This window comes from Myxocyprinus asiaticus, chromosome 45, assembly GCF_019703515.2.
Source record: "Myxocyprinus asiaticus isolate MX2 ecotype Aquarium Trade chromosome 45, UBuf_Myxa_2, whole genome shotgun sequence".
Classification (NCBI taxonomy): domain Eukaryota; kingdom Metazoa; phylum Chordata; class Actinopteri; order Cypriniformes; family Catostomidae; genus Myxocyprinus; species Myxocyprinus asiaticus.
In genome coordinates, this window is record NC_059388.1 from 30,308,430 (window position 1) to 30,380,518 (window position 72,089).

The window sequence follows — 72,089 nt, forward strand, 5'->3', positions numbered from 1 at the left end:
TGAACCCTTTGGAATTAGCTGGTTTTCTGCCTTATTTGGTCATAAAATGTGATCTCATCTTCATCAGTCACAAGTATAGACAAACACAATGTGCTTAAGCTAACAACACACAAACAATTATAATCTTTCATGTCTTTATTGAACACATCCCATTAAACATTCACAGTGCTGTGGAAAAAGTAACTGAACCCTTGGATTTAATAACTCCTCCTTTGGCAGCAATAACCTCCACCAAGCATTTCCAGTAGCTGCGGATTAGACCTGCACAACGTTCAGAAGGAATTTTGGACCATTCTTCCAGCTCAGCCATATTTTTAGGATGTCTGGTGCGAACGACTCTAATTAGCTTTCTTTGTCGTCTTTAGCCTAGGGGTTCACTTACTTTTTCCACAGCACTGTTACTGTAATTGTAAAGACTTTTAAAGACTATAATGGTTTGTGTGTTGTCAACTTAAGCAGATCATGTTTGTCTATACTTGTGACTTTAATGAAGATGAGATCATATTTTATGACCAATTAATACCAAAAACCAACTAATTCCAAAGGGTTCACTGTATATGTAGGATATAGATCCATTTTTGCACAGTGTTTCTTCTTGGCAACAAAGACATTTAAGCAATTCCTGATAACATGAAAATAATAAATATGACACTTAATGTTTTAAAAATGAAGTTTTCTCGCTAACAAATTTGAATGACATTTTCTGATGGTTGAAAAATAAATGAAAATTATTTTAAGAGCATGCATGTGCAGCCTTTGCATATGGGTTTGTAACAACATGAGGGTAAGAAGATAATGACAGAACAATCCCTTTAAGGAGACAGTTGACAATTAATCCATCTTAAATCTCGAAGCTTTCTGTTTAAATAAACCAAACTATTAAGGGAACACTCTTTATGAAAAGCTTTTTTTATTTTATTTTTTTAAAGCTTTTTCAGGGTTAATGAATGATATCTAAAACCAATATGCTGGAACCAATACAAAAAACAAAGTCTGAATCACCCATAGAACAATAAAAAGAATGAAAATAGACAGATTGAGACTAGTAACAATGTTGGCACAGTGGGCAGTGCCAACTCTGTTCTGCCAGTCCTCTAACAGAGCCAGCTGAAGACTATAGCAATGGCAGGAAATTAGGTAACAGCTTCTCACCGCTTAATACAGGTTTCCATGGCAACACACAGCACATACACGGATGTGAGGGATGGGCACATAAGGCAAGAAAACTCTGAAAGATTGGACTGGATAAGCAGAAGAAATCAAGTGATGAATGATTTATACTTTTCAGGAGTGTAAAGGCTACAACAGTCTCTCAGGGCCAGTGTTCCACATTCACTGACCTCGTTCGTTTTTTATTTATTTTTTAAGTCCATCACAAAGATCTTATTCGGCAGTCTGCAAATTAAATTAATTCATGGTTTTAATGAAACTGTAACTTGAATTACAGGTTTATTTTAAAGGACATATGATCAAAGACCAAAGTTTCAAACAGAGTTGGTTGACCAAAATGTTTTTGGGAAGGACATTTATGTGGATGCTTGAAGCTAAAACTCCTCTGGTTTATTCTCCAGTGATGGTGTAGTGTGAATGTATGTGGAGTGACACCGCTTCAGACAAGCATTACAGTCAGATTGTCGTTGTCATAAACACACATGGTGCCTAAGGGAAGGTCACGATACAAGACCAAACTACCACAACAACAGAGAAAGAAACAAAGAATGAGAAAAAACAGAGAAAAAGTGCACACACAGGCATGAATGTAAACCGGTCTTGCAATTACATTGCATACGTTATGTTTTGTAACAAAATATGAACGTTTGTTTTTTATATATCCTGACACAGCATTAAATGTGTGGTCAAGTGGTGTTCAGGTTATGCTGATGCGTTTGTGTATGGTTGTGTTACATTAGTGATTTTACTTTTTATCTTGCACTACACAAGAGTGATGATGTGACAGTTACTCATAAACTAGCAGAAATGTGGATGTGTAATCATGAAGACGGAGATAAACTGATGCTTCTGGAGTTTCTCTGGCCCCCTCTCTACACTGTTGTGATTTATCACCTCAATACTGCTGAATGTGACTCAACACTCTCCCTGAAAACTGTAGAAAAACAAACCACACGCTACAGACGAGGTTCAGATGTTGATGCACTATATGCAACGCAATGTTACTGCAGTGTAGACAACCTAGTTGATTTTATGGTAGCATACTGTAGTTTGTCGTGTTATTTCATTTGTAGTGAATACATCTTTGTTGTTTATTATGGTAACGCTCTGAAGCATAATTTTATTTGCAGTGAGACAGCTACACTCATTTTATCTGTAACATTCTAGTTTGTCGCATCAGTTGTTTTGCAGTGCAGGTAGCTTTGTTTATTATTTTCAGGGGCGCCACTGGCCAAGTTGATGCCCTACACAGAGCTCCGCGATCGCGAGAGGTGATCGTCTGTGTTCCGTGACTCCTATTGGGTCCTTGAATAATGCATAATGTGCGAGGAAGGGCAGCCGGTGGAGTTTCTGGTGCGCCTCTAGGGTGTTGGTGCCCTACACAGACTGTATAATATGGGTATAGGGAGCAGCGGAACTGATGTTGTTAGCGTTCTAGTTTGTTTTGTCACTTAATTTGCAGTGTAGACAGCTTTGTTGATGTAGTGTTCTAGTTTGTTTCTTCAGTTCTTAGATAGCTTTGCTCATAATAATCGTAACATTCTAGTTTCTTGCATCATTTCATTTGCAGTGTAGATAGCTTCATTGATGTAGTGTTCTAGTTTCTTGTGTCACTTCATTTGCAGTGTAGACAGCTTCATTGATGTAATGTTCTAGTTTCTTGTGTCACTTCATTTGCAGTGTAGGCAACTTCGTTGATGTAGCGTTCTAGTTTCTTGTGTCACTTCATTTGCAGTGTAGGCAACTTCGTTGATGTAGCGTTCTAGCTTCTTGTGTCACTTCATTTGCAGTGTAGAGAGCTTCAGTGATATAGCGTTCTAGCTTCTTGCGTCATTTCATTTGCAGTGTAGACAACTTCGTTGATGTAGCGTTCTAGTTTCTTGTGTCACATCATTTGCAGTGTAGACAGCTTTGTTGATGTAGGGTTCTAGTTTCTTGTGTCACTTCATTAGCAGTGTAGATAGCTTCATTGATGTATTGTTCTAGTTTCTTGTGTCACTTCATTTGCAGTGTAGACAACTTCGTTGATGTAGCGTTCTAGTTTCTTGTGTCACATCATTTGCAGTGTAGACAGCTTTGTTGATGTAGCGTTCTAGTTTCTTGTGTCACTTCATTAGCAGTGTAGATAGCTTCATTGATGTATTGTTCTAGTTTCTTGTGTCACTTCATTTGCAGTGTAGACAACTTCGTTGATGTAGCGTTCTAGTTTCTTGTGTCACATCATTTGCAGTGTAGACAGCTTTGTTGATGTAGGGTTCTAGTTTCTTGTGTCACTTCATTTGTAGTGTAGACAGCTTTGTTGATGTAGCGTTCTAGTTTCTTGTGTCACATCATTTGCAGTGTAGACAGCTTCGTTGATGTAGCATTCTAGTTTGTTGCGTCAGTTCTTAGATAGCTTTGTTCATTATAAACGTAGCATTCTAGTTTGCCGCCTTGCTTCATTTAGAGTGTAGACAGATTAGTTGATTATAATGGAAGCGTTCTAGTTTGTCGTGTCATTTTCTTTTTGCAATGTAGACAGCTTTTGCTGTTTAGTATTTTGTTAACATTCTAGTTTGTTGTGTTGCATCATTTGTAGATAGCTTTGTTCATTATATCAGTTAGAGGGTGCAGCGAAGCCATTATCTGTATCTATTGTTATGGCAAAATTATCTGTAACCGTATTCGATAGAATCTGATATGGGTGGGGCTTAGACCGGAAGTGCGTCAAAACCAAATTAAATGGCCATTTTTAAATGTAACTCTATTACATATATAGTTTCTATAAATAAAATATGCCATGTATATCATATCAAGTTTCTCCTTTTATTTTTTACATCAATTTCTGCTGAAACAGAATTCTTGTTTATGTTTGTTTTCGTTTTTCATCTGTGCATGAATAACAATGTTATTCTGGAGGTGCGAGGTGTCAAACAATTGTGAAATGTCAAGCACAGATTTTTCAGCGAATATTAAATACAAATACAAACATGAAAATAAATAAGTCAGTATAGCCTACAAACAGGTGAAAGCCCCGTCTATCAGGAAGTTTTACGAAACACTCAAGGCTGATTTTGTGTGCTCATATTTTAATGTAGAGAACTTTATTATTTAAAAGCAGTGGAATAAATAGCAAGAACAGACCTCTAGTTTTTCCAGAAGAGAATAGCAGAAAAAGAACAAAGATGTTCTCAATTCTCCGTATCAAGTGTTTAGGAATATTCTGAATAGATGTAGTCCACACTCTATGGATCATTTACTCTTTTTTTTGGAAAAAAGTATTAACCAGATAATTAACATAAAACCGCTTAAACTCTAGTGCATTTTTGGGCTGAGGTCCACAATTTTTCACACTCAAATTTAAAAGCTCACCATTCACCCCCACTGTGGACTAATTGCAAAAAATTGGTCTCATTTTTCAGAGATCCCCCCAAATAAAAAAAAGACTCTAATTATTCATAAATAATATTGTATGTGTCTATAATCTTATGATAAACACTTTTTCTTTTTTTACTTTTTTTTGTTGTTTTCCTAAATTTGTAAACATGTAATTCTGGTTCTGTTCACTTTACTTCACTTTGAAAAGTTTCAAATCACATTCCAACACAATAAACAGATCTGAAATGTAGGTGGCGCTCTAATGCATTATAGCCCTCACAGATGTGCTCGTCCATAGACATTCAGTCTAATTTTTAGTACAAGCACCACCCTTGTTGTTGCATTGAATTTCTAGGACTAGAAACTCAATCTAGGTGTCATTGGAAATCTGAGATCCTCCTCTTTGCTAATTTTCAATGCAAATGTTTTGAGGTCTTATTTTGTTATTTTAAGTAACATAAATGCAGAAGTGATCTCTGAAAAGTTCAGATTCTAAGCTTTCAAATGATACCTCATATGCCTGACTTATGTATATGGATACTTTAAAGTTTTAAGCGTAAAATTTTTTCGCAATATAACGCCCCCCTATGGACCCACCGGTGGGTCAATAGATGTAAATATGGTCAATTTTAAGACAAGGACAGATGAGCTCCGATGTGAAATCATCACTTCAGGTCAGGAAATCGTGCTCATTTTGGTTTATGAATACACGAATGGGAATCCTTACTTCAGCTATACTTTACTCAGCTTTGTTCATTGTAATCGTAGCATTCTGGTTCGTCGCGTCATTCCATTAGCAGTGTAAACAGCTTCCTTGTTTATTATTGGAGTGTTCAAATTTGTCTGCAGGATTGAACTTGAGTGGGCACGTCGAGTGTGTGTGTGTGTCTAGAGATAGCAAACGGCTCACATTAATGGTCCGGTGGGAAAGGAGGAAGTTCACAGTCATTAACGCTCTTCATGACAACAACAGAGCCTTAATTACTTAATTGGGCCTGAACCTGTGGTTAGGTGGCGATCTAATTGCAGACCGAAGAGTTTAATACATGTTCTGTCACAATGTGTCATTTTTAAGTGCCTCTGCAGTGCTGCAATTGTTCCTTTGAGTTTTCAGAGATCCCAGAGTTTATATTCTCATTGTCTCCACTATTATCAGGGAGTTCATAATAAAATCCAAAGCTATGTGGCAGAAAACCCTTGATACTAAATGTGTGTGCATTCATTGTCACGGCGATAAAGATCACTAAAATTGAAATTTAGTAAAGTGAAGAGGATAGAAAAGACTGAGAGATGATATTATAATTCCTGGTGGGGTTATAAATATAATTATTTCCTGTAAATACAGGGCAGCCATCTAATGAAGCTTTACATCAAACCATAGCTGCCGTCCTATTTAACTGCTCTGAGATCTGTTTTTTTGATCCTCTAATAATAACTTAAACGGGGTGTTATGTTGCAGTAACTGGCCCTAAATCAGTGGTGTATAAGCTGCTGTGGATTGATTAGTATGCAGGCAGCAGTATGTGTGTCCTCGACTGGTGTTGATGTCAGCACTGGGATGAGTTTTAATTAGCTGACTGGCTTTAATAATGGCACAGGACACTGCGCTGTCTCTGTGTGTGTTTCACAAGCACACTGTTGGTACACAAAATCAGCCATGCATTGCCATATTTGTTTACTTGTTTTCCAGATTTTCTCAAAAACCTCAAAAAAACAAAAACAGTGTACAGTGGGGTCCAAAAGTCTGAGACCACTAGTGAAAATGCTTCTGTTTTGCATTTAATGCTAAATGTTTCATTGCAAATTATAATATCAGCATCAAGTTTAGCATAATATAAATGAGCTTCCTTCATGCTGGTTGTTACAGGACTAGTTATCTTCAGAAAGACTTGCTCAGTGTTTGCTAGACGGAGCGTGTTTGTCTGTAAACATTGCATAGGCATTTTCTTCTGTTTGAGCAATAGTCAGTAACGATACTTTCTACACACAGAAACAGGGCGTGGTTGTATGCCACTGGAGGGAAAAATAACTGAAATCTACAAATAATGTTTGGAAGGTGTGTGTTTGTGTACATTCACACAAATCTTTAAGATCAGTTGATATAACAGTAATGATCACATTATTGTTTTCTATTTAACTGAAAGACTTTAGGTTTATGTTATGCTACTTCCATCAAATATTGTTTATGTCCAATTCATTTTTAAAGATTCTGGCATTAGATCTACCACATTTAATGTTTTGGAACCAGCAATTTAAGTGTTGAAAATGCGTGGCTGCTTTAGCTTTAGCTTGCAATTGAACTCAATTTAGAATGTCTTTCACTGTATCTTTGCATTTTTTCTCCCCCTCTTTCCTGTTTTATTAGCGGCCGAGCACCGAAGATGCATAGGCACCTATTGTATCTGTTAGTTTTCTTATTATTAGTCTTCCTCAATGGGTGTCTATGGCATCCCATAGAACTGTACATGGGAAAGTTTTGAAATTTGGCACAATGATAGAGGACACTCTCAAATGTAACTGACCTAAATTTGGGGTCTCTAACTCCAACACTCTAGCGCCACCAACTGTTCAAATTTGCATGTATGTTTATGCTCATAATTTTTGAACCATTAGGCCTAGAATCAAAATTCTAGATTGTCTGTCGTTTTGAATTTTCCGAAAAACCTACTATTTCTGACTCCTAGACCTTATGTCGAACGATAGATCAAACCATTTTTGAATAACGCTTCAACAAATTCGACGGCCAGCACGCCAAAATGGTCGTGATGCTTGATCTTCGTAACGCTTTAGTGTATTGACACAAAACTTGGTATATGTCATATCCATCATGACTTGAGGGTACCTGCAACGTTTCGGAACCGTGCCACCAAGTGGTCAGAAGATATGAAAAATGGCTATTTTTGTCGTATGAATGAATTTTCCTATGTTGGCCATTTCGGGCGTCGGCCATTTTGAATTTTGTCGTAAAATGCTTTATTTTACAAATGTATTGGCGTACCACTACGAAACTTGGTATGCATAATCAGCACTATGCCCTGAGGATTCCTATAACATTTTGGGCCAGCACCACCTTGTGGTCAAAAGTTATAATGAAATGTTTAAAAATGCTAATAACTTTTGATTAATTTGGTCTATCGTCCTGTCACTGCTCTCTTTAGATTCCTTGGGTCATGCCAAATTCGCTGATACCAAATTTGATACATCGGTCGGCCATACTTCCTGTACGGCATTTTGAATTTCATTGAAAACCTACTTTTTAAAACTCCTCCTAGGCTGTAGGTTCGATTTGCACGAAATGTGTCATGTACCATCTAGGGATACTAACGACAAAAAGTTATCAAAAGCTTTTAGATAGACATAACGTTTCACGAAAAGTGCACCAACGAATTTGATGTTCATAATAACCACATAATAACCTGACCTCACCAGGTAAATTTGGTGACTGTGCCACCTACTGGTCAAAAGTTATAGTTAATTGTATTTTAATTCTACCTATGTTTTTTATGCTGCTTTTCTTAAAGTCATAATCACTGGTGTCCAGTTACACTTCCATACATACCGTTGGTGTGCTTCGCCCCGTAATTGGTGCTTGCAGCTATATTATTTCTTATATTTTTCTCCATTTGTATTTTATTGATATTCAATTGGACATTTTGACTGCAGGGAATGGAGAAACTGGGTTTCAGAGATCAGATGCAGAAACTGCTCAAAGCTGGTGCTGTAGATGCTGCATTAACTGCTTGATTTGATCTTTGCCGCAGAGACTTCTGACATATGGAGGACTTCGCTTATCCAGTGAATCCTGAGAGAAATTAGCCGGTCTGTAAACACGCAGCGGCTACACAGCAGCCAGTCAGTGTCTCTGTGTTTTATGTGGTCTGATAACTTCCTCATGCATCTTTGTGAGGTTTGTTTGTTTGTCCTTCTTCATTTATGTTTGTGTGTATTCGGCAAGGTTATTTTGGGTCAGATTACTCTGCTGAAATGACTACCATGCTGCTCCAGGATGGTTTATCATGGTTTGGTGCTGATCTAACTGGTGGACCAGTATAGTATAACTGTGACGCTGGCCATGCTGAAAGCACTTTCATCTACTTTTAATTGGCTACTTATATACAGCTAATCAGACCTCAGTGCATGGCTCAATAAATGCACACACACACAGATTTGTTCGCTGCAGATATTATTTAGTCTTGACATGTAGACAATTGATTTTAATCTGCACCGTCTCATGGCGGTGTGAGCCGGTGTGAATGTATAATAATACAAAGTAGCTTACTACTGTTTGAAATGTTCAGCACTGCATACTGTTTCACATACTGTTTTATTAATAGTAATAAATATATATATATATATATATATATATATATATATATATATATAAATGTATTGTTGTATAAAGTTTATAATTTCTTCTGTGTAATATAAAGAAATACTTAACAAAAGAAAAAAGAAAAAAAAGAATAAAAAAAAGCGATGTCATAATGTGTAAAATGTGAGTTCTTTTGTTCAGAACTGCAAAAACAGAATTGCAAAAATGTTTTATAAGTGCAAAATAACCTTTCCCCCCACACAAATCATAATTTTTTGTATTTTTTATATTCTATATATTTTTCATTGTGTATCTCTTAAAATTTTGGCCTGTCGTATGCTCAACAGATTTAAATGTTCAATAGAAATTATTTATTGTTAGAACAATAAAATAGCTTGTGTACCTCTTTGTGCATTTTTAAAGCATTATACATAATATATATATATTATTTTTTTTATTTTTTTCCAAAACAATAATGCATGGATGGAATAGCCTTCATCTCTCTAAAACAATTTAGACTCAATTAAGACTTTAGGAGAAAATAGAATTTCAGGGAAATTTGTTTCTTTTTGTCTGTTTTTAAAACCAAAATTTGACTTGCAAGTGAAAAGCATCTTGTAAGAACTCAATACCTCAGCAAATGGGGAAAAAAACCCACTGTATTGTGATTTCCGCATGGTATCGCAACCATTTTCAATTGTTCTAATAATAAGAACATTTTCTTGAGTACCAAATTAGCACTTTAGAATGATTTTGTAAGGAAGAGGTGACACAGTATATGTTTGTGTAAAGGCGGTACAAGGGAAAGGAGGAGGCGAGAACCGGCTTAACAATATAAATAATATTTAATTAAATAAAAAGACACACAAACATAACCACACACAGGGCAGCTGCCTGCAATTCTCTCTCTCTCAAGCTGCCGTCTTCAGTCGCCTTTATCCCTCGCTCACCTCATCAGGCTGATTGGGGTCCGGGCGTCCGTCATTCCGCCTGGCCCCACCCTCCTCCGTGCTACACTCCTCCCTACGTTGCCTCAGGCCAGGGAGCCCCCGGCATGACATACATCACCCCCCTCCTCTCCGGGATGGGGGGCGTGCATTGCGCCCCACCTGCCGGCAGGTCATCCCTGCCTTCCTCGACCTGGTAGGAGACAGGAGGGGAAAACAAATCAAAAACAAATAAAAAAAAGGTGAGGGAAAGGCCAACATGGAGCGACAGCGCGAGATAGGAAAGAGAGAAAAAGCTCACTCACCGTTTCTCTGATGCGCCGTCACGTGGTCCCCGATCACTCCTCCACCCTCTCAGGCGGACGACAGCCGCTCCTCCCCGGGTGGACCGGAGTCCAACCTCCGACCCCCAGTGGACAGAATGCCCCTCCCCTTTTCTGCCGGCAAGTGGGGACACTCCTCCGCCCCTGGCAGCGACTCCATCGTCCCTCCTTGCCTCGCGGATGGCGACCGTTCCCCGCGTCCGGGCGGTCGGGCTACTCCGTCCCCCGGCGGATGGCAGCAGCGCTCCCCTGGGTGGACGGCAGTGTCAAGGACTCTACGACGGGCATCCCTCCTCCCTCCCGGGTTTCGGCACCAATGTAAAGAAGGTACAAAGGAAAGGAGGAGGCGAGAATCGGCTTAATAATATAAATAATATTTAATTAAATAAAAAGACACAAACATAACCACACACAGGGCAGCTGCCTGTAATTCTCTCACTTCGGTCACCTTTATCCCTCGCTCGCCTCATCAAGCTGATTGGGGTCCGGGCGTCCGTCATTCCGCCCGGCCCCGCCCTCCTCCGCGCTACAGTTTGCCATCACAGGTAAAGAAAATATGGAATGAATACCACACTACATATAATATAATTTTCATAAAGTACCTTGAGTAGTTTTTCGACAAACTACTTATTTACTCTTACTTGAGTCCTAATAGTTCTGAGTACTTCTACTTGTACTCAAGTGAATTATTTCTACAGTAGCAGTACTTTTACTTAAGTAAAAAAAAAACAAAATCACTCTTTCCACCACTGCTTGAATGTCATAATATTTAATAGACTTAGGGAGTAAATTATACAGTTGAAACATAATTGTGAAATGAGTGTGTGTTGAAATGCGTTTAGTTTTGAGGAATTCATTGAAGTGATTTGAGTGGAGTCTGATCAGCATTTGTTCAGAGCTTTTCATCTTGTCTCTGTAGGTTAAGTGTCACTATCTGTTACCTGGTAACTAAACATGCATGCGAGAACACACACAAGGCCACAGCCCACACACAGTATCTACCGCCTGCAGTCGGGCATGGATCGATTTCAGCAAAGACACACACACACATGAGTGATATTGAATGCCTCCTTGTCTACTGGCTGAATGCTGTTTCCTTGCATACTGAGAAGACTCTAGTGATTTGATTGACAGGCCATGGTGACCTTTGATATCTCTCAGATGTAACTGTATCACTAACTGAAGCCATGGTGGCAGAGGAATTTACACCACATGATACACTAGAGTGACAGTGCTCTCTTGTGGACATCAGCTGGACTTTGTCTGGAATCTCATTGACTTTTAATATGTCTCTTGTGCCCACATGCACACTCAGAAAATCTCAGTCCTTCATTGTCATCACTGACCTGTGCTAGCATGTTCCTGCGGTCAGCATCTTTGTACATTGGCAGGTATTTGCGCCGGATTTTGATGCCGTGTTGTTTGAAAATGGCTGTCGTGTAGATTGTACACTTGATAGGTGACACTGGCTTAGTGAAGACTCCATACACAAAAATCACACCTTCCTCTGAGGTGGTTCCTACACAACACACACATAATAACCAGCCCTCCATCATTAGACCAACAGTTAAATACAGTGACCAAACACATGGCCCAATTTGATAAACACTGCAAAAAAATATTTAGGGTTAGGGTTAGCTTAAATATGTAAACATCTTTAAAAAATATACAATTACACTGAAAATTAAATTTTTTTTTACGATTGTGTCAAAATTAATATAGCAGAAAAGATTAAGTACTTTCTACTTTGAATATTTATGTAAATTTTACATGACTCGTTTTAAGAATATTTGCATATTTCTAATGGAAAACAAGACAAAAATACGGATTAAGAAATTGATTTAAAGCTGAAGTGTGAATGGAATTGCAAAAATAAAAAAAAGCTTTCTGAATTCAACCCCCGTCTGCTGTTGGTTGAACAAACAGAGAGTCCCTCCCCCAGTTCATGCGATTGGTTGAGTTTATGTTGTTGTGTTGGGCTGGACGGGTTGCTCAAAACAGATGAATTTTTATGGGGCTACAGAGACGTCTGAAACCGCGTACTGTCACAGTATGTACTGTATTTGATGAAGGACACACTTCTCTGCCTGTAAAACAGTACGTTAGGAGTGCATGCGAGTAGTATGAATAGATTTCGGACATTCTTTATCGGGGACGTGGGTATTGACCCGTGACTCGAATATATGACATAATAACAACAACCGCAAAATTAATCTACTCGGTTTTGTTAAACAAGCAACATTTAAGCTCAAGGATCTTGGTATATATACATATATCACTCACAGTTGAAAAGAGATGTCCGACTTGCGAATCATCGCCGTTCAGCATTTTGAACGTGACATCGCCTCAGCTCCGGAAGGGATTATGGGATTATAAAGTGCCCGAAATAGTAGGTCATCCAGGTACTACTTGCTTACTGTTTTATTAATACTGAGGATTCTGACATACTACTCCATTGGCATACTGTTTTTGGCATACTATATAGTAGGGAAGTATGGATATTTGGCGAGTGTTTACACTTTCGGAGAAAACTGACCTACGAATGGCTTACCCGTAGTTGTGTCTGCATATTACGCTAGGACAAGAGAAGTTACACACCTCAGCTTTAATGCGTTATAATCCTGGGTACCTCATCCCAAAATCAAAATGTAAAACTGTTAATTTGTTTATTGCACTATACACTATTGTTAGATTCAGATGGTAATGTAAATGTTGGAAAATCATTTAAGTTTGTCCAGTTTGTCCTTCTGCCAATGTCCTTTCTGAAACGCGCTCACGTACTGTTCCTTGATCAGCTCTTCATCAGTATACGGCCCACAGCTTTCAAAAACCTCCAGAAAATGGAACGGGTTCACCACCTTTGAGCCTGGCAAAAAAATGTAAACATTCAAAACAGCCACTTTATTCACAGAAATATGAACTATCCTTTTTATAAATGTAAGATATAAAGCATTCGATTGGCCACTGAAAATCCAGTACTGGTCAACCACTAGTTTAATGTGATTTCTGTGAAAACACAATGATAGTTTTCTCTCCATTTTTCAGAAATGGAGGAGATGTTCACGACCCACTGTGGAGGTTCTTACTGGATTTAATCTGAGTGGTCAGCACCGCCTGATGACTCAGACAGCAGACACGCAATGTCCTTCACTGAGCAGCTGGACATCTTCGCAAAGTCCTTCCCCAACCTCAGCAACTCGTGCCTGAGGACACACATCACAGTGATTAAAAACAGCACATTGCTCCATACAAATACATGTTTTATGAGTGTTTACCATGTTTTCAGTGGAATGGGAAATGGAGTTTCCTCATGAAACTCAACATCTTCCAAAATCAATGCAACAAGAAAATAATACATTTCATTAGGCACGTAAGTCATCTCTATAGAGAGTATATGAATATCTGAAGGCAACATTATTTTTAACCTAATATCAAACATCATTGAACAGAATTTTAGTATGAGTGATGATGTATAGTTTAAAAACCCTTTTTTTGTGGTGTATGAAAGTGTTGTAGCTGTTTTCCTTGTCAGTGGTGATTAGAATGTCAGATTGTCTAGCCGTTTGAGATGTTTGTCTCCCTCAATAGCGCTTTAAGGTAAAAAACTCTAAATTCAAATGGGTCACAGAGGGGGCCTGGGTGGCTGAGCGAGTACTGACGATGACTACCACACCTGGAGTCGCGAGTTCGAATCTAGGGCATGCTGAGTGACTCCAGCCAGGTCTCCTAAGCAACCAAATTGGCCCGGTTGCTAGGGAGGGTAGAGTCACATGGGGTAACCTCCTCATGGTCACTATAATGTGGTTCTCGCTCTCGGTGGGGCACGTGGTGAGTTGTGCGTGGATGCCGCGGAGAATAACACGAAGCCTCCACACGCGCAACGTCTCCGTGGTAACGCGCTCAACAAGCCACGTGATAAGATGTGTGGATTGATGGTCTCAGACACGGAGGCAACTGAGATTCGTCCTCCGCCACCCGGATTGAGTCACTACGCCACCACGACGACTTAGAGAGCATTGGGAGTTGGGAATTCCAAATTGGGGAGAAAAGGGGAGAAAATAATATATTTTTTTAAATGGGTCACAGAAATTTTGTGGTCTGCACCGTGATACTGAAAGAAGCCGGACTGAGTAGCATGCACCTGTGTGCTCCAGAGACAGCGTGCGCGGCATTCATGTGAAACACAGATGCATGTGAGAAGTTGAGAAGCATATTTAGTGCCTGAGAAATGATGAACGCAAGATGAATGTCATTAAATTTGCCGAAATGTTCAATGCCGTAATAACCCTGTACATGTTTCTGTACAATTCTCTGAAGTCTCACGTGAAGTCCTGCCCACTGATAGGTACGCACATGCCGCGCACATGGATATTTACGTACGTATCGCGATATACACGATATAGCTAAATCTATTGATTGACACTTTATATCGTCACCACAATATATACTGTATATTCACACACATAGAAACACATCATTCAGTCCAAGTCTTGGGGGATTTAAAGTCTTGTTCTGTAGTAAAGCTCTTTACCTGGAAAACCAGCTACAACCAGCCTACGGTGGTTATCGGATCACCTAGCCTGATCCAGCTATGCTGGTCTGTTTTGATGGTTTTAGAGGGGCACTTGACCAGCTTAAACCTGCTTAAACCAGCAGACCACCTGAGGCTGATGTACGCTGACCAGTCTAAGATGGTTTGCTTGTCTTAGAAGATCTAACGTGGTCTAGGTTTCAGAATGGGTTAGTTCTTTGGGTAAGTTAGTTCTTACCTGTCTTGGGTCACCTCCAAACACTGCAATGTTCTGTTGGACCCCAAGCAATGCCATCTGCTGGTCCAGAATCCCATAGTTTCCTACCGCGGAGGTTCTTGGGTCCTTTCCTGTCACCAGAAACCCAAATGCCTCTGAAGAGGGACATGACAAATAGTGAGTCTTATTTGTAATTTCTTTGATTTATATGTCTTACCCAGGCCTACAACCACCGTTTGTGTAAAGTTACTGATGTAACATGCGTCGTACAGCGGTTTGGAGGCAGAGCCAGCGATGAAGTCACCGCCATGAATCAGAACCATGATGGGCAACGGTTTGAGCAGCGGAGCTGTGATGTTCACACTCAGAGGAACAAACACATTCAGGTACAAACAGTCTTCATTCACCTGAGGAGAGATGATACTATTACACTTCTACACTTCTACATTTACATTGGCCTCTAAAAGTATTTTTGATGCTTAAGCAACACTTAAAAATGTCTAAATGTCATTACATTTGTGCTCAAAAGCTGCATGAGGTTTTATCAGAACTAACTTCACTTTTTGGAGCCAGTTTTGCTAAATGACTTTTAATCAACTGGTGTCGCCTTTTTCGACACGTGAATGTTCGCTCTTGGTGTGAAAGGCTCCATAGGAATCCAGTGTTTCTAGGGTCATTGACAAATAAGGTTGTCCGAGATAAAAATGTCAGGTTCATAGAAATGTAATATTTATGTCCAGTTTGATTCAATACATTTTCTTAAAAAAAAAAAAAAAAAAAAAAAAAAAAACTGATTTCATGTCATGTGGTAAAAGGTATTAAAATATTTTCCTTGCACACTGAATACATGATTGTACACAACTTAATAATTTCAAAAAAGTTTTCAAAACATATATATAGGTAATATATATTATATTAAATATATATTATATATTATAACAACAACAAAATTGCAACCTACATATTGGTAACACCACATCAGTTTTTTTTCCCTCCAAATATTAATAATATTTGAAAACAAAATTGTTTCACTACTTAATTTTTTTTAAAAGAAATAATTGTAAAAAAAAATAATAATTTATTATAAGTAATAAAATAATAATAAATGAAAGATTATTCAGCACAACTCATGCAAACATTTATTTATTTTCAGCATTTAATTCGATTTTTTTACTGTCTTCAGATGGTTTCACCACATTAGATTTTTCACTTTAATTCCCAGAAAAAATATCTAAATGACTTTGAACTTTGTAATTGAAAACATGTTTATCATAGAAGAGTATTTTTGGATAACTCATCAGATCCAGACAAAAAAAGAGTTCACGTTCAGTTCACCACACCTGGCCATTAAAGCACCACACGGCCACCGTCCGTAACCATAGCAACAGCTCCAGTACACACATATGTGCAAGAGTTTTCCCATAGGCTTACAAAGTTTTTTTATGTTATATATTTATACATTATATCTAATATTTTTGCCACGTGTAAATAAAGCATTTCACGGTTTTTAATCATTGATTCTAAATACTTACAGTTAAATTAACCGTATAATCCCGTCATCCCTAATTCAATGCATACTCTTAAATATTTATACACTGTATCATATCAAACATTCAGAAAAACCATTAGGCTTAATGTTTCAGAAAATGTTTTTACCCGTTCCGAAAATTACAATTCTTACCTGCTCATCTGAAATGCCTATCTGCTTTCCTCACCATGAAAAACAACTGGTCATTCCTATGGATGCCATTAACATCTTCACTGACTCCACATATGACTCATGTGATATACTTCATGTTATCAAAATTCAGAAGAACGTTTTGTGAGACCTACAGCCCGAAATTGCATGTTGTCAGCCTCTGACTGTCTTGGGTGTTTTATTCCTGCAGGGGGCGCTTGACGCTTGAAAACCATTTAAATCTAAGAACACTTTATATCCATTTGGAGACATTTTACACTGGATAGTTATTTTTAATAAAAACTGATAATTGCAAGGATCCATACCTGTGAATGAAAATCCGCCTCAGCATTATCTATAAAAGTGTTTTTAAAAATCCTCATCCAGTTATAATAAACGACTGTGAGTTCATGCATCCTGGCCAGCGCTGAGAAAAGTAAAAGGTACCATGTGACACCACCATCTAGTTGGCCGATACCAACTCGTACAACGGAGGGGGGGACTTCCGTTTTTTTTCTTGTCTCAATATGACAGACTCAGTCACATAATTGCAAGGTATCTCAAACGATATTATTTTCAGCATTGATAAAAAATACTGTATATAAACAAGGACAGATGCATGATGGGGGGGGGGGTTCAAATCACCCTCTTTACAGCATGGGGGGCGTGTGCCCCATTGAAAAGCTGTGAGTGTGTGTGTGTGTGTTTTTTATATATATTTTATTTTTATTATATAACTGGAAATAATTATTTATTTTATTTATTATTATTTTTATTTTTTTTTACCAAAATTGAAAACAAAGACAAATTTGGACATTCTTCATCCCTCCCCTTAACTTGTTAGGGCACTTGTCAGAAATGGGTCCAATGCACACCTGCATGCAGGCCGCCCTGGGATAGGTGGCGTCGTACATCCCCTTCCACGCTGTGACGGGACAGAGTGTTTCCAACAATACGCCGCTACAGGTGGATCAGCGAATGGGATCCTGTAAAAAAACGTAAGACTTATCCAGAGTCAGACCCTGAATGACGCTGTCTTTGGTGAACAGTTTGGGCACAACAGCACCAGCCCTGATAGTTGTGCCAGATTCACTTTCAAGTTCCTCACTAAACTTGGCCACAAAAGGCTGATCTCTAAGCAGTGTTCCTGAAGACACACTTCAAATAAGAGTGGCCAGGTTCCTCTCCTCATTTTGCTCTCTTCCATTATAGAATAAGAGTGTAGGGAGACGGGAGATGTCGAGCTCCAAAAAGGACAAAAAGCACCATAAAAGCATCACAATAGTTTTTCATATGACTTGTGCAGTATATTCCAAGCCTTCTGAAGCCTTCTGTTTGGCTTTTGCAAGGAAAGAAGTTTATATTCTCTGAAAATTTTGTTTGACAGCAATGGTGGTCATCATTCACTTTTATGCTATTGAAAAGAGCAGCTTGGACATTCTGCTATAAATAACTCTTTGTGTTCCACAAAAGAAATTCATACATGTTTGTAAGGATATGAGGATGAATAAATAATGATAGATTTTTTTTTTTTTTGGGGGGGTGAACTATCCCTTTAAAATTCCAGTGAATAAATATGAATAAATCATTAATAATTGTATTAAAATAATTGTTAAATATACTTTTATTATAATGTTTATCTTTTGTTATAGTAAATTATAATAATAAAAATAATAGAAAATAACAAAAAACTAATTATAATATTATAAGTATAATTAATTATAAAATAACTTGTTTTAAATATTTAAACAATAATAATGAATTATTAATTAATTAATTAGTAATTATTATAATTATAAAATGCATTTTTATAATGAAATAATCATCAAATATAATATATAATAATGATATTATTTTCATTATAATCATATATATATATATATATATCATCATCATTAATGATTATAGAGATAATCTTTAATAATGAATAGTACATTTAGTATTCCTTAAAAATTAATTATAATTTGTCACAAAACATAAATTGTCATTATTTCATTAAAGGTGCACTCATTCATTTTTTCGTCATTAAAAAAGTTTAACTCCTGCAATATATGTACAAAATCATGGGCACTCACATTAAAATGAAGACTCCAGTTATATCAGTAACCTTATAAAAGCTGTTTTATTCTATATGGAGAGGGTCCACACATGGGGGTGGCCATGTTAGAATCACATGACCAGCTGAACACTTCTCACTTAATCTCAGTAAGTCCTGTTACTGGACACTTTTCATTTATTTGATTATTGTTTACTTCAATAATTTAAGTTGATGTATTTTATCACTAATCAGTTGTCTGCTTTATGTACATAAATCAGTTGTGCCTTCTCAACACAAGGCGGCAGTACACGTGCTGATCTCTGAGCGCTCATGACGTGCTGACGTCTGGCGTCTGACGTCATCGCGTGACAGAAACAATGGCGGCGCCCGCAGAAAGCGTGAGTGAAACGCCCGCAAATAAAAAAGAGAAAAAGAAGAGCAATCAAGGTACAGTTTCACTTACAAACCCTGAAATATACAACATATCATCCTCAGTGCGCGTCTTGACTGTGTGCTTATCATACATATTCACATAAACCAAGATAAATGAGATGTTTATGTGTGGTGCAGCACATGTATATTTCTGTTTAAAATCAATAAAAAAATGCATTAATATTTAGAGTTGAAACAGAATTCTATTCTGAAATGAAAGAAAATTCAAACTCTTTTAAATTAAAATTTAAAAATGTTACTCAGAGATCCTGAGAGGACAAAAACTTCCGCGTCAAAAAACTGCCATAATGATATTATATATTCATATTATTTTCCACTTTCAATGAGTTAATCCTGATCATAACTATCAAATGTCCATTCATTTCAGGTTTTTAACCTTTTAAATGCCAGTTTGTTTATATAATGCCAGTGTTGTTTTTTTATACCCCCCCCCCCCCCCCACACACACACACACAAAAATGAATTATTTTCCATATATTAAATGCTAAGGGGTTTTATTTATTTATTTATTTTTGATTATCACTGTGTGGGGTATGTCAGTGATTAGCAACAACATTGATTTTGATGCATTATTATTTTTTGTGCAGTGTCAGATTAGAAAAAAAACTCTCATGCAGGATCTTAGAGGACAAAAATGTCTGCGTCTTGTTTTTCTGCGTCAAAAAACTGCCTTAAAAATATTATATATTAATATTATATTCCACTTTTACTGACATAACTTCCAAATATTCATTCATTTCAGGATTTTAACCCTTTAAATGCCAGTTTGTTTACATAGTGCCACCATTTTCTCAATAAACACATACCAACACACCCACAATTTTAGCTGCATCATTTATTCAATTGGCCTGCAGTGCTCTATAATACAGCAAACAGAAAATAGGGGAAAAGCTTGTATTTGCTCCATAGGCTAAACATGAGAAAAATGGCGCCATCTGGTGGAAAATATAAAAAAATGTACATTTTGAAGCCAGGGCTCCGGAATGAAAGCATAATATCATAGAATTCGTGATTTGATGCTTTAATGGCACTGGGATCAAATATTGCAGTTTTAATGGGTTTCAATGGGGACATTTTTGTCCTGAAGGTCCTGAGTGCGACTATTTTGTGTACACTGTGTATTATAGAAGTATTATAGGAACTGAGGTTGAAATATCAAAATTCCCCCAAAAATACACACCTTTGGCAAAAGTTTTGCCATTGGCATTAACACAGCCAAAATGATTGAAAAAACAAAAATTAAAAAGACAAAAATGTCCCAAAGGTTGCACAAGGGTTAAAAATACCATGGAACATGTTATTAGCATGTACAGTTACCTTTCTACGATGTCCAAAAACTGTTACATTATTTTGATATTATATCCAAAGAAACAGCATGGTACTGTTAGTTTTGTGCACCAAACCTCAGGTGTCTCTAGAGAGTGGTCACCTTTGAAATAACGCTTCTGCTCATTGACTTCTTACTTATTATTAACATTAAATCTTTGTCCGTAATATAGAAGAGACTGAACTGCTGACAGTGCCAGAGGACTGGAAAGAGCCTGCGTTTACCCGAGCGGACAATCCAAAAGGTTTGCTGGAGGAGAGCAGCTTCGCCACACTTTTCCCCAAGTACAGAGAAGCGTATCTGAAAGAATGCTGGCCACTGGTGCAAAAGGCGCTTGGAGATATTGTACGTGTTTTTACTAGCTGTTTTGTTTTAATATATTGAATCTCACGCTATCACATTACTAATTTCGTCCAGTCTCCATTCATCTGTAGTTCATCAATGCCACACTGGACCTGATTGAAGGCAGTATGACTGTGAACACCACCAAGAAAACGTTTGACCCGTATGCCATCCTCAGAGCGAGAGATCTCATCAAGTTATTGGCTAGAAGTGTGCCGTTTGAACAGGTAAGATACCTTCCACATTTAACCGTGTAAAACAATAAATGCAATGAAATGAAATTAGTTCAGTATTTTGAAAACAAAAAAGATTATAAATTGACAAGGCTGTCGCCAACCAAGACTTGAGTTAATCGTGCACCATAAATGGCCAAATATTGGCTAATTAATCAGGCTGGACAATATGTCAGTATATCTTGTGTTTAATTGTGCTTTTTAAACCAGGCTGTAAGGATACTTCAAGATGACATGGCATGTGACATCATCAAAATCGGGACGCTTGTGCGAAACAGAGAGCGTTTTGTGAAGAGAAGACAGAGACTGATCGGCCCCAAGGGCTCCACGCTGAAGGTGAGCAATAATAGTGTTTTATTGACGTTATAGGGAGGGATTATGGATTTTATTTTCTTTCTTGGAGCCCGATACTTCTCAGTGAATTTGAGGTTAATTTATTATGTTTTGTGTGTAAGTTGTGGCTTTTCATTTGATGCAGTAAAGATGGTATAAACGTATTATAGTATGATAAAATCTAATTAGTTCTGTTTGTTTCAGGCACTGGAGCTTCTCACCAACTGTTATGTGATGGTTCAGGGAAACACAGTTTCTGCTGTGGGCCCGTACGGCGGTTTAAAAGAGGTGAAAACATCTGCGTCCACATTTGTTTTTATGCTTAAACCCAAACTGACCTATATCTGTTTTTACGTTTTCCTTTATATTTTTCAAGTATCTTGTAAATATCTAGTTAATTATGTTACGTTGATTGTATAGACTCTTTATGATTTTTTTAAAATTTGTATTCACTAATTTTGGGGAAAAAAATCCTTTAAATGTGGCCAAATGTGTTAAATGGAGCTGAGAGTACTGCACACCTATTGGAAGCTGACAGCATTGTCAAATTAGCCAAAATATTCAATAAACATGCAAGGAGCTTTGTGTGGACGTAATAAGCATTTACCGCTCTCACTCTTATCTACAGGTACGGAAAGTCGTACTGGAAACAATGAAGAACATTCACCCCATTTACAACATAAAGGTACATAGAAACGCTGCAGTCTGAGTATCTATGTTGCATATCAAGCATTACTTTGCAGATTGTGGCTAATATAGTGGTGTGATGTAGTGCTTAAAGGAACAGTTCACCCCCAGAAAGATTTTTAGAAATATATCTTGGCTCTGTATGTCCATACAATGCAATTGAATGGTGTCCAGGTCCAAAAAGCACATAAAGGCAGCATAAAAGTAACCCATACGACTCCAGTGGTTTAATCCATGTCTTCAGAAGCGATATGATAGGTGTGGGTGAGAAACAGATCAATATTTAAATCCTTTTTTTTTTTTTTTACTATAAATCTCCACTTTTACGGTTACATTCTTCTTGTTTTGTTTTTGGTGATTCACATACTGTGTGCATATCGCCACCTATTGATCAGATAGGAGAATTTATAGTAAAAATGGATTGAAATACTGATCTGTTTCTCACCCACACCTATCATATCGCTTCTCAAGACATGGATTCGTATGGATTACTTTTATGCTGCCGTTATGTGCTTTTTGGAGCTTCAAAGTTTTTGTCAACATTCACTTGCATCGTATGGACCTACAAAGCTGAGATATTCTTCTAAAAATCTTTCTTTTGTGTCGGGGATGGCATGAGGGTGAGTAAATGATGAGAGAATTTACATTTGTGGGTGAACTATCCCTTTAAATATCTAGATTAGTAACCCCACAAGTGTTGATTCATAAACTATATGTGTCATTGATTAAGACACTTAACCTCAGGTTACTCCAGATGAACTGTTAGAAATGAATTAGTGCTGCATTTTGAGTGCATTCAGAATTGTGCACGCTGATTAAATCCGTTCAGACGCTAATGATCAAACGAGAGCTCATGAACGACCCAGAGCTGCGCACTCAGAACTGGGAGAGATTCCTGCCCAACTTCCATCACAAGAGTCTCTCCAAACGCAAACAGCCCAAGAAGAAGAAGAAGGTGAAGAAGGAGTACACGCCGTTCCCCCCACCTCAGCCCGAGAGCAAGGTACGAGTGCACTCTATCAAACACGTCAAATCATCTGCTGAGGGATATATTAAAGCAATAAACCACGAGAGGTCACTTGTTACGGTGATCATAATTGTTGTAAAATCACTGTAACACACGACCTCAAGTAGCATATTGGCATAAAATGGTGCCAACAGCAATATAAGACACAAATGTTCAGTAAATAGTTACATATATAAATGTTAATGTTAACTAATATTTCAAATTAATTCATATTAGACTTTCCTAACAAGGGGCACCTGGATTTGATTATCTGGGATGTTATTTATCTTTGAGTCTATGTACTGATGATCATTGTATCATTGTAACATCATCTTCAGCCTGAAACTGAACTTTTGGTCAGATTTGAACCACTTAGTGAGTGAATGCACTTAGCTGCATAGAGAGCAATAGGATGCTCCCTATTTAGTGAATGACTTAACCTCCAGTGTGCTGTCTGTCTGCACTGGTCTCAGAACAGTTTGAAATGCACCTTATTTTCATCCTAACTCCATATAAAGCCTCTGAATGCAACATTTATCAGCTTTTGGATGCATCCATTGATTCTCAATGTGATAATGCACAGTAAATCTATGAATGCATTTACTAATGTTAATGAATAGAACTGTAATGTACAGTGAAAACTAAATAAAATATAACCAAATGTATATTAAAATGACCCCCAGATGTGTTGATGTTTATTCAGAATAGCTTACATGTTTTTTCTACTTCTGAGGGAATGCAGTGCCAGTTTCCACATATGTGGACATCATGTTTATCGGGGCACTGACGTGCGAAAAATTAACGGATTTTTAAAATCGGGATATTGAACGAAACTAGAGACGCTCCTCTTTACAACCAAATAGGTTTCGGTTAAAAAAACGTAAAGAGGTTTCTTACCAGAGGCACTTTTGTCGGCTCTGCGCCTGTTGAAGCGCTTCACGGAAATCGACGGCATGCTGTTGTGTCACGTGACTCGGTGCACCTGAAATTTAACCCTTAAATGACAGTCTAGAATCTTGTGAACAATATTCAGTCAGTTTAAATTAATTTAAGCTTGCGTTGCGTATAGCGAAGCCAAAATACAACGTCCACGCATGTGGACGCGGGGTCGCACGAGGTTATGTTAAATACTGCAGTTTAATCAATTCAGTAACATACATTTTAAATCTGAAACTCAAATTCTGTAAAATGATGTATAACTTGGCCTAAAAAAAGAAATATACCACACATTTCAAATAAAAAACAGAGGAATTCATTATGGGGCCTTTTTTATTTTTGCCTCAACGTTTTGAATTTCAGGGGCATTTTTGTCATTTTTGGTGCTTGGTTAATTTTTTGACCCGGGTAGCAATGTAACTGCACATTAATATGTGATTATTTTGTCTTTAACGGCAATTTGCAACCCTTCTCATCCAATCAGAATACAGCTGGAACTATCTGTTTTATAATAGTTTTTATAAGTGAGAGGAAAAACACTTTATAAAAAATTTAACCATCGCTCATAAGGAAGTAGTCTTGGAAAAATATTATTTGGCCACCGTTGATGTCTAAATGGGTTTAAATAGGGAGATTTAAGAACTGTATAATGTTTAATGCCTTTATATCGATTCTTATAACATTTTATAGCAGATTTTTCCTCAATAGACAGTAAGTAAACAGTGTTCTGGATAGTTAATATGTTGTTTTTTTTACAGTCAAAAGAGTCAAAAGTTTAATACTTGGGGTTTTGTTCGAATCCCTAACACATGTTTGAGCAATAGTAAACTAAATAATATTATCAGTGTTACACCAGACAGAATTGTGGGTTTGCTGTATATATATTCATCTTGGCCATGTTAATATAAAATAATCATGTTTTTGTTGAACAGATTGACAAGGAGTTGGCGACCGGAGAGTTCTTCCTGCTAGAGACCGAGAAGAGACGCAAGAAGATGAGTGAAATTAAGGTGGGAGAGTTTTTCATGAATGACCTGATCAGATGATGGAAACTAGTTGTATTTCACTCAAAACTGCTCGTTTTTTGCTTTTCAATTACTGGACTGCAGGTGAAACAGGCTGAAGTTTTATTCAAGAGACAAGAGGAGCGACAGAAAGCTTTTATTCCTCCTAAAGAGAAACCAGCGATGAAGAAAACCAAACCAGGTACCAAGACGTTCTTTTCCGTACCATAAAAGTGGGCTCCAAAAATGACAAGAAAAACACCTTCACCAAAGATTTAAGAAGAATATAACCTGATTTGATTTTCATTCTCTTCCTTTTAGCTACAACAGAGAACAAAATTGATGTTCAAGCCATCAAAGAAAAAGTGAAGAAGGCAAAATCTAAAAAGCTTGGAGCTCCTCCGGTGAACCCCCAGACGTCCTCAGTTAAAGACAAGAAACAGAAGAAGGTCAAGAGCTAACATGATTCACTTATCTTTTTTTTTTTGTCTATATAAAATTAGTTTTTCATGCTTGTCAACATTATTTTAAAACTTAAATGAATACTTATTGGTTGTGAAGATGAGACACTCAAGCACTGAGTGTATGTCAGTACACATTTGATATTTTGTATTGCGTAACAATTAAAAACAATGAGCATGGATTCGTATACTGAGGCAGATAACATCAAGACATTGTCATGTGACAGCCTGTATGTGCATTTAAATATTTTACATATCCAAGTCTGTTAGATTAATATGTAAGCCCATAAAAGCAAGGCATAACCTTATTCTCTTTTCCCTTGGGAGCCCATTTCTGCCAAGGAGGGAGTAGCTATGTTCAGATTGGCATGCTACATTACTCATACTTCTTTATGCTACAGTATGTACACTGTGCATAGTATGCAAATGTTCTGTATGCATAGAACAACATTTGACATTTGTGTGGAATACTGTATCTGACAATCCAATGCGCTCGATTTGACCTGCCATTTCCAATGTGATGAATGAACCATGATGCAGATCTCATTCTTGAATCATTTTTGAATGTCTGCTTAGGGTTGATCAAGGTTTTTTTTTTTTTACGCAAAATTGAATAAAATGCAAAATGACCATGTTTATATCTGAGATAACTGTACGCAACTTGCTGAATTAAACGCATAGTGACGTGATGTAACCACAATGAAGCATACTACTGGATAAACGGCTATTGTGCCATTATTTGTTCTTTCATATACTATTTTAAAAAAACAGAGGCAGTATGCTAGTACTCCGTTACAAACATACTTGTAATTAAGACTATTCTGGAGCACTTGCAGAGAGCGAAACATTTCGCCAATTAGAGAAAAAGTAAACGGTTTGAAGTTTTGAGGCCTTTTAATAAAATGTGATGCTTCCTTCTGCATAGACAGAAGAAAAAGAAAATAAAGATTTAATATTTTAGATTGGAAAATTACAAGGCTCTTTGACTAAAAATTGCACCTTAAAAAAAAAAAAAATAATAAAAATAAGCTAAAATCTGTGTTCCAGTGAAGCACTTACAATGGAAGTCAATGGGGCCAATCCATAAACATTATAATACTATTTCAAAAGTATAGCCACAAGACATAAACAATATGTGTTAACATGACTTAAGTGTAATAAAATCACTTGCTAACCTTTTATGTGAAGTTATAGCCAATTTTACAACTTTGTTGCCATGACGACATAACTATGTACTTCAGCTAAATTCTAAAATATACTTAAAAATTTGGATTTTAAAGAAATTAACAGTTCAAGATTCAAGCCTTCATTCATTGTTTTTTTTCCCCCCGAAAATCGATATTCTTTGGATGTCTGATTTTCCTAAGAAAACAATCTAATATTGAGACTGTTTTACTATCTGGTTATTAGTCCCTGATTCCAGGGTGGTGCCCCGTCAATGTTAATCCTAATTAATATTCTATTGATTTTTGATAATTGATAATTATCTTTGATGTTTGTTGAATTTGAATGATCAATAAGCTCGTGTTAATTTTAATCAATGTTTCATTGATGTTAACAATTAACAATTATCTTTGATAATTGTTGATTTAAAGGATTAAAAAAGCTAACATTGATTCTCATCAATGTTCTATTGATTTTAATAATTAATAATTATCTTTGATAATTATTAATTATTGCTAATAACCAAAACGTAGCGCACTACATTTACTGGAGCCCCATATGAGGTTTTAATGAGTTAGATTCAATTAATTAAATATTAATTAATAACTAAAGAAATAATTATTAATTATTTCTGATAGTAACACTGATCTAAACAACCCTGCAATTCCAAACCAAATAATGCACCAGTGAAATCTTGTTTTGTTTCAAAAAGGTTGTTGTTGGAATAAAATGTGCTACAAACAATTTAAACAAATATACTATTATATGAATATAATAACATTATGGAAATAGATCTCATTTCATAGAAGTGTGAGCATCCCTGGTATAACGGATCTGCCATGTTGCCATGTAAACTAGGCCAGTTTTGCAGTTGTGTCGAGGCTTTTTCACTCATATGCAAACAGGTGCGTATAATGGTGTTGAAGACCGTAAACAATGGCAAATATGAGCAGGACAGACACGGGCCTGGTAATCAAAACAGCCTGGCAGAAGGAACCGCAGGACGACCAGTCAGTGGTCAAGTTATACCCTGCACACACACACAGTAATATGCAGTTGAAAAGGTGATTAACGTCCAAAAATGTCATTATGTTAGATACAAAAGGTCAACATAAAAAGGTCTCTTACTCATCAGTGTATCTCGTGTCGAGTTACCTGTGAAAATAAGCAAGAAAGAGGTGAGAAATAAGCTGTTGTTTCAGTGGTATATTTTTGGTTGCTAAAACTTACGGCACAGCTGATTGTCACACATCTCATTGTTACACATGCTGCACGGGCTCCCGTTTTTGTAAGGAGGCACACTTCTGTAATTTCCTCTGTTGAAATCAAGTCAGTTACAAATTTATATACTGTGTGTGAACATGTGCTGAAGCTAAAACCTGCTGCTTCCTGCTTTCTGATAAACCTTTATTCTTTAAATGCTCATTGCATATTTTTTGCGTACTTACGCCGTTGCGTAGTTGCACACAAATATGATCCCTGGTATTGATGAAAATGAAGTTTCTGACACACCGTTCGGACAGGCTTGGGCAGCACACCCGACCTTATAAGTATCTGCCCAGACAACCTTTTGACAAATTACAGTGAAATGTTCTTGTAAATCAGTAGTTCATTTCCATTTGGTTATATTTTACTGTATTTAAATGAAGTGGGAATGGTTTACCTGTGTGTAGTGGCCGCATTCTTGCATTGGTGAGCACTTGAGGTTGTAGTAATTATAATATTGTTTCTCATTCACCCATAACATCAAAGCCGATCCCACTTTGAATGTGTTGTATGGAGCGCCGGCCCAGATATTCTCACCCACTGATTTGAATGTAGGGTGCATCCTGCTCGGCTGCTTAAGGTTAACGTTGTGTTTAAAGATGCAATTCTTTGCCCATGCCTTGGCTGTTATTGCAAGGCCTTCGTCCCACGTCTACACACAGACGCATGCAACAAACTTGTAAATGTATTTATTTAATGCAAACGATAAAAAAAGAGTCATACGCAATAGTAAAAGTGTTTGTTGAAAGATAGCACTGTGTGAGGAAAATGGCGAAAAGTAAGTGTTTATAAACTGATAATCTGCAGCTTTCCTCGTGATTTGTGTAAAAGTGAATAAAAGTCATTGTTGTTGTAGCACCTCTAGTGTTAATTTCACCAAGAAACTGCTGCAATACGTACAACGAGCCACGTAAAAATAATTTTCCAAAAATGTAAGTATAGTAAAGTGCTTCTGAGACCAGGGGTGCATGTCCCAAAACCCTCGACCAACTATAGTCGCAAGTTCCATCGTAACCAACATAGTTCAACGATTTGGTGTTTCCCAAAACCAATGTTTCAATGAACATTCGCAAACAGCGTCTCAAAGTTGTGTGGTTGGAACTACAGTTCTCCACCTGTGGTTAGAAGCATATAGTTCCTTGTTAGTTTGCTGTGTGGACATCATTTTACTTCGCTAAAGCTTCTGTATATTTTATCCCATATATATCTTTCATTCTGTCAAGACTTTGATAACGTTTGGCTTATTCTGGGGTTTTGCAGAAAGCAGCGTTCTTAAATGTCACTTATACGTGAATGCAGTTGTTTAAGGGATTAAAGTCGGTTAAGAGCAAGTGCTTTAACACACATGGTTCGAGTTGGAGAACACGGCTTATGTGTACATGTTAAGGCATAAGAGAAGTTCTTATATGTTTTTGAAGAGTGCGCATGTACGTATGTCGGGGGAACCCCGAAGTCTAAAGTAGAGGGAAACCCCACTATTACAGCGCAATCATCTGTTGCATAACATAGAGCACATCGCTTTCGTGTCTTCAGCAGCTTTCAGGCATTAAACAACTTTATGCATAACGTCATTAACGTCAGCTCTATATTGTGGAACCAATGCGGTTCGAACAATGGATGTGCGATATAGTTACTACGGTTTCGGGAAACAGTCTCCAACAATGCATCGTACTATGGTGGTTAAACAGTGAGTCACATCGTTGAATCATATATCTGAGTATGAATTACACAGAATGGTGCTAAATCGAAAAATATCCGGTGGGCGGCAGTTCTGCGGATCTTGTTGATGAGAGAGGTCAATGGAGAATGGTCAGACTGGTTCGAGCTGACAAAGGCTACGGTAACTCAGATAGGTTCCTAATAAAGTACTCAGTGAGTGTAAATGGTCTATCAACTTTTAAAAAGGAGGAGAAAATGCTTCCCTTTAGTTGCTGTCATCAAAGACTGAGCATCCAATCAGACTCTGGTGCAAAATCACCTGTCACTTGTTTATGACTTTTGTTCTGTGCTTTCACAATACATATTGTACCTAAACAGTACAGTTGAAGCAATTATGGTTTGTGTTGGGTCACCACTTAAGATCTTCACCCAATGCAAAACCACTTGAGCAAGAAAATCAGAATTAGAAGACATTATATTACGATTTGGAACATATTTTGATACTAACAGATGTTCCAGTTGATTTCAGTCACATATTGTATGACAGTTTTCTCAACAAATACATCAAAGCACTTGGTCTTCTGAGGTTAGCAAGTGTATTCTCTCATATTTACCATGTATCGCATGTTGCTGGCGGGGGGTTCCACATTTCTTCTGTGTTTGTTGTGTTCTCTCACGCATTCGTCAATAAACGCTTGATCTTTAATGTTAAAGACAGGCTCGCTGGTCCGTATGTAGAGAGCCAAATTAAGAAGAACTATTAAAAAAAGCAGAATGTGCACAGCGCTACTCATAGCTGAACTAGTCTGCAAAGCTGACGATCTGTAAATAAAGTGCACCACTGGGTATTTGTTTCCTGTAAGTGGAAAGCTTCTGCAATCCAGTTCACAGCTCTCTTCTGCATTTTCACAGTCTTCAAAGTTTTCTCTGAATTAGAGCGACTACATTTGTGTCATACGCAAACTAAAACCTCTGACTTTGATCATATCGTTGCGTAACACACTCAAATATGGGTTAAACTGCATTCCCTATTCACTAAAAAACTACAACATGTCAGTGTTCACAGAAGATTGTGACAGAATTTTTGTTTTTGGTTGAACTGTCCCTTTAAATGGCTTTATTAAAATAAAATAAAAAACATTTTAATTATGAGTGAATCAACCTGAATACAGGTTATACCGATGAAAGTCATTTTATTGGTCTGATCAGGTAGACATAGCTCCTAACAGGTAGGTAACAACTACCTGTATTCACTTTTTACAGCTATTTTTGATGTTCATCACCAAACTTAGCTCCACAAACAGGACAGATGGTGGCACTGGTTGCATTATTTACTTTGTTTTTAATCAATTCAGCACATAAAACTGCATCAAAGCCAGTGCAGTAGTAACTGAAAAGCAGAAATAGAACGAGTGCATTGGTTGGATGAGTCACATCTTCCTGTTTCTTTCCTGTAACGTTCATATAGAGAGCAACAGTGCACGCCCACGTTTTCAATGGTCTTGGTTTCAGAAGTATTTTACCCATTCTTTGTAAAAAAAAAAAAACATCATAAGAGTTTTAACTGTGAACCAAACCAACCCGCTCCGAGTTGAATCACAAGTTTGCAAACGTCCACTCACTTTCAACTGCTTTTATTTCCAGCAAACTTAACATGTGTAAATATTTGTATGAACATAAAAAGTTTCAACAACTAAGACATAAACTGAATATGTTTCACAGACATGTGACTAACAGCAATGGAATAATGTGTCAAAATCAAAAGTAACAGTCAGTATCTGGTGTGGCCACCAGCTGCATTAAGTACTGCAGTGCATCTCCTCCTCATTGACTGCACCAGATTTGCCAGTTCTTGCTGTGAGATGTTACCCCACTCTTCCACCAAGGCACTTGCAAGTTCACAGACATTTCTGGGGGGGAATGGCCCTAGCCCTCACTCTCCGATCCAACAGGTCCCAGACGTGCTCAATGGGATTGAGATCCGGGCTCTTTGCTGGCCATGGCCGAACACTGACATTCCTGTCTTGCAGGAAATCATGCACAGAACGAGCAGTATGGCTGGTGGCATTGTCATGTTGGAGGGTCATGTCAGGATGAGCCTGCAGGAAGGGTACCACATGAGGGAGGAGGATGTTTTCCCTGTAACGCACAGCATTGAGATTGCCTGCAATGACAACAAGCTCAGTCCGATGATGCTGTGACACACCGCCCCAGACCATGACGGACCCTCCACCTCCAAATCGATCCCGCTGCAGAGTACAGGCCTCAGTGTAACGCTCATTCCTTTGACGATAAACGTGAGTCCGACCATCACCCCTGGTGAGACAAAACCGCGACTCGTCAGTGAAGAGCACTTTTTTCCAGTCCTGTCTGTTCCAGCGAAGGTGGGTTTGTGCTCATAGGTGACGTTGTTGCCGGTGATGTCTGGTGAAGACCTGCCTTACAACAGGCCTACAAGCCCTCAGTCCAGCCTCTCTCAGCCTATTGCAGACAGTCTGAGCACTGATGGAGAGATTGTGCATTCCTGGTGTAACCAGATGTGATATTCGGATGTACCGATCCTGTGCAGGTGTTGTTACACATGGTCTGCCACTGCGAGGACGATCAGCTGTCCTTCCTGTCTCCCTGTAGCGCTGTCTTAGGCGTCTCACGGTACGGACATTGCAATTTATTGCCCTGGCCACATCTACAGTCCTCATGCCTCCATGCAGCATGCCTAAGGCACGTTCACACAGATGAGCAGGGACCCTGGACATCTTTCTTTTAGTGTATTTCAGAGTCAGTAGAAAGGTCTCTTTAGTGCCCTAAGTTTTTATAACTTTGACCTTAATTGCCTACCGTCTGTAAGCTGTTAGTGTCTTAACGACCGTTCCACAGATGCATGTTCATTAATTGTTTATGGTTCATTGAACAAGCATGGAAAACATTGTTTAAACCCTTTACAATAAAGGTCTGTAAAGTTATTTGGATTTTTACAAAATTATCTTTAAAATACAGTGTCCTGAAAAAGGGACGTTTCTTTTTTTGCTGAGTTTATATTTATACACTGGTGGCCAAAAGTTTGGAATAATGTACAGATTTTGCTCTTATGGAAAGAAATTGGTACTTTTATTCACCAAAGTGGCATTCAACTGATCACAGTGTATAGTCAGGACATTAATAATGTGATAAATTACTATTACAATTTGATTTTTTTTAAACTACTTTAAAGAGTTCTCGTCAGAAAATCCTCCACGTGCAGCAATGACAGCTTTACAGATCTTTGTCATTCTAGCTGTCAGTTTGTCCAGATACTCAGGTGACATTTCACCCCACACTTCCTGTAGCACTTGCCATAGATGTGGGCAATGTATTTCTGTCCTTGTTAGAGCCAGTTGTCCTTTGTCTTTGAAGACTGTAGTGTACACCTTTGAATGAAATCTTTTCAAGCATTGTATAGCCTTCATTCCTCAAAACAATGATTGACTGATGAGTTTCTAGAGAAAGCTGTTTCTTTTTTGCCATTTGTGACCTAATATTGATCTTAAGATATGCCAGTCTATTGCATACTGTGACAACTCAAACACAAACACAAAGACAATGTTAAGCTTCATTTAATGAACCAAATATCTTTCAACTGTGTTTGATATAATGGCAAGTGATTTTCTAGTATCAAATGATCAATTTATCATGATTACTCAAGGATAAGGTGTTGGAGTGATGGCTGCTGTCCTCTTAAATAGTGATGGTGCTGTTTTTTACATCAGTAATGTCCTGACTATACTTTGTGATCAGTTGAATGCCACTTTGGTGAATTAAAGTACCAATTTCCTTCCGAAACAGCAAAATCTGTACATATTGCCTTAAAGCATATGTCCGTTTTTCAATCAATAAACAGGACAATAATAATGTGATAAAGTGAAGGGCGAGAGACATTTTTCCAATTCATTGAAATTAATAGTTTAGCATGCAACCAACTTAACTTAATGTTTCTTTGCAATATTGACTTGATTTAAATATTTATTTGATTGATCTTAAATGATTTTATTATGTGAGAAGAAAAAGAGTGCCAAGTGAAACGTGACATGAAACTAACACAGATGTGTAGGAAATCACTCATTATACAAACAAATTTGACCTCAGAACTGACCAATCACAATTAAGTATTCTAAGTAACAAGTTATAACATTCTACAGGATTAATTTAATCATTTGTACACTTAAAACTACAAGATGTGTTTTTGTGTTCATTAGTTGTGTGTGTGTGTATATATATATATATATATATATATATATAAAAGATTTGTGATTGTGTTGCTTAGGCATGAATTAAAAATTATGATTGAGCAGCATTATCATTAATCTTAATAAATCATACTATTATTATTAGTAGTCATGAATAACATTGATATATTAAAAATCTGGAGTTACACACCCCAAAACCCCATCAAAACAAAAGCAATACATTTACAAAACAACTCAAAACATCCTTATAGTGAGTCATTTCAACTGTGCGGTGCTAGAAAAGTGAATAGACTTAATGTGTCATGAATGGGATGCAAAACGGTGTTTGCATTAACACAGCACACAGACGCCATTGCTGTCCTCTCTCCGATCTGTTTCAGAGACTGTTTCAAGGAAATGGTCCCAGTCTGGAGCTGATAGTGGTAATTCTGTCTGAAAATGATTCCAGAACCTGCCAGACAAAAACATGATATTATAGATGAAAATCACAGACTAATTTTACACCCAGACTGTCTACACTGGATGCGTCCGTCACGTCGTTTCGCGCTGACGCTGCAGTGCAAACTCGTCCATCTTAAAATGAGTTTACTTATGAAATATTGATTAATGAAGTGGAAAGTTCTGCCTCTAAAATCTGATTGGATGAGCCCTGTTTAAAGCCTCAATCCACCTTTTTCCAGAGCCCGGAAGTGTTCCCTGATTCATAACGGACGCTTGTTTTCATTTTCCGGTCTCCACTGTTTTTACTCGCACTGGCATACTGTATGTTATTAGTAGATAATGTGATGTTTAATGTATTCAGTTTGTAAAAACTGTCCAAAAGCATGTGGCTTCATAGTGTCGGTACTTTACAGAGACATGATGAGCATCTTTCGACATTGACTTATAGTCAAAGTTTAAGGGGTGTAATGGATGATGTCACCGAGGTTAGTTACATTAATATCATTAGCTACTTTTGAGCTGTTATGACAGCCAACAAATGCACAAGTTGAGCCTGAACTCATTTTTACTTCAACTAACACTTGAAATGTTTGGAATGCTCATACTGGTAGTTTGTTATGGAGACCGGAACTAGAAAACAATTCGTCATCATGGTGCCAGGAAAACTGTGGATAAACAACTTGTGGTAACGCATGGCACAGCAAAGCATACTATGGTATTACCATGGTAAATGTACAAAAAAACATATAGTACGTGTTGTTGAGTCATTCCATGTCAAATCAACCAGATGTTCTTTAGTTTTTGATAATTCTGTTACTGGTGAGAGATAAACAAATGATGATGAAAGCCAAAATGTTAAATGTCATGGATCAATATTTACTGAATAATCGATTATTTCGTAGAGAGGGGTCAAATGACCTTATCTGAAGCAAAACTACAGGTGAAAAAAATAACCTTAGAAATGTATTTTTACACAGAAATAGGTAGGTCTATTGCTAAAATCAGTTTCAATCAGCCAATGATATGATTCACACTTTTTTGTGTTGTTTTTTCCAAGTTTGAATGCCTGTAATTGCAGAAGTATTAAAGATATCTTAACCCTGTAAAGCCTGACATAGCCTACTGTATGAAAGAATTGTCAGAAACATTAAACTGTTTTAAGTACCATTAGTTAAACTTTAAAAAGTTGTCGGAACGGTTGATACATTCGGCTTTAAAGGTCATTATCCTCATTTTTATGCAGGACATTTATTATTGAAGTTTTTCTACAGGGGTAAATCTTGGGGTATTATCAGAGGACTCCCTGGGCTTTTCAGAGATGCCAAATGTTTGAGAGTTTGGCCATGACAACTTCCTCTTCTTGTTGTATAAATATGGACTGAAATGTATCACAGTTCAATTCAGCACGTCATAATACAATATCAATAACAATTTCTATCATATGTATTTTATGCACCAAACACTATATTGACTTTTAAAAAAGGGAAAATGTCAAACTTTTTTCGCTGGGTCTCATGAACTTATGGTAAGATGACATCATAACAGCTTGTAATGTAAAATAATGAGATCTTTATAATGACAGAGCAGGCTGCATGTATGAAAATACACAGAAATATTAGTTCACACTTTACATATATCGTATAAATGTATATGTCAGAATATTCAAAGCTCTGTGATTTTGTTTGTGGTGGGCATGAATGTAATGTAATGATGATTAAGAAATATTCCTTGATATTTGATGCATGGATTTCAAAGGGGGATTTTCAATAAAATAATATACAAAATTTTAACCAAGCACAAGTTGCTTATATTCAGCAAATACTCATTTTAAAATATCAGTAACAATATAATCATTACTGTCACTTTTACTTTATTAAAATAAGCTGTCATTTATCCCAACATAAGAGTCACTTTTCATTTTAAATAGATCGATATAAACATTGAAACCACTTTTTGTTTTTACAAATAACCACTAGATGGTGCCATAAACATGTGAAACTTACATACTATAGGCTGTTTGGCTCATCAGCTTGAACAGAGAGTGAAACAGGAGCCATCAAACATTGTGTCTCATATTTGATACACACAGCATTATAGGGTTAATATCCTTTTAATATCATCTCTATAAAATAATGTATTACTCCGTAAATACTGATCCATGGTGTTTTATATTTTTACGTTCATCATTTATGTTTATCTTTCTTTATAAAAAGTTTTAACAAAATCAGAAATTTAAGCTGGTAAATAATGGAAAAACCCTCTTACTTTTATTTGAACTTGTTATTGGAATAATTTATGATTCATGTAATACTGTAATCAGTGCAGTTTTAGTGTCGTACATGGTTGTGTGTATGGCGTAATTTTTATATCAACAGAACTTGAATTTGAAAAAGCCTTGTGTATATGAGTGTTATGAGTGTAATTTGATGTTATCGAAAAATGTTGCTGTTAATTTTAAATATTGAAAATAATTTGTGTGAATTCACCCCAAAAAAAAAAAAAAAAAAAAAAAAAATTCAGGTTGTGAAATTTAAGTTTGTATTATTCAAGTGGTGGATTTCAGGTTGTGAAATTCAGGTCTCAATATTCAGGTTGTTGAATACGGGTTGAGAAATTCAGGTGGGAAAATTTGAGGATGACATCCGGGAATGCAAAGAAGAGTAAACGAGCATTGATGTAATCCATCTCTCTCTTGGACAATTGCAAAATGATGGAAACAGCTCAGAAGTCATTTTAAATGAATGAATGAATGAATTAATATATACAGGTGCATCTCAATAAATTAGAATGTCGTGGAAAAGTTCATTTATTTCAGTAATTCAACTCAAATTGTGAAACTCGTGTATTAAATAAATTCAGTGCACACAGACTGAAGTAGTTTAAGTCTTTGGTTCTTTTAATTGTGATGATTTTGACTCACATTTAACAAAAACCCACCAATTCACTATCTCAAAAAATTAGAATACATCATAAGACCAATAAAAAAAACATTTTTAGTGAATTGTTGGCCTTCTGGAAAGTATGTTCATTTACTGTATATGTACTCAATACTTGGTAGGGGCTCCTTTTGCTTTAATTACTGCCTCAATTCGGCGTGGCATGGAGGTGATCAGTTTGTGGCATTGCTGAGGTGGTATGGAAGCCCGGGTTTCTTTGACAGTGGCCTTCAGCTCATCTGCATTTTTTGGTCTCTTGTTTCTCATTTTCCTCTTGACAATACCCCATAGATTCTCTATGGGGTTCAGGTCTGGTGAGTTTGCTGGCCAGTCAAGCACACCAACACCATGGTCATTTAACCAACTTTTGGTGCTTTTGGCAGTGTGGGCAGGTGCCAAATCCTGCTGGAAAATGAAATCAGCATCTTTAAAAAGCTGGTCAGCAGAAGGAAGCATGAAGTGCTCCAAAATTTCTTGGTAAATGGGTGCAGTGACTTTGGTTTTCAAAAAACACAATGGACCAACACCAGCAGATGACATTGCACCCCAAATCATCACAGACTGTGGAAACTTAACACTGGACTTCAAGCAACTTGGGCTATGAGCTTCTCCACCCTTCCTCCAGACTCTAGGACCTTGGTTTCCAAATGAAATACAAAACTTGCTCTCATCTGAAAAGAGGACTTTGGACCACTGGGCAACAGTCCAGTTCTTCTTCTCCTTAGCCCAGGTAAGACGCCTCTGACGTTGTCTGTGGTTCAGGAGTGGCTTAACAAGAGGAATACGACAACTGTAGCCAAATTCCTTGACATGTCTGTGTGTGGTGGCTCTTTATGCCTTGACCCCAGCCTCAGTCCATTCCTTGTGAAGTTCACCCAAATTCTTGAATCGATTTTGCTTGACAATCCTCATAAGGCTGCGGTTCTCTCGGTTGGTTGTGCATCTTTTTCTTCCACACTTTTTCCTTCCACTCAACTTTCTGTTAACATGCTTGGATACAGCACTCTGTGAACAGCCAGCTTCTTTGGCAATGAATGTTTGTGGCTTACCCTCCTTGTGAAGGGTGTCAATGATTGTCTTCTGGACAACTGTCAGACCAGCAGTCTTCCCCATGATTTTGTAGCCTAGTGAACCAAACTGAAAGACCATTTTGAAGGCTCAGGAAACCTTTGCAGGTGTTTTGAGTTGATTAGCTGATTGGCATGTCACCATATTCTAATTTTTTGAGATAGTGAATTGGTGGGTTTTTGTTAAATGTGAGCCAAAATCATCACAATTAAAAGAACAAAAGACTTAAACTACTTCAGTCTGTGTGCATTGAATTTATTTAATACACGAGTTTCACAATTTGAGTTGAATTACTGAAATAAATGAACTTTTCCACGACATTCTAATTTATTGAGATGCACCTGTACAGTATATATACAGGTATATAACCTATTTATACAAACTATATATATATCTATATATGAACGGCCTGAATTCGTGGCATGGATACAACAAAGTGCTGGAAACATTCCTTAGAGATTCTGCTCCATGCTATATACTGTATATATGTTCTGTATTTATATATAAAAGTATTCCACTTGCGATTTACTGCTCTGACAAGTGTAATCGCCAGTTCCCATACAAACCAATGTCTAAATGTTAACATGGGCAACGTTACCCTGTGAAACCGTTAAAATCGATCTTAAACGGGGCCTGGGTAGCTCACTACCACCCCTGGTGTCGCGAGTTCAAATCCAGGGTGTGCTGAGTGACTCCAGCCAGGTCTCCTAAGCAACCAAATTGGCCCAGTTGCTAGGGAGGGTGGAGTCACATGGGGTAACCTCCTCGTGGTCGCTATAATGTGGTTCTGGCTCTGGGTGGTGCGCGTGGTGAGAATAGCGTGAAGCCTCCACACGCACTAGGTCTCCGCAGTAACGCGCTCAACAAGCCACGTGATAAGATACACAGATTGACGGTCGCAGACGTGGAGGCAACTGAGATTTGTCCTCCGCCACCCGGATTGAGGCGAGTCACTACACCACCACAAGGACTTAGAGCGCATTGGGAATTGGGCATTCCAAATTGGGGAGGAAAAAAATCGATCTTGAACTGTGTCAAAATCATTACATCAGTTTTCAATGAAACAATGTGGTTTAATAATGATACCTACATTTTTAATAATGTGCAAAACATCTTTTCTCTGATCCTTGGCAATTAACATTGAACGAATCTGCTGAAAAGGCAATTCAGATTATTCACTTGCACGCGTACATGCCCAGATTACACGATCAGCTGACCAGCTGATCCACAACACCAGCCAATCTCAGTGGTACATCACCGTAAACAACTCTCATTCAGAAGTTTCAAATGTTTTTGCGTTGATTTGTGGTCTGATGAATTACAAAAAGTCTGTGATGATCACATCTGTATGAATGTAAGAGCTGCTTTTAACTCATAAAGAACACAAAAAGCGAAAGCAACCGAGGCAGTGTTTATGACTAATGTTTACATTGTAGTCTGGCGGTGTGAATAAGTCTGTGCTTCATAATCTTACAGTATGTGTTGTTTATTGACCAACATTAGTATATACACATAAGAAATATACTGTAAATTGACATTATAGTGCTTTATTTGTTTATTATATTGTGTTACAATCATGACATAGTCTGGGTGTTAAGAAATCAACATTGTCCTATGTGCATTTTCTGTTTAATTGTATGCGACTCCATTGTGTTATATACTATATATACAGTATATATACTGTATTTGACATGTGCACAAAACTGACATGTCTAAATAAAGAAGAAACCAACAAGTGAAGCCGTGTCACTTGAAATATAAAACTTTAATGAAAGAAAAATAAAATGTTGGCTCTGGTAAGTAAACAGCAGTATCACTTTTTCAAGATTTATAAATAAAAACAAATATTTCGCCGGTTTTGCCGCATCCCACAGCGCAGCACACTGTCTGAAAGTAAATGGAAGTTTGTTCATAAAGGCGGCGTGGTCATACAGCGATGTCACATGTAACAAGTCAATATGCTCTTATATTACTGTGAATTATTATTTTTTTGGTACATGTACGAATTGAGTGTCTTATAAAGGAAATTAATATAATAATACCTGATTAATAATAGCTACAGGAAATGACAAACAATATTTTATAGGCCTCTGTATTATTATTATGTTTTTGTGATCGTTAATACTTTAAAGAAAATGTGAGGAACAAAAAGACTGACATTTCAGGTTAAATGACTCGTAATGATCACTTTTGTATTTTGATCTTTCACGCATGCATTACATGCAAAACAAAAGAAACTATAATGGAATACAGCTGTCTAATTTTACAATGCAAGAAGGAACAAAGAGGTACAATGCAAATGCACATATTACAGAACACTTCTGTAAAGTATATAGATGAAGCCCTGGTTTGTATTATCATGAAGGTAACATGGTCTGCCTGAAAATAAACATAATAAATAAGACTGACAAATCATCAGTAGTCTACATATAGATATATATAGGTCATATATATATATATATATACAGTCATATATATATATATATATATATATATATATATATATATATATATATATATATATATATATGTGTGTGTGTGTGTGTGTGTGTGTGTGTGTGTGTGTGTGTATAATAAAAATATATATAGGTTATATATTATATATTTATAATATACAGTATATATATATATATATATATATATATATATATATACAGTATATGTATAATAAAAATATATATAGGTCATATATTTATGTATGTATATATATATATATATATATATATATATATATATATATATATATATATATATATATACTGTATATTATAAATATATGACGTATATATATCTAAATATAATACACAGTATATATATATATATATAATAAAAAATATATATAGGTAATATATTATATATATATATATATATATATATATATATATATATATACATGTATATATATATATATATATATATATATATATATATATACTGTATATTATAAATATATGACGTATATATATTTAAATATAATACACAGTATATATATATATATATATATATATAATAAAAAATATATATAGGTTATATATTATATATTTATAATATACAGTATATATATATATATATATATATATATATATATATATATATATATATACAGTATATGTATAATAAAAATATATATAGGTCATATATTTATGTATGTATATATATATATATATATATATATATATATATATATATACTGTATATTATAAATATATGACGTATATATATCTAAATATAATACACAGTATATATAATAAAAAATATATATAGGTTATATATTATATATTTATAATATACAGTATATATATATATATATATATATATACTGTATATTATAAATATATGACGTATATATATTTAAATATAATACACAGTATATATATATATATATATATATAATAAAAAATATATATAGGTTATATATTATATATTTATAATATACAGTATATATATATATATATATACTGTATATTATAAATATATGACCTACATATATATCTAAATATAATACACAGTATATATATATATATATATAATAAAAAATATATATAGGTTATATATTATATATTTATAATACACAGTATATATATATATATATATATATATATATATATATATATATATATATATATATATATACTGTATATTATAAATATATGACGTATATATATTTAAATATAATACACAGTATATATATATATATATATATATATATATATATATATATATATATATATAGGTATATATAATATATATATAGGTTATATATTATATATTTATATATATATATATATATATATATATATATATATATATATATATATATATATATACTGTATATTATAAATATATGACGTATATATATCTAAATATAATACACAGTATATATATATATATATATAATAAAAAATATATATAGGTTATATATTATATATTTATAATACACAGTATATATATATATATATATATATATATATATATATATATATATATATATATATATACTGTGTATTATATTTAGATATATATACGTCATGTATTTATAATATACAGTATATATATATATATATATATATATATATATATATATATATATATATATGTTCAACCATTTTTTATCTCACAACCGTTAAAAAGACGTATAGAAATATATCTTGATACTTCTCAACTACTAAAATGTGATTTTAATTTTTTGCAGACTTGCAGTTAAAAGAGGTAGTTTGATTATTCATTTCCACTGGTAAATGGTAAATGCCTTTCGCCCATATGATTATGAAATAAGTTTCTTGATGAAACTTGCCGTTAGGAGACGGATCCAATTTACTAATTAAGTTGATCTTTTCTTCAAAACACCTAAATGAATCATTATGATAAGTATCCCTAAAGTATTCCTTTTTGTTTTTCACAATGTTGGTGTCACAGTTGTTTAAAATTACTTTTGAGCTGTTTCCATCGCTTTGCGATTGTCTGAGAGAGAGATGGATTACATCGACACTCGTTTGCTCTTCCTTGCATTCCCAGATGCCATCCTGGAATTTTGCCACCTCAGTTTCTCAACCCGTGAGACCTGAAATCCACCACTTTAATAATAAAAACTTGAATTTCACAACATGATTTTTTTAGGTGAATTCACACAAAATATTTTCAAATATTTAAAATTAACAGCAACATTTTTCGATAACATCAAATTACACTCAGTCTTTTTTCAAGATCATGAATTCGGAGGCTTCAAGCTGATATAATTCTGATGCCATATGTGTGTTTGGTTTGTATGTATTTGTGTGTATCTTACTTGTGGTGGTAAACATCAGGATCTCGACTCATTTTGTTATTGAAGCCGATGTACAGATCGTCCCATAACCGCCCGTTCAGAACCACGTGTCTCATCACCCCCACTCTGTTCTTAATCTAACACATACACACACACACACACACACACTTTATTTATTAGTGGAGTTTTATTGGTGTATTAGTGTAACAGTATAAGGACGAGCAAGGAGGAGGCGGGAACCGGCTGAACAGTCAACATAAATTTTTAATGCAAAACTCAACATAAAACAAACATAAACCATCAGACAAACAGACACACGCATCACAGCCGCGTGTGTCTCACTCTCACTCAAACCGGTGCCTCCGGCTCCCCTTTTCCCTCTCCCACTGATCAGCTGACTCAGCGCTGGCCGTGCACCATGCCCTCCTCCTCGTCACAATTAGTTATTGTTAAAGCAAGCATCACTATTACTATTGCTCATAGTGACACTGAAAAACAAATGTATTAAATGATGAAGCAGAAAAGATTAAGAACTTTCTACACTGAATAAGTTTGGATAAGCGTACACTTGAAAATATTAAGTAAATTTGACATTTGTACTTAATTTAATCATGTAAAAATTAATGCTCTAGCTTATAAGTAAATATTATTTAAGATTGTTTATCTTTACAATTCGTCATCATGAATCAGTCCTTAAGAAGAAAACCTTGTCATATTTATTTGCTAATTTGAGTAAATTAACGATGGTAAATAAAACTAGTAACATTGGCGGATTTAGGCATGGGCGATATGGGCAGTTGCCCAGGGTGGCATCTTGCGGGGGGGGGGCGGCACGAGGCACGCACCCCTCCGGTCAACAGCTTTGGGGGGTGTTGAAGCGGGTTTCGCCCAGGGTGCCATATAAGCTAGAACCACTACTGACTAGTACATTTTACTTAACTTTTCAAAGCTGGTGTTTCCAGCATGCACAAGGCTTGAATAATTAATAAGCTTGCATGGTTCCACTATTTGCAAGTTTATTTACATCGTTTTATAGTTTAATTTATTGTTAATTTATTGGCCTGGTTGCTAGGGAGGGTAGAGTCACATGGGGTAACCTCCTCGTGGTCGCTATAATGTAGTTCTCGCTCTCGGTGGGGTGCGTGGTGAGTTGTGCATGGATGCCGCGGAGAATAGCGTGAAGCCTCCACACACGCTAGGTCTCCGCGGAAACGCGCTCAACAAGCCACGTGATAAGATGCACGGATTGACGGTCTCAGACGCGGAGGCAACTGGGATTCATCCTCCGCCACCCGGATTGAGGCGAGTCACTATGCCACCATGAGGACTTAGAGTGCATTGGGAATTGGGCATGCCAAATTGGGGAGAAAAGGGGAGGAGAAAAATAAAAGTATAAACATTGGCGTGTACCTCGTCCTGCACTGTTTGTGCTACAGACATGAATGATGCGGCTTGTTAAGAAGGGAGGTCTAAAAACTTTATTCATTGCCATTGAGATTAAGAGCATTTTCAGGCTAAAGGTCAAGGACATTTTTCTCAGTTACCTCCTCATATGAGTGATCTCTATCCGGTCTTTTATCTGGGATGGAAAGATCCATAAAGTCCACAAGGTAATTGTAACCACCATCCAATGGCTTGAAATCATCATCGGTCTCAATTACCTGATGAGAAAACATTCGTCGGTATATATATATATTAACAAGTATGTTGTTACGACATGATTCCACTCTTATGTGTTTGCTTCTGCTAACAGCAGCTGTATTTGTCAGGTCCACCACCAGTTTGGCTATTAAAACATTATTTACCCGAATGACCAGATTGTAGCCTTTAAATCCGGCCCAGTTATAATAATACTGGATCCAGCTTTTGTATTTAAAGATATCAGCTGAAATAGCAGCATTCAGCTCATCCAAATACAAGTCAAAGTCCCAACTGTCCTTATAGATCTTTGTACCATTTGGCGGTTCAGTGATGGCATTCCTATGATTGTGGTATTAAAACCAGAAAAGAAAATGCATACAAAATTATAAATGGAAATAATAGCAGAAAGTAACAAGAACTGATGGGCATTATCCTAACTAACGCTGCCTCCATTTACAAGTAAAAAAAAAGTAATATAAAAGCACTTTTGTGCAAAATTAGGAGCAGACAATATGCATTAGGTGCTATTTCTGTGTAATTTATCCATTCAAATCAACTTAAATGCAGAATTATGCTATCATGCTACATGCTAATAGACACATGCTATATAAACATGCTCGCATGCTACTTACCAATACATACATGCTTCACATACCCTAACATATTTGTGCTAGACAAACAAGTACACATGCTACATACCAATGTTTACATGATCTACTTATATTAGTACACTCATGCTACATGCTAATGCTAATTATAAGCCGTCTGAACAGACCTGTTGGATTTGTCAGCCAGAGTGAGGGCCAAATCCAGCACAGAACCAGGTAAAGGAGTCCAGGTTAAGGTATTTGGGCAGCTCTTCCTTATAGATGCATTCAGGTCTGCTGGGTTGTTCTTGATGTTTGTCTCCTTTATGTACCTATTAGTCACGTTCAAATATTCCTGTTATATCTTCATCAGTTTTTAACCTGGATGAATGCTTATGTCTTAATGAGAAAAAATCACTCCACCTTTATCAAATAATGTGATATGGCATACTTGAGCTAAACATTAGGATGAATTTCTCATGGTAAAGAGTTTAAATAGACCTGTCTGAAGGGTGAGCTTCGGTGAAGTAACCAGCGAACGGACAGTAAATCTTGGGCTGCAGGGACTTCACCAGCATCGTCTTGTAGTTTAACAGTTTCTTCCTCTCATTCTTAATGAAATCTGCCTTCCAGCTTTCTGTCGACCAAAAAACCCCCACATTAGAATCATGATTCCAGACAGATGTATGCTTTACTATTTATTTTGTACAATGAGACAAAGCAAAAGTACTACATTAAGTCATTTCAACCTTAAAAAACTACAGTCGGGTCCAGAAGTCTGAGTCCACTAGTGAAAATTTTTGCCTGATTTAATACCAAAATGTTCATGGCAAGTTATTAATATACTGTAATAATTTAAGTGAAAAGCGGGATAGGTTTACGTATATTAAGTCATTTCTTAGTATTTGGTATGTCCCCCTTTTGCTTTTATGACAGCATGCACTGAAACTGGCTTGAAAGCTTTTGTTTTTTAATTTTTATCCCTTTTTCTCCCAATTTGGTATACCCAATTCCCACTTCTTAGCAGGCCCTCGTGGTGGTGTGGTAACTCACCTCAATCCGGGTGACGGAGGACAAGTCTCAGTTGCCTCCGCTTCTGAGACGTCAATCCGCACATCTTATCACGTGACTCGTTGTGCATGACACCGCCGAGACTCACAGCATGTGGAGGCTCATGCAACTCTCCGCAATCCACGCACAACTTACCACACGCCCCATTGAGAGCGAGAACTACACTCTAATTGGGACCACGAGGAGGTTACCCCATGTGACTCTACCCTCCCTAGCAACCGGGCCAATTTGGTTGCTCAGGAGACCTGGCTGGAGTCACTCAGCACACCCTGGATTCGAACTCGCGACTCCAGGAGTGGTGGTTAGCGTCAATATTCGCTGAGCTGCACAGGCCCCTAGTTACACAAATATTCTTAATCATAAACGTCTTAAAGACATCTGCTGAATGTCTTATTGACATCTGAGAGGAAATGTCTTATAGGCATGTTGCAGATGAGCAAACAACCTAAAAATGTGTGTTCCAGAACACAAGGGCTGAGCAAAAATATCGATTTTCCAATGCACTGCGATCTTTGTTTGAACAATCTCGATATCGATTCTGAAATCCCAAGATCGATATGTTACTCTATGTGGCAACCCTCTATAATGCAAGTAAATCACACGCATGTGCAAACAAATCTCACGCTATGTGACTAAAAATGTCTCTGATTAGCCACTGGCTAGTAAATGTTCAGATTTCACTCACCTGTGATTGAATATTATAGTGGAGAAGTTATTAGCAAAGAGGTCCTTTCACTGCGTGTTGAGAGTAAAAGTTTGGTTTAAGCCTTTTATATCTTTGTTTTAACTCTTTATAATAAAGAGCATTAGCTGAGAGAGAATTTCTTTTGTATATAAGCAAAATGGACATTGTAACTGGACATAGAATCGAGATCGGAATCAAATTGTATCGAGAGCTTGTGAATCGGAATCAAAGCGAATCAGGAAATCTGTACAAATACCCAGCCCTAGGAAACACACACATAAAATAGACATCTTGGTGAAGTACTTGAGCTATCAGGGATGATCTGAGGAAGAGCATCCTCTGCGGTTCAATGGAAGCAAGGAAATCCGACCGTACAACGGAGTTAACATGGTCAATGTCTGTGAATTAGGCGAAATTGGTCGAAAGTTCTGCTGCTGAAATCGATCTGTGCTTACCAAAATTAGAATCACTGCCCCCAGGGGTTGAAGCTGGAAGTGTTGCTGACCAATTTGAGGTTTAAATGTCCACATGGTGATGCCAAAATTGTAGTTTTATTTGTAAATTATGTTATACAGTCAACAAGAATGCATATTTTATTAACCTTACATTCTTACCCAAACCATAAACCTAACGGTCAATGAAAATGAGTGAAAATGCAACCTCTGAGGTGTACTCGACATTGTTTATGTGCACAGGATTACTTCCTGCTTTCCACCGAACCCGTGTCTCAGAGGTTGCTCAATAGCCCCACGGGACAAAGTTAACAGATTTCTATTGGCCGAATGGTGTCCATTTCAGGGTGGATGAACATTCGGAAGCAGCATGTCGATTTGCCATGTGATCATGATGCACAAATTTGCTTTTAGATTAGTGATGTAGAAATAATGCAGAATTACATGTTTCTTCATTTTACCTCATGCTCTAAAAATCCAGTCTTAACTGAAAGAAATCCCAGATTTTCAATGTGGTCTCAAACTTTGGGACTTGTTTGTCTCTTGCACTTTATTCCCCATAATCTACTTTATCAAACAATCACACCTGTGTATTTGCCGCCATAAAATGTCATTGGAAATCCAGATGCTCCACCTGCAAAGTCGCTCATCATAATGTCAACACCATGTGGCAGACGTCCGTTGTTTGGTCTAGTGCAGTCGACTGTATTCAAGATCATGTGACCTTGGAAGAAGGTTCAGGGTCTTTGATTAAGCACATGATTAACTTTCATTTCATTTGGCACCAGGTTTGACATCAATGACCAAACAGCATTCATTCTCACAAAAACAACAATCTAAATCTATAGAATATCTTCCGAATATATGTATATTAAGAACAAATCGTACAGACTAATTTTATATGTTTTTTTTTAGTGCTTTTTTCTTCTTTTTGGAGCTTGACAGATGCCATCATGATGAACATTTGCATTTCATTGTATGGAAAAGAGCTGTGTAAACATTCTTCAAAATTGTGTGTTTCACAAGAAAAGAAAGTTATATGGGTTGTGTACCATAGTAATAAACCATAGTAATAAACCATAGTAATACCATAGTAATAAACTATTAAAGTTCATATATAGATACATATAGACAGTGTACAGTCTTAAAATGCAATTTTACACTCTGCAATATCAACTCAAGAATATCTTTGCTGTGGCTGCAAGATCTGCACTTGAAGATCTGCATTTGTTTCAGTATTGTATATAGGCGTGACTAAACTATGATATACTGTAGATCTGAATTGTGATTTGACATATTGTGAAAGGATTTACATGTACTCTATACTGTCACAGCATTCAGATTACGTTGCGACATCTACTGTACCAAACCTCTTTCTGTTATCAGCTGCACATTAATTAATCAATTGCACATGGCCTCCTGTTTATCTTCTTTCATTTTTATAATACACGCTTAGACAACTAGTTAATGACATATAAACTGTAAGCCTGTCATCAAACGGATGTTTGAACTGTATGTACAGGATTAAGATATGATTGAATTAATTGAGATTGAAATATGAGATTTGTTATGTATGTTTTTCAGACAAAACATGTTCACATAACACTTAGTCTTAGAGAAGAGTTAGACAGCGACAAAATGAAATACCTTTATATTCCACGATTAAGCAGGTATCCATCTCAGGGTGAACTCCGTCCATTAGAATCATAAATCTCAGGTTTTCATCGACCTTGAAAAAGATCGATTTTTTTATAAAGCAAAATACTCAAAAATATCATGAAAAATATGGTGTGTGAAAAGTATCCATGAAGGGAAAAAAAAACTAAAAACAGGTGAGTCACTTACATTCTGCCATACACCAAAAGGCATGACGTTGATGTTTGTTAAATTCACGCCACTTTTCCCCAGATACCTGCCAGATAATTGTTATACATTCTGTTTTTCCACTTGTGCCTGCTTGGCAACAGACTCAGAAGAGATTCATTACTTTAAAGGCTTTTCTTACCAGAACACCGGCCGTGAGGTGTCTCCAACATAAATGGGAATATCAGGCCGCTCTTTGGAGAGAAGTTTCAATGTGGGGTAGCTGATAAAAGAGAGATATTATGTTAGATTTTAAAGGATGTTTATGCGTTGTGCCAAACGAAAGACTGCAGAAATGTAACACCGTCTTTACACTAGTGAGGCGGCACAGAAGCTAGCTAGCTGTCACTAGAGGAGGTTGTCACAAGGACGCTATCTCACTAACATGGAAAAAAAACAAACATTTCTAGAGCAAGTAACTTAATCCCGCTATCCATATGTGGACAGCGGGACTAAGTTGTGAAATTTCAAATAATACCAAACTATAGAAAGTCAGTCAGATTGTTCATTATGTTTCCAGGAGTGTTGGTTATTCATGTTTTTGAGACGTTACAGACATTACATCAGAAATTAGCATAATTAATTCAGATTTAAAGTAATGACCAGCATCATCCAATCACTGTCAACCATGTTAAAATAAAATGATACGTTATAAATTCTGAATCTATGTACTGATTATCATTGTCACATGTCTGTCAAACATGTTGAGTGATCCAAACATCATCTGCAGCCTGAAACTGAACTTTTCATCAGATTTTAGGAGTGAATGCACTTAGCTGCATAGAGAGCTATAGGATGCTCCCTTGCTCCCTATTTAGTGAATGACTTAACCTCAAGTGTGCTATCTGTCTGCACTGGTCTCAGAACAGTTTGAAATGCACCTTATTTTCATCCTAACTCCATAAAAAGCCTCTGAAAGCAACAGTTTCCAGTTTTTGGATGCATCCATTGATTCTCTATGTGATAATGCACAGTTAATTTAGGATTTCTAAGGAAAAAGTGCGCTACAGAACACATTAGTGCACATTGTGTTTAGCAGCCTGGCGTTTCGTGATAAATCGCTAAAAAAAATGTAAATGGCATATCGGATGAAACTAGAGACACTAATCTTTCAACTCAAACAGGTTTCAATGTAAAAACTTACTGAGGTATCGTTCCAGATGTAGTTTTGTTGCCCTTTCTCCCAAAGACAAACTCCGCTGTGGTCAGCACCATGTTGTTTTGTCACATGACGTTTGTTGATGGTTTAACCCTTTACTAACAGCCCGGAGCCTTCTGAACTGAGATAGGTCGGTTTAAAATTTTCATTATGCATTGCTTATAACCAGGGGCTGACTGGCCATCAGGAGAACCAGGACTTTTCCCAAAGGGCCGGCCGTGAAACAGGGCCGCGATAAGCTGAAATGGGCCACAGCGTTATGCAGAACGGGCCACAAAACGGTGCCGTCACTACCGCTTAACAACTTTTGGGCCAGATTTCCCTCCCAGTGGAATGGACACAGAGTCTGAAATGGTTCTTATATGTAGCTATACAGAAATGTACTTTCAAAAATAAAGCTACCCTGAGAAATATTCATCGGAGTAACACTACATTTCCTAAAATCACCACCAGGGGTGCTATGACCAAAACCATCTGCTGAGGAGAGTTTAGCCTAACAAAAGCATGCGGGTGAATGAGAAACAAACCTGAGATGATCGGAGTGCATGTGGCTGATGTAAATGAGATCAGCCTGACAGAGTCTCTCCATCGCATCAGTCGGAGGCTCGTGTAAAAGCCACCATCCTCTGGCAAACGCCGGACCTGTCAGCCACGGGTCAAACATCATCCGCTTATTCCCAGCTTTAAGCTCCATGCACGCATGCGTAATGTACGTCAACTGAAACACAACAAAAGATGCACACCAAATTTATTTACCCACCTGCAAATTTTTTTATAAATTCATGACAGGAGCAGAAATATTTGATAATATCTTGCATAGACAAGGTTAATAAGGTAAAGTCTCATGTTAACATCTATAAGGAGATGTTAGGCAGTATGTTAGTCACCACTGACTTTCATTGCAACTTTTTTCCATACAATAAAAGTGAATGGTGACTGCAGCTGTAATTATGCATAGGAGGGTGAGGCCGGGCCGTGAGGGTGCACGCCTGGTGCTGAGTTGCCCCAGTCAGCGGGAGATAGAGATAAGGAGGAGCCGGGGAGGCCAGAGAGAGAGAGAGACAGAGAGAGAGAGAAAAGTGTGTGTGTGTGTCTACGTGTCAGCGTGAAGCAGTGTGTTATTGTGTGTGCCTGAAAAGTGTAACAATAAATGTCTGTGTGTACTTTTTAACCTGGTACCAGCTTCCTCCTTACATGTATGAACAGTTAAGAACATATTAATGACTTACAATACACAGTTTTAGATGAAAACCATTGGGATTTTAAGGATTTATAAGCTTGAATTCCACCGGGTCAAAATTGATCCGCAAATGCAAAAGGTGTATGCAGATTCTGAACACAGTAGGAGGGTTAAGGAAATACTGTGTCATTATCAAAGACTTTGTAAATCAAACAGTCCTTTATTTAAGTACACCAGACACAGTTTGCTCTAGTGGGTGTGCATTTATTTGTGAGAAATGAAGTCCAAATTTTTGCATATACTGTATTTATGTATACATATCTCCTTTTGTTTTCCACAGAAGAAAAAAGTCATACAGCTTTGGAAAAATATATGAGTGTAAAAGATTAACTGTTCATTTTCAGGTGACTTATTGCTTTAAGCAAAAATACTCTATTTAATCTCACTGTTGTCAAGAAGAAATTCCTGTGATTATCAAGAGATCACTTCTGTCACTTTTCAACCCAGTGGGTGCAGTCAATGTTGTAAGTTCACACTGTTAATGGATGTGTTTGTGTTGAACAACAATCCGCTTGAAGGTATGTTGAGTGTAAAGAGAGATAACTGATTGTGCATGCCATTAAATGTTACCGTGATCTCGCCGGCTTGTAGGGCTTGTGCTTCTCTGGGGTCCACGGTCCAAGGGTCTGGAGGATTCAACTCCACCAACTCTAAACTGCCATCTGTATCTGATAACACAACCTCTACACACATACAAACACAATGCATTAGAATTTATGTATACATTTATATTTATAAATCTTATATGCATATTTATAAATCTGAGTGTAATTGTAAATGTGAATAAATTGCTAGAAATCCTTAATATACTGTTGTAAATTTGAATATATATGTATAAATACCGAAAGTATATGTATAATTCCTGAATATGTAGTTGTAAATCAGAATATATAAATTTACCTCAGTTTACAGTACATGTAAGCTTGAATATATGAACATATCTTTATGCTTTACGCTTGTTTCCATTTCAGGTTGCACGTTGTAGTTGAACAACTAGCTATAAATTCTGAATTTTAAAAGGGTCATGACACGAGGAATAACATTTACCTTGATCTATTGACATGTAAAATGTCATTGTACTATAAAAACATCCTGTACGTTTTAGAACTGGGGGGGATTTTCCCCTTTTTCTCCCAATTTGGAATGCCCAATTCCCAATGTGCTTTTAAGTCCTCGTGGTCGCATAGTGATTCGCCTCAGTCCGGGTGGCGGAGGACGAATCTCAGTTGCCTCCGCTTCTGAGACCGTCAACCCGCGCATCTTATCACACGGCTTGTTGGGTGTGTTGCCACGGAGACATAGCTTAGGAGACCTGGCTGGAGTCACTCAGCACGCCCTGGGATTCAAACTAGCGAACTAATGAACTCCAGGTGTGGTAGCTAGCGTCTTTACCTCTGAGCTACCCAGGCCCCCTGAAAACTTTCTCCTTAATAGAAAAGGGGCATTAATTTAAACCAAGCTACCAGCAGTTGTGTGCTGTAGTTACATTTTCATTTTGTTTTCATTGATCCTACCAAGTTCATCTTGCATGAAACTGTCAGGAGGGTTCACATACTCCATAGAGGCCACGTTAAGTTTCCAGTAGTGTTTGGTACAGCGCACAGTTCTGTTACAAAAACACAAATATGATACAAGTGTACACATTCTGCATGATTTTTAATAAGTGTAATACATTTCTGTGCTAAGTTTGTGTGCTGAATATTTTTTCCAATGCATTTAACATAATGTATATAAAGAATGTGCACTATTATTGCCATAATCATTGTACAGTGTATTTAAATCTTATTCAACTATACATTATACATTGTACAATACAATGTCAATTGCACTTTGAAGTACACAATACAGTGTACTTGACATTGTACTTTGTATTGTTCAAACGTTGCATATTGGTTCCGGTTGTTAGTCCACTCACATTATTGTATATTTCATACAACATTCTGTTCATTTCATATGATATTCTAATTCTGTAACTTTTCCTTTTTCACACTATGTAACCAAAAATTATTATTATTATTTAAAGCTGCTAGAACATTTAGCTTTATGCATTTGACAAGCACACTTTCTTTTAAGCATGCAATGAAGATTAAAACAATATTTTGTAAAAGAGCAAGTAAATGTGTTATTTGCTTATCACATTAGCCTGAATTCACTGACCTGCCATCTATATCCTCAATATCTTTAATGAAGAGTCCACCCTGGTGCTTGCACTGGTTCTTGCAGGCCCGGAGTTTGTCTTTGTCTTTGTAAATGATGTAACATTTGCCATCCTCTGGGTTTTTCTGAAAATTTATGCCGTCTTTTAGCGCCCGGACCGATTCAGCATCCAGTCGCAAGACCATCTGCGCGACCTGAGATGTCATGTTGATCTGGCAGCCTTAGATCCTTAGAACCTTTTGAAACAGTTTCAATAGTTTCAGTATTATGTTGATATACTCAAGCTTCTTACTTATTTAAATTCTATTCTAGCAAGTGTCAGTCTCTTCTCTCCTCTTTGTCCTCTAGTGTTTCTGCTGCTAAGGTTGACTATTAACAGAATTACTGGCACACATTATCAACACATCTCTTATAACTTTACATTTTCTTAACATATTTAAGCAGGCGTGAGTAACCATTTATGAGATTGTCATGTCATGACTGGAAATAGCCTCCCGAGAGCATTCCAAAGATGGCTGACAGTGGACTGACTTACTAGAAAGACTTTGATACTACTCTCCTGTCTTTAACTCAAACCCTGCGACTGGCAAGAGCTAAATCCAAATCATCTGTCATCAGTTATCCACCAGATCCCATTGTCCACCCTCTCCAACCTGGGCATCACAGGAACTGCACTTGGAAGGTTTAAATCGTACCTCACAGGCAGGTCATTCAAGGTCTTCTGGAGAGGTGTCCAAGTCACACCAGCTAACCTCTGGTGTTCCTCAGGGATCAGTGCTTGGACCTCTCCTCTTCTTGATCTACACTATATCACTCGGACCGATTATTAAGGCATATGGCTTTTCCTGATGAAACACAGCTCTAAATGTCATTCTAGCCTTATGACCCCACAGTCTCAGCTTGTATCTCTGCCTGGCTCTCGGAGATCTCAGCCTGGATGATGGAACGCAACCATTAGCTCAACCAAAGACAGAACTCCTTGTGATGCCGGCCAACCCATCTGTTGACCACAACTCCACCATTCATCTTAGTTCAACTAAACTTAGTTCAACATGGAGAGGTGGTTGAGGACAAGCTCAACTTCACAACCCACTTTTTGTTAACCACCCGGTCTTGCAGGTTTCTGCTTTACAACATCAGTATAAACAGGTCTTTTCTATCTAAATATGCTGCGCAGCTCCTGGTTGAAACTCTAGTCATTTCAAGACTGGAATACTGCTCTGATTAAGCCACTGCAGTTGGTCCAGAACACAGCGCCTTGTTGGATCTTCAATCAACCAAAGAAGGTTCACGTCACCCCCCTCTTGATATCACTTCACTGGCTACCTGTAGCTGCCTGCATCAAATTAAAGGTTTTGACTTTGGCCTTTAGGACAGCCGATGGAACAGCACCCTCTTACTTCAACTCACTCCTCCAGGTCAATGTCCCGACTTGCTCTGTGAGGTCAATTAACAAGCAGTGCCTAGTGGTCTTATCGCAACAAGGTACAAAGTCCATTTTATGATCATTCACTTTCTCGGTTCCTCTGTGGTGGAATGAGCTTCCATCCACCTCCCGATCTTCTGAAACCATCTCAACATTCAAGAAACAGCTGTAAACACATCTCTTCTGTGACCACTTAACTCCACAATAATGGCACTTATATTTAGGGTCCAAGCACAGAAGGTACAATGCCCCTATTTTATCTGTTGGTGTTCTTCTTCTTCTTATTCTTCTGCCGAAAGTCTATGGTAGTCCAAAGAACTGTACATGGGAAAGTTATGAAATTTGGCGCACTGATAGAGGTCACTCTCAAATGTAACTGACCTAAATTGGGGGTCTCTCAAACTAACCCTCTAGTTCCACCAAGAGTTCAAAGTTGCACTTAAGTTTTGGCCTATAACTTTTGAACCGTAAGTAACAAAGTCTTTTTTTGTTTGGTACCTTGGGTAATACCTTAAACGGATATATCGCATAATTTTTCAGCTCCGCCCACTCGATATTCCGCCATTTCGAATTTTCTGAAAAATCTTCTTTTTCAAACTCCTCTTAGAGTTTGTTGGAAATTTTGCACGTAACATCTAGAGACTCTCATGACAAAAATATATGAGATTTATTACGATAAACAAATCCGTTCTCATATAACGCTTCAATGAATTTGATCGCAAAAATGCACAAATGGACGTGAGGATATATCAATGCAAAGCTAAAGCGTATTGGCAAATTGTTTTTATTTTTGCTTATAAATTCTGAAGAGATTGGTCTAAAATGATGAGGCTGGTCTCTTTAGATTTCTTGGGGCATACAGAGTTTTATGATACACAGTTTCATATGTCCGCCATACTGGGCATCGGCCATTAAGAATGTTGATTTAAATTGATGTAGATTACAAACGCATTGGCATATCATTACGAAATTTGGTATGTGTCATTTTGGCCATGTCCTTAAGGTACTCAAAAAGTTATTTGTATTTTTATTGAATAGTGATTGAGCAACATAATTTGTGTGAAAAGAAATAATAATAAAAAATTCTTAAAAGGTGGCGAGGGAGACTTTTACCCTACACTAGGGGTAAAAAGCCCCTAGAGGGGTTATAGTGATATCATGTAAATATAGGGACAATAGTTATAGTGCAAAATCTTTCAACTTTTAGACAAATACTTTTGAGACAGCAAGATGCTTTTTGAGTAGCAAATTAAGATAATACTTATTTAACATAACCACTGCAGAAAAGGGTTAACAATTTCCTGTTCATTGCAATCACATTTGGCATTTAATAACAAATTAATCTCCATTGTGATTGGATCAGACAATGTCAATGTGAGCATACTTTGAAAAGTTTTTATAACAAATGTTTTCGCCTGCAAATGTGTTCTATTGGGGGCCTTTAGACCCTGCAACAGGTCTGCTTTTTACCTTTTATCTTTTCACTTATTGGACGGTTCTTAAAAAACATTGTTTTAATCACCCCGAACAAAGCTGAAAATTATAAATAAAAACAAATGTGATAATTTCAGGGATTCTCATTAGCTACATTTTAAAATAATGAACTATTAGATAAAATTACCTCAAAATGAAACTTTAGACATTGCAAGCAATGAGGAATATTTTTGCAGTGTATAGTTTTGGGAGAAAATCAGATCATATTAGCCCCGATGTACCTGTTACGCTACATGATATTAATCAGCTTCATTTTTTTGTCAAGACAAGGCAAGCAGTTTATACTTCATTTCATAATGTATACTTTGGATTCAAGATAGGTTTCACATTAATGTTCTTTATTAAAAACAAATTAAACATCTGTTTTGTCAAATTAATAGCTTCACTGGGTCAAAATGATGGTATTTTCAATGTAAAACCATATGCAAAATATTTGCAAAAGAAACTAACAAATATATAATATTATATTTAAATAATACATTTATAATATTAACCATATATATTTAAATCACATTGATTTCAAAGTTTGTTATACATGCAGATATACAGAGCAGAACATTACCTTTGTCATGCACCGGTACATCCAAGTAAAAAGGAAAAGAGAAGAAGGTGGTTTGAGATCTCAGAACTCACTGTGCCCTTTTGTTCTTAAAGTAACACTGTGAAAGCATTAAGTGTTTGGGGCGGAGCAAATTAATTTCTACAGTGTTAGAATAACTATAGAATCTATAGAAATATAGATAAGAAAACAATTGCATGAGAATAGCGTGCTGATCATTCGAAATATTACATTTAACCTCTGTTAAAGAACTACACGCTCAAAATTTGGACAGAAAACACAAAGTTTGTTTATGCATTTTAAGCCAGCAGGCTTGGTTGTACATTTAACCAAACATGTCAGCTCTTACTGACAATATGCTGGGATAATTTTTACTTTTTAAGTGGTGTCATTATTCTTACAAAATCTGCATGTATAGGTTTTGCATTTTGACCTAGCAGCTTGGGTTGTTTCTACTGTCAGTGTCAATGACCCAGACACTAACCCAGCAGAGTTTTGTTAACACTGCAAATATAATAAATGACCCAGTAGACAATAACTCGACATTCGCTTACACATCTGAAAGTCACACTTTATTTGTAGTTAAATGTGTCATGCTATTAACAAGGTTAAAAGATGCAGAGTGTAAGTTCCCACACACCCTTGTGGGTTGGTTTTATCATTTTTTTTGAACGGATGAATAATGTTTCAGTTCTTTTTAGTTTGTTAATTTTAGATGCTTAGAACTTGGTATTTGAACAAACTCAGTCAATGACAGTTTCTTTCTCTTTTTTTTTTAATCTATTTAATAATTACTTTGAAGCATCTTTAAAATCACCAAATAAATATCCATTAAATGAACATTATACAAGGTATTAGTTGCAGTTTTATTCATCAGAATTTCATTTCAACTTTTTTAGCCTGACCCAAGTTTGTGGATATCTTATTTCTCTTTCAGCAACTCAAACAGGAAGTGCATACTGGTGACTGGAAGTGTTACATGAATGCATGAAAAATGCACAGATAGAAGCCCCAAAAAGTAAAGAAAGCACAAACACACTTATCAAGTAAAACATGTTTGTTAGGTTTGAAATGATAAAACTAAAAATAAGGCTCAAAGGCAAAAAATTGGGACACTTTTGGTTGTCAGAAGGAAAGTGGAACGTAGGTATTGTGGAAAACTAAACCCAAACAGTAAACTAAAATCAAACAGTCACATTTCATGTACAATTATCCTTTTTTCAAAGCAGTTACTTAATGTTTAGGTCTGTCAATCGATTCAATTTGTTTTATTATGCAGGTTAATATATGCAGATTAATTAATAGAATTAATCCCAATTAATCGCATAGATAAATATTGTTGAGAAAGCCCCTCAAGTAAAAATAGTTAAATATATAATGATTAAATAATTATAAATAGTGGCTTTAGAATGCAATATATTGTTTATTTCCATATTATTGAACATAAGCCAATCATTGACCTACAGTTCACAGCAATACATTTTGCAATTGAATTCATCAATCAGTCCGAGATTTATTATGAGGGCTTGTTTAAGGACGCGTTGATTTCCTTGAAGCGCTCATACAGACAAAACGGCAACAAAAGTGCCTCTGGGCTCTTTTAAGGGCTTGTTTAAGGACGCGTCAATGTACACAAGCACCAGACGGACGCTTTTGGAGGGTCTCGATTGCGTTGCGTCATAAACGTGTCGTTTTTAGGTCACTGTGTCAAGTTACATGAAGTTTGAAACTTAGAAAAACATGTCTTGAGACCCCTGCATTCCCATCAGGTTGTGTTTAAACGCAAGAACGTGTTCTCATTTTGTGTTGTGGTTTGTTCTCTGTATAAGCTGCGCGTTGCCTATACAGCTGGAGTTTCGCTTACTGCCCCCTTTAGGGGACATGATTAATTGCATTAATTTTTCATATTAATAATTAATCGCACTGAATTAATGCGTTAAATTGACAGCCCTAATAATGTTGCATCTTGACAATTTTCTTTTTTAATTTTTTTTAATCTTAGAAAACTGGCTCATCTAGTCTTGAGAGTCTTTTGAAAATGTATGAATGTGTACATAGGTGAAGTTTCTGACAAAGGTGGTTCTCCCTTAAACTGGCTCAACTAGTTCAATCTGGAAAGTATTTAAAAAATGTTTGTTCATGCAAAAGTTAAATAGGTTTCTGACAAAGGTAATCCTCTCTTAATCTGGCTCAACTAAAGTTATTAAGCAATGCTATTTATGAGAACGAGATCCATTCAGGATGAACCGGTTCACTAGAATGAGTCTGAATTTTATATTAATCAAATATTACGAATTTAACCTTGTGCGATCCCACGTCCACATGCGTGGACGTTGTATTTTGACTTCGCTATATGCAACACATCATTTACATGAATAAAATCTGACTGAAAACTGTTCACACTCTAGACTGTCATTTAAAGGCTTAAACGTCTGCCGCACGGAGTCACGTGACACAACAACATGATGTTGATTTCCTTGAAGCGCTCATACGGACACAACGGCAACAATTCACTGGTGTTTCAGGCCTAAAAATGAATATAGATAAATCTGTATTATTTCCCCTCAAAGATTGCTCCTCTTCAGAAATAGAGAACATTCCAGTTAAACATAAATGAACATATTTAGGTATAATAATTTGTAAAAATGAAAAACAAAGGAGTCAATTAAATATTGAACCAATTATTGAGAAAACTAAAAAGAAATTTAATTTGTGGTTAATGAGGGACATCTCATTATTTGGGAGGGTATTATTGTCAAAGGCGGAAGGTATATCTAGATCTGTCTATACGTCATTATCGTTAGAGGTGCCTCCCAAGACTATTAAAGATTTAGATCAGATTCTTTATAACTTTCTTTGGAGGAAAAAACCACATTATTTAAAAAAGGAGGTAGTTTGTAATCCTAAAGAGCAAGGGGGACTGGAGGTCTTAGATTATAATACTCTCAATGACGCTTTTAAAATTAAATGGTTGATAGAGTTTATGAAGAATAGAGAAAGTCCTTGGAATGCATTTCCTAAGTATATAGACTTTTTGTTGAAATTTAATTTTTCTGTTGACAAAATTCCTGTTAAATTGGCCGGTTTTCACAGACAAGCCCTGTTAGCATGGAAATTGGTGTATAAGCACAATTTTTCACCCCACAACTATTTCATATGGAATAACAAGGACATATTATATAAAAACAAATCTTTATTCTATCATACTTGGTTCAAGGAAGGTATTCTTTTAGTAAGACAGTTAGTTAATTCCCATGGGTACTTGTTGTCATATACTGAATTTCTTCAGAAATTTCAATGACCAGTTAAACCAAGAGAATTTGCTACTGTTTTTGATGCAATTCCAAACAGTTTGATGTTACTTTTGAAAAACTGTAACTCAGAAGAAATCAGCATGGTTAATCTTTGTGGAAACATTTTCATTGAAAATGTTGATGTTTTAAAACAACAGTGCAGTAATAAGATTATAAGGAATGCTCTTTGTTCTGTGTCCTTACCGGCAGCAAGATTTTTTTGGTCTTCTTTATTCGGTAATATCTCTTGGGTTAAAGCATGGAAACTGCCAAATAAGTTTTGTATCAATAACAAAGTTAAGGAAGTGTCAAGGAAGTGTCTTACAAAATACTTCATAGAATTTATCCTGCTAAGCATGTTTTGGAAAGATTTAAGCTTAATATTTCGTATTCCTGTGATTTTTGTGGTCAAGAAAAAGAAACTATTTTACATCTTTTTTTTTCATTGTCTTTACTCAAGATTATTTTGGAAGGATTTGGAATTTTATATTAATAGAAAAATGGAGTGTATGATAGAAATTTGTATATTTGATGTACTTTTTTATACAGAAAAAGAAAATTTGAATTGTAAAGAACAACATATTATACATTTGTTTATTTTGTTAGGAAAATTCCATATACATAAAAAGAAGTGGGCTCAATGTAAACCAAATTTTGCACATTTTATAAATGACTTTAAATTATATGTAAATCTCTTGGAACAAACAAAAAACAAAAAAGCACTGAAAACATGTAATGCTCTGAAAGCATTGAAATTTATGTAATTTTCTTCTTTTATTTTTTAATTTTTTTCTCTCTCTCTGGCAGCTAATGTTAATTTGATTATGTGGATATGTAATACCTCTTGTTCTTGTGACACTGAATCAATGAAGCATAAAAAAACAAAAAAACAAAAAAAAAAAAAAACACAACGGCAACAAAAGTGCCTCTGGTAACAAAATCAGGTTTTCTCATTGAAACCTGTTTGGTTGTTAAGAGTAGTGTCTCTAGTTTCCTTTGATGTGCTGTTTTTAAAAAATATGTTCATTTTTCGCACGTCAGCACGCTGATAAACATGATGTCCACACATGTGGAAACTCGTACCGCATTTATTTAAAAGTTGGAAAAAACATAAAAAAACTCTAACACATCTGTGGGTAATTTTGCTTCACTTTAATATACTTTTTAAATTTGTCATCACTGTGCAATACGATTCTATTTATTAACATTAATTAATGTATTCTATATATTCACTGTGCATTATCACAAAGAGAATCAATGGGTTCATCCAAAAGCTGATAAATGTTGCTTTCAGAGGCTTTATATGGAGTTAAGATGACAATACGGTGACTTTCAAACTGTTCTGAGACCAGTGCAGACAGACAGCACACTGGAGGTTAAGTCATTCACTAAATAGGGAAGCATACTGTATATGGACATACATTTTTAGATTTTTTTTGTTTTTTGTTTTTTGCATGTTTATTAGGCGCTACTAGTTACAAATCAAAATGGGAAATGTACACAGCAGTCACGCTCGGGTCTCAGGAAGTTTATCTGATAATGCTATGACTTTATTCTCGTAATTTTGACTTTATTCTCAAAATATTACAACTTTATTCTCGTAATGCTATGACTTTACTCTCGTAATTGTGACCTTATTCTCAAAACATTAAGTATTTAATCTCATAATGCTACAAATTTATTCTGTAATTGTGATTTTATCCTTTTTTACTTTTTTTCTCCCCAGTTTGGAATGCCAGATTCGCTCTAGGTCCTCATGGTGACGTAGTGACTCGCCTCAATCTGGGTGGCGGAGGATGAATCTCAGTTGCCTCTGCGTCTGTGTCCTCCTAGTGTGTGTGGAGGCTTCACACTATTCTCCGTAGCATCCATACATAACTCACCAAACTCCCCACCGAGAGCGAGAACCACATTATAACGATCACAAGGTTAACCCAATGTGACTCTACCCACCCTAGCAACCAGGCCTAGTGGTTGCTAAGGAAGCCTGACTGAAGTCACTCAGCATGCCCTGGATTTGAACTCACGGCTCAAGGGGTAGTAGTCAGCGTCTTTACTTGCTGAGCTACCCAGGCCACTGTGACCTTATTCTTAAAATATTAAAGCTCCAACCTCTCGGCAAATTCCTTGAAGGACATCGTCAACCTGCGTAAACAAAAGCAAAAGAGAAAAACAGGAGAGTCTCTGCTCTTTTGGAAAAACAATATAATTTTCACGTGCTTGTTGGAGTCGGACTATATTTTTTTACAGTCTTAAAAAAGATAACTGAGACCATCTTCTTATTGTCTTCTTTTTCCTGTTCTTCTACTGTTCTGGTGACTAAACTGTAGTGTGATGTAAGCTAATCTTTCCATAGCACACCTGCCATATCTTCATATTGAGTATGCTCCAAAGTCACTAAAAGACATGCCTCCACCCTACAGCTTTTCTCCAGTCAAATCAAATCAATCAAATCACTTTATTGTCACACAGACATGTACACAAGTGCAATGGTGTGTGAAATTCTTGGGTGCAGTTCCGTGACAGTGATGAGACATATACCAATTTACAATAACCTCAAATTAACACAGCACAATTTAAACATCTGATATATACATAATTACACTCAACAATATACAAATAATAACATACACTGTACAGTATACAATACGCACTATATAGAGTCTCAGTCAATTTTATTTTAATTTGAGCTAATTTAAAGAAATTAATAATATTCATTTGAGTCTTTCCTGCTTATTAAAACTGCAATGTAATGTCCCCCCTCTATGGTGAATTCCCATGCATCCTAAACCCATTTTTAAACCTTTTTGTCCAGCCTTAGTAAAAACCATGCAAAAACAGTATCCCGTAACAACATTGGCCTTTCATGACTTCAAAAGAATTCAGCCCAGATCTTTATTAGCTGAACAGATATTTATAGAACTAATGTACCCATGTTAGTTTATATTTCACCAAACATGTTTAAAAAGCATTATTAACCCTTCCTACCATGCCTGTCCTGTCCTAGAAAGACATTTACTTAGCGTTTTTCCTAGCACTTTTCTAACCCATTTTGAGAGCTACTCAACAATGTCCAAAACATGCATTTAGTAAGAGTTATGCATTTACATTGCAGTTTGCAAAACAATTCACAGACCTATTCAGAGAACAGCCCAGAAAAAAATGTATAGAATAGCCCTAAGGGTGCAGTTGTTAATCTACAAATGACAGAATAGGGTGTGCTGAGTTTTGTTTTTCACACACCCAGTAGCTACTTATTTGTTTCCTTAATCCCCTCACCATACGATATAGTATGTTAAACCATGAACATATTTGAATGACACCTAAGTGTCCTACACTTCTACACTGTGTATCTGTATGGCCAGATAAGGAAACAAGGTTTTCGGAGTTACTTTTCACCTGATCATTTAGAAAAAAATTCCAATTCACTTTGAGGTGTGAGTGATGATTGATATCCGCAAATTACACTCCTGAGTCTTCACAACACAACTTTACTGTGGGAGCCCTGAACAGTCCTCCACTCCTCCACCATTCTTATGGGAAAGCCTGCTGTTGTGAGCGAACGATGAGTCCATATATACATTTGAGCTGGTTTGTCTTCTGCCAGCTCACAGAATTTATAAACCAATTCGTTAGAGATAAATGATGAAAGTCTAAATTATCTAAGTCTTACTTTACCTCAACCCTTAGAGCCTGTACTATGTGTACTATCAGTGTTCACTGTGTTCAGTTTTATCTGTGTGTTTGCTCCAACGTTAGGCCTACATACGAGACAGAGGATTGCATTTGATCATTATGCCACTCGACTGTGAAGCTGCGTGCACAAACACTTTATTAGCGGTTACCAGTGGTTAACAACATTTTCCTGAAATGACATATAACTTGTATGAGCCCTAGAAAACAACTTCAGAAGTTGCACAGGTAGCACAAGGTTTGTGGAATTCAAATGGGAACTTTTGTGCATGCACACTCAGTAGTTGTTTTAACCACCATGCAAACCTTTTTTTAACCACCATGCAAACCTGCAATTGCATGGGGCTCCCGAAGTTGGGTGGGGGACTCCCGCCCCAGTAGGAACACTCTGCAAAAATATGCTTGAGGAGTGACATGTTGTTCTGAATATGAGAGGATGAATTTCAAATTATGATTATGATCAAATTGGGGCTCCGGGTTAGTCAGTTGCTTGGGGCCTCAGAAATCGTAAACCCGCCCCTGTGCACAGTCCCAAGCTGCAACAGACCAACTTTCAGATTTTGTTTCTGAGGTTTATGTGGGCTGTTGTGCATGCAAAATCTCATGTAGGTACAGAGCCTTAAATTTAAACGTTGATTCTTATGTGACATTGCTAGTAATTTAGATGTTTTTCCTTTCAGAATTTTAATGGGTATTTTATCTTTAAAAAGACAAGAATGGTTTATTTGCAGTATTTTATTTAATATTATATCAAATAAAATACAAATTTAACACATAAAAAACAGCCCAGTGAGTTGTTGATTTCAGTTATGACATTTTCTGTGGAGTCTATATCACTTTTGTTAAAAAAGCCTATGCAAATATCTACATAATTAATGATTTGATGTCTAATTTGCAAATTTTACTAAACGAAAATGGGTAAATTTCCAAGACAAAAATATGTATTTCATTTTTAAGAAAGTTAAGGAAATAAATTAGTGCCTGATTGTACCTGATATGCGAACTTGAAAGTATTAGTGGGCAGACAAATAACCAATGTCCATGAATACTGTTGATTTTTTTTTTTTTAAATCAATATATTTTTTTTAAATGTAGACCTACATGTGTACTGTTGCATAGCCTATTTATGTATGTAGGACATGTACAATGGAATTGCTGTGACTGGTGACAATTTATTTTAGGTTTATCAACATTTTACTCATCTTTTGCATTTGTTCTTCACTTAAATATTCCTTATACATTTTTATAAGTACATATATTCTATTAAGTCTCTCTAAAGTGATGTCATAAATGTTGCATGTATTATACAAGAACACTTTAAAAAAAGGCTTTAAATAAAGTATTGCATATAACTTTTTTTAAATTATTATTATTAATAGAAGACAAAATCAATACAACCAAAAAGGCATTAATTGTACAATGAACATATGGCCATTTTCAGTGATCTCTAAGCAAAGGCGCAATGACGCTCCAGTCCTGAAGATGGCAGCAGACGGCGCTGTTTCTTGCCGAACTGTTTCATCAACACACAAAGAAGACATCTTGTCAACAGTAGTTTGGAACTGTTGCTCATATGTGTAGTGTGCTGTATTTGTAGTGAATAAGTGATGGTGCTGTCCTCCTCGCAGCAGGTCGTGATGGCGTTCACTGCCGTTCTCCTGGTGTTCGTGTTGTTTCCGCGCATGTTCGGCAGCGGCAGCCGGGAGAGTCAGTCATTCGACCCGCGGATCAGCAGGAAAGGTGCGAACACAGACTCGACCGCCTCTCACTCTATACTGTTTTTTTTTTTTTACTGGTGTTTATTTACTCTCACTATATACTGGGGTTCTTTACTGGTGTTTATTTACTCTCACTATATACTGGGGCTCTTTACTGGTGTTTATTTACTCTCACTATATACTGGGGTTCTTTACTGGTGTTTATTTACTCTCACTATATACTGGGGTTCTTTACTGGTGTTTATTTACTCTCACTATATACTGGGACGTTTTACTGGTGTTTGTTTACTCTCACTATATACTGGGACGTTTTACTGGTGTTTATTTACTCTCACTATATACTGGGGCTCTTTACTGGTGTTTATTTACTCTCACTATATACTGGGGTTCTTTACTGGTGTTTATTTACTCTCACTATATACTGGGGTTCTTTACTGGTGTTTATTTACTCTCACTATATACTGGGGCTCTTTACTGGTGTTTATTTACTCTCACTATATACTGGGGTTCTTTACTGGTGTTTATTTACTCTCACTATATACTGGGGCTCTTTACTGGTGTTTATTTACTCTCACTATATACTGGGGCTCTTTACTGGTGTTTGTTTACTCTCACTATATACTGGGGCTCTTTACTGGTGTTTATTTACTCTCACTATATACTGGGGCTCTTTACTGGTGTTTATTTACTCTCACTATATACTGGGGCTCTTTACTGGTGTTTATTCACTCTCACTATATACAGTTTTTTTTTTACTGGTGTTTGTTTACTCTCACTATATACTGGGGCTCTTTACTGGTGTTTATTTACTCTCACTATATACTGGGGCTTTTTACTGGTGTTTATTTACTCTCACTATATACTGGGGCTCTTTACTGGTGTTTATTTGCTCTCACTATATACAGGGGTTTTTACTGGTGTTTGTTTACTCTCACTATATACTGGGGCTCTTTACTGGTGTTTATTTACTCTCACTATATACAGGGGTTTTTACTGGTGTTTGTTGTTTACTGGAGTCCAGTCTGTTTACTGGAGATCTTTACTGGTATAAACTGTTGTTATGTATAGACCTGCAATAAGAATAGAAATCAAATGCATGGGAAGGCAATTCATGTAACTGACAAGTTACATTTAGTATTCATGCATGGACAGTGCTTATTACTCAATATAACCTGAAAGAAGAGATTATTTCAGTATATTTTGATGCATTAGAAGTGTCTGTCTTGTGTTCTGCAGGTCCTGGTCCGGGTCTCGGTCCTGGCAGCATGAAGAGTCAGCAGCAAGTCCACATGAATGGAGCACCACCCAAATCTCAGAATGTGGAGAACATGCATCAGATGAAGAAACTGATGGAGCAAGAGTTGAAGAGTGAAAAATTCAAATCCAACAGCAACAAGGGCTACGTCTTCACGCTCATGCCCATCTACGCCATCGGTGTCGGACTCTTCGCTGCTTATAAGTTCCTGAAGGTACTGATGTGTGTCGTAACACACAATTGTACTTGTACACCCATGTTCACACACTGATAGCGTGTATGGGGGAACCTAAAAATTAAAAATAATAAATTAAAAGTAAAAAAAATAAGAAACTATATTTTGCATAAAGAAAATAAAGCCTATTTGATGGACCATAAAGATTTTTACGTTTTTTTTTTTTTTGCATTGTGTATTTATTTTAAATATAATTAAGCACATTTCCCCCAAAATTCTTATTTGTGTAATGAGGAAAAAATCTAATAATCCTCTAATAATGATATATTCTTTAAATTGCTCAGTATTATACAACATGGTACCATTTGTTTAGATTTTTGCATTACACTTAAGGCAATTTTGTGGGAAAATGTGATTAAATGTCATGAAAATAATGTCACAATGCATTTAATCGGGTACTAAAAAACTTATGCAAAGTTTTTATGCAAAGAATTATGGCCCAGAAATTTCTTCATGAGATTCACCTGTGTAAAGATTCATTTCTTTGTGTGTTCGCAGATAAAGTCTGCGAGTGACTCTGAAGCTCAGAAAGCAAAAACAGCTCGAGGAGTGAAGAAATCAGAGGAGACAGGTGTGTACGTGTGTTATGTGAAAGGTGCCGTAACTCTGTCACAATTCATTTTGAACTGATTTTTGTTTATTAATTATTTATATTTCTCATTTTTAATAGAGAATCAACTGAATGAGTTGGAGCTGAGGTTAGCTCAGACAGAGAAGATGCTCAACTCTATTCTGACCCAACTGGACCCGCTCACAAACTGGTGAGACTCCGTTATTAGCTGGGATGTGCAAATGTACACATTTTTTTAATATACATATACATTGTCTGAATGACTTGTCGTCTAAGCGGCCTGAAGGAAGCCCTGCTTAATTTGGCTGATTTTTGGTCATGTCAACCATAAACCGGTCAAAGGCGGTTTATAGGGGGCGTTCACACAGGATGCGTTCTTGTTCCATAAAAACCTGATGGAGTGCAACTGAATGTTTTTAAAAGATGTCCACCTGCATAGACTAATAATGATAATACATGTTATTTAATTAAATTAAACAATAGCTCAGGAATCCAAGAACGTACAGGTTTAATCATTTCCTTGAAATGTATTGTTGGTAGTTGGGATGTAATGGCGTCACAGTTTCACGGTATACCACAGTTTTAAAAAGTGATGGTTATCAAACTGTTGACATTTATAATTCACAGTATTACTTGATTTTATTTTTCTAAAATCCAAGTAAAGGAATGAAAGTTTCCATTGTAATTATCAGTTAAATTAAGAGAGAATCGGCTACATTTACACAGCGTAATATGAACTTGATCAAATAAAGCTCTAGTTTGCGACATCCTCCTGTTTCAATCAACAAGACACACGCGTGAACTGCACCAAAGCACATATGCTTACACTCAAATAAATGAAAACATCAGTCGTAGGAGCATTTTAAAATGACCGATTCAGAATATTTTGCCTTTACAAAGTACTTTATGCAACTGGTTTAAAAATTCTGTCCATCATAACAAAATTCTTCTAACAAATTCTACGTTTCACAACACTTATAGTAAAAACAGCAAAGTCTTTCTGGCAAGTCAGGCCACTGTCGGTCATCTTTGGAACGCTCCTCGGAGAATATTTCCAGTCATGCCAGTGCAGCTCCTTTCTACTTGACTGAGGAAAGACCACAATCTCCAAAACGTTTGGTCATGATTATGATCAAAGAACATCTTTTAAATCAACAGTAAAATCTGACAATACTGGAATCATAAATTGTGCTTCTCAGATTGTGCTAAAAACGCAATGTTCCCCACTTGTACAGCTTATATGTGCATGCGCGTTCTTGAGATGATTGACAGGTGATGTCTGTATCTAAAAGGTGATTGGCTCTTTTACCTGTATGGTGGTAATCCGTTGACCATTGGGCGTTCAGAGCTCCGCAGTTGAGCGTTCTAATTTCTTCCATTAATTTGAATAGAAGTGACCCGTCTCTGCTAAATAGTCTCTGAAAAACATTCAGTCAGTGAACTTGATAATTAATGCGCAGCATAGAGGGTTCAAATATCAGAAATGTCATTGACTCATCATTGTGTGTGATGTCTAAAGGTTCATTTAGAGGCCATTTGATCTATTATTTAATATTACTTTCAATAAAAACTTTCAATAACTGTCCAATTAGTGAATGAATTGTATTTGAGGTAAAAAGCCCTCTGATGCGGGTGCTAAAGGCCCCTATTAAACACTGTTTTTCTTAAATGGGGCGAATAGATTTGTTTTGAAAAATCTTCAAAGTGCGCTCACATTGACTTATTCAATCACAGTGGAGATTATTTTGTTTACAGAATTTCTTGAGATGTTATGAAATGTCAAATGAGAAATTATGCACCCTTTTCTGAAGTGGTTATTTTGAATAAGCATTATTTTAATTGGTCACACTTTATATTAAGTGGCATTAACTACCATGTTCTAACATTAAATACATACAGGACTATGTATTTACTGTGTAACTACATGCTGTTCTGCAACATTCCCACATTTACTGCTACTGAGGTTGAGGTACGGGTAGGGTTAGGGGTTAGATTTAGGTTGTGGGGTAAGGATTGGGTTAGGGGTAAAGTTAACAGTGTAACTACAAATGTAATTAAATGCAAGTACTTTAAATGTAATTACAATGCAACAACATGTATGTACATAATAAGTACATTGTATCAAATGATTAAAGGTGCAGTATGTAAGATTCAGAAACCCTTGTTATTAGTGACACCTGTGGCCGTTAAGTGAACTGCAGCCTGTTGCTCGCGCTCGTGCACACACTCCATAGGGACACGAGCGAGCATCGGCCAAAACAATGACGTAACGTACAAAGAGACTGAATGTGATCCACCGGTATCATGCTGACAGATGAGGTAGCATAATTAAAATTACAGTTATGATTGTTTTACTACAAACTTTGAGACTAAACTAAAGCTAACATAGCATACTGATACACACATACAGCTACATACTACTGATCTATACCAGACAGTTTACTGTTATGTTGCACTATTGTATGTTTTGTATGTCATATGTTGTACTACGATCAAGAAACCGGCGTATTTGCTTAAATTTATCCTGCATACCTGACTTTTAGTATAAAGAGAAGATCGTTGAAATTATTTGAAAGTTACGAAGCAAGGTAGCAATTCGTTAGCGTTAGCAGGCAAGATCAAGTTAGCTAGGATTACACAGATCAATCCTTATGGCACAGTATTTCACATGCTTTGCACTTATGTAAGTTTACCTGTCTAATAAGAAGAACGCCAATTCAGGGTTGGTTTTGATCCCCAAAATTGAACGACGGTCCCTCCAGGAATCAAATGCCCTGCCGATGTTCACTCTGGTTTTCGCTCGACCGCGATCACTTTCCCGCTTAGCCTGTCGGGATTCAATAGATAATGTTTTGTTTTTTTTGGTTTGTTTTTTGGCTTACTCTGAGTTTGTGTAGGAGTCGGTGTTGTGTTTGGAGCCGGACGTTTGCTGGATCTCATCTTTAAGATAACGTTACCTAGTGTTGCAGTTTGTTGTTGCTGTTGAATAGCGCAAGAGAAGCACTGAGGCAAGGCTCTCGGGAGCGCTCATAAACGTCACATCCTTTGGATTTTCCCTGCAAAAGTGACCCACTCCCTTCAGTCTACAGGCTTTAATAGGCAACCTAGGAAGTCCGGGACGGGCTCATTGTTTTAAGTTGCGTTACAAGCCGTTCACACATTGGCAAAAAAAAAAAAAAAGGTGAATATTACATGAAAATTGTTACACATTGCACCTTTAAGTACATAGTAGTTAAAAAAAAAAAAAAAAAGCATCTTGTTGTCTCAAAAGTAGTTGACAAATTGTGCACTATAACTTTTCCCCCAGTATGTACACTATATCACTATAGTGGTGGTCAGTTTGTCTTTTAAAAGAAGACCGTGTTATGACACACAATGATTTCCTGTTCTGTTCTGATGTTGGTAAACACACTGATTCAAATGGAAACACTTTTGCATGCTCTGGCAGACCAACTTCTCATTGTGTTTCAGGCTTGTGAGTGTCAGCATATTTTTTGTTTGATGTGGTGTCCTTGTTGTGCTATAGTGTGAAATCTGTTGCCATGGAGCAGAAAAACGAGATCATGTCGCAGCTGCAGTGTATCCGGCAGCTAATGAAGAAGAGAGGCATGGAGTGTCCAAACATCAGGATAGAAGGTAAAACACATCTGCTCCCGTCATTAACTCACTCACACCTCCCAGGACAGTGCCAGTATGTTCCTCTTCTAACACACTTAGAAATAACAACAGCATTGAAAGTGTCACGTACAGTTCATAGTAGAGTGAAGACTTTCAAAAAGTAGTTGTTTATTATCCACCTTTTATTGATCCAATTAGCCGTCTTCAAATTTGTAAATTGGAGGTAGTGTCGCAAAGCTGTGCTTCAATTTAGATTTTTTTTTTTAAACATCAAACTTGTTATGGTTAATGTTTTAAACATTTCTGCCTTACATATTTTTACATTTCCAAAATTTTATATATACAGAATAATTACAATTTCCACTGAGTATATAGGACATTGAGTTTCATTAAATAACTGGGAACAATATATAAAATATCAGAATAAACCTAAAATAAAATATATTACTTTTAATAAATAATAATATATTAAAATGTATTAATATTTATATATGA

At 36.5% G+C, this 72,089-nt stretch overlaps 5 protein-coding genes across 10 annotated transcripts in view; 2 read left to right on the plus strand and 3 right to left on the minus strand.

Annotated features, from left to right (window-relative positions):
• Nucleotides 1–9,719: 9,719 nt before the first annotated feature.
• On the minus strand, nucleotides 9,720–18,183 carry LOC127435047 (cholinesterase). Of its 6 annotated transcripts, none has more exons than XR_007896120.1 (8): nucleotides 17,411–18,183; nucleotides 15,128–15,264; nucleotides 14,879–15,012; nucleotides 13,196–13,312; nucleotides 12,891–12,975; nucleotides 11,456–11,628; nucleotides 10,092–10,635; nucleotides 9,720–9,979 (listed from the first exon to the last, which is right to left on the minus strand). XR_007896120.1 is itself a non-coding variant. In XM_051688182.1 (5 exons), exons 1-4 carry the CDS (start codon nucleotides 17,447–17,449, stop codon nucleotides 13,232–13,234), a joined length of 420 nt encoding a protein of 139 aa, XP_051544142.1. In that variant the 5' UTR covers nucleotides 17,450–18,183; the 3' UTR covers nucleotides 10,658–12,975; nucleotides 13,196–13,231. The 6 variants fall into 6 exon arrangements, 1 of the variants encoding a protein (XP_051544142.1); XR_007896122.1 differs by having other exon boundaries at nucleotides 10,092–10,406; nucleotides 10,558–10,635; nucleotides 11,456–12,975; XR_007896121.1 differs by having other exon boundaries at nucleotides 10,092–10,406; nucleotides 10,549–10,635; nucleotides 11,456–12,975.
• Nucleotides 18,184–18,838: 655 nt separating this feature from the next.
• Nucleotides 18,839–25,901, plus strand: krr1 (KRR1 small subunit processome component homolog). The gene is made up of 10 exons (XM_051688179.1): nucleotides 18,839–19,020; nucleotides 20,526–20,698; nucleotides 20,788–20,922; nucleotides 21,139–21,264; nucleotides 21,466–21,549; nucleotides 21,890–21,946; nucleotides 22,778–22,951; nucleotides 24,823–24,900; nucleotides 25,000–25,096; nucleotides 25,216–25,901. Exons 1-10 carry the CDS (start codon nucleotides 18,951–18,953, stop codon nucleotides 25,353–25,355), a joined length of 1,134 nt encoding a protein of 377 aa, XP_051544139.1. The 5' UTR covers nucleotides 18,839–18,950; the 3' UTR covers nucleotides 25,356–25,901.
• A 329-nt stretch (nucleotides 25,902–26,230) lies between these two features.
• On the minus strand, nucleotides 26,231–30,357 carry glipr1a (GLI pathogenesis-related 1a). Its single transcript, XM_051688180.1, has 6 exons — nucleotides 30,059–30,357; nucleotides 28,183–28,437; nucleotides 27,968–28,086; nucleotides 27,750–27,835; nucleotides 27,648–27,674; nucleotides 26,231–27,549 (listed from the first exon to the last, which is right to left on the minus strand). Exons 1-6 carry the CDS (start codon nucleotides 30,236–30,238, stop codon nucleotides 27,407–27,409), a joined length of 810 nt encoding a protein of 269 aa, XP_051544140.1. The 5' UTR covers nucleotides 30,239–30,357; the 3' UTR covers nucleotides 26,231–27,406.
• Nucleotides 30,358–32,570: 2,213 nt separating this feature from the next.
• cmah (cytidine monophospho-N-acetylneuraminic acid hydroxylase) lies at nucleotides 32,571–57,305 on the minus strand. The gene is made up of 15 exons (XM_051688960.1): nucleotides 57,215–57,305; nucleotides 53,733–53,968; nucleotides 53,090–53,181; nucleotides 52,146–52,258; nucleotides 50,863–51,053; nucleotides 49,319–49,399; nucleotides 49,159–49,225; nucleotides 48,961–49,042; nucleotides 47,900–48,037; nucleotides 45,607–45,742; nucleotides 45,294–45,437; nucleotides 44,683–44,857; nucleotides 44,422–44,538; nucleotides 42,899–43,014; nucleotides 32,571–34,118 (listed from the first exon to the last, which is right to left on the minus strand). Exons 2-15 carry the CDS (start codon nucleotides 53,936–53,938, stop codon nucleotides 33,998–34,000), a joined length of 1,779 nt encoding a protein of 592 aa, XP_051544920.1. The 5' UTR covers nucleotides 53,939–53,968; nucleotides 57,215–57,305; the 3' UTR covers nucleotides 32,571–33,997.
• Nucleotides 57,306–65,724: 8,419 nt separating this feature from the next.
• Nucleotides 65,725–72,089, plus strand: part of ccdc107 (coiled-coil domain containing 107) — a 10,345-nt gene continuing 3,980 nt past the window's right edge. The window contains exons 1-5 of the mRNA XM_051688971.1: nucleotides 65,725–65,937; nucleotides 67,152–67,384; nucleotides 67,904–67,976; nucleotides 68,076–68,166; nucleotides 71,503–71,612. Of these exons, the coding sequence (XP_051544931.1) occupies nucleotides 65,805–65,937; nucleotides 67,152–67,384; nucleotides 67,904–67,976; nucleotides 68,076–68,166; nucleotides 71,503–71,612 (640 nt within the window). The 5' untranslated portion in view covers nucleotides 65,725–65,804. The remainder of the gene's footprint in view (nucleotides 65,938–67,151; nucleotides 67,385–67,903; nucleotides 67,977–68,075; nucleotides 68,167–71,502; nucleotides 71,613–72,089) is intronic.

Excerpts from the sequence above, each read along its gene's own strand:
- LOC127435047 (XM_051688182.1), bottom strand. The coding sequence starts at position 17,449 with ATGTACGACGCCACCTATCCCAGGGCGGCCTGCATGCAG. Across the intron at positions 14,989-15,074 it reads AACGGTGGTTGTAGGCCTGG|GAAAGGACCCAAGAACCTCC; the intron begins GTAAGACATATA and ends TTCTGGTGACAG. Across the intron at positions 13,313-14,878 it reads TTGGAGGTGACCCAAGACAG|GCACGAGTTGCTGAGGTTGG; the intron begins GTAAGAACTAAC and ends GTGTGTCCTCAG.
- krr1 (XM_051688179.1), top strand. The coding sequence starts at position 18,951 with ATGGCGGCGCCCGCAGAAAGCGTGAGTGAAACGCCCGCAAATAAAAAA. Across the intron at positions 19,021-20,525 it reads GAAAAAGAAGAGCAATCAAG|AAGAGACTGAACTGCTGACA; the intron begins GTACAGTTTCAC and ends TCCGTAATATAG. Across the intron at positions 21,947-22,777 it reads ACCCCATTTACAACATAAAG|ACGCTAATGATCAAACGAGA; the intron begins GTACATAGAAAC and ends AAATCCGTTCAG.
- glipr1a (XM_051688180.1), bottom strand. The coding sequence starts at position 30,238 with ATGAGTAGCGCTGTGCACATTCTGCTTTTTTTAATAGTTCTTCTTAAT. Across the intron at positions 28,087-28,182 it reads AATGCGGCCACTACACACAG|GTTGTCTGGGCAGATACTTA; the intron begins GTAAACCATTCC and ends ATTTGTCAAAAG. Across the intron at positions 27,550-27,647 it reads GACACGAGATACACTGATGA|GGTATAACTTGACCACTGAC; the intron begins GTAAGAGACCTT and ends GTGTGTGTGCAG.
- cmah (XM_051688960.1), bottom strand. The coding sequence starts at position 53,938 with ATGACATCTCAGGTCGCGCAGATGGTCTTGCGACTGGATGCTGAATCG. Across the intron at positions 48,038-48,960 it reads CTTAATCGTGGAATATAAAG|GTCACATGATCTTGAATACA; the intron begins GTATTTCATTTT and ends CCTTCTTCCAAG. Across the intron at positions 43,015-44,421 it reads GAGATCACTCATATGAGGAG|ATTAAGAACAGAGTGGGGGT; the intron begins GTAACTGAGAAA and ends TGTATGTGTTAG.